This window comes from Choloepus didactylus (assembly GCF_015220235.1).
Source record: "Choloepus didactylus isolate mChoDid1 chromosome 25 unlocalized genomic scaffold, mChoDid1.pri SUPER_25_unloc2, whole genome shotgun sequence".
In the NCBI taxonomy this organism is placed as follows: Eukaryota; Metazoa; Chordata; class Mammalia; order Pilosa; family Megalonychidae; genus Choloepus; species Choloepus didactylus.
The window spans coordinates 467,851-539,939 of NW_023637607.1; the positions used below are offsets into that span (position 1 = coordinate 467,851).

At 38.7% G+C, this 72,089-nt stretch overlaps 2 protein-coding genes and 1 pseudogene across 2 annotated transcripts; 2 read left to right on the forward strand and 1 right to left on the reverse strand.

Moving 5' to 3' along the window:
• Positions 1-15,751: 15,751 nt before the first annotated feature.
• LOC119525644 lies at positions 15,752-17,033 on the reverse strand (annotated as a pseudogene).
• Positions 17,034-22,198: 5,165 nt separating this feature from the next.
• Positions 22,199-22,762, forward strand: LOC119525524 (putative methyl-CpG-binding domain protein 3-like 5). Its single transcript, XM_037824307.1, has one exon. The coding sequence runs from the start codon at positions 22,199-22,201 to the stop codon at positions 22,760-22,762; it is 564 nt and encodes a 187-aa protein (XP_037680235.1).
• A 7,330-nt stretch (positions 22,763-30,092) lies between these two features.
• On the forward strand, positions 30,093-31,501 carry LOC119525645 (cellular nucleic acid-binding protein-like). The gene has a single exon (XM_037824463.1). The coding sequence runs from the start codon at positions 30,093-30,095 to the stop codon at positions 30,624-30,626; it is 534 nt and encodes a 177-aa protein (XP_037680391.1). The 3' UTR covers positions 30,627-31,501.
• The last annotated feature ends 40,588 nt before the right edge of the window (positions 31,502-72,089 follow it).

A 72,089-nucleotide genomic window follows, 5' to 3' on the forward strand; every position in this document is an offset into this window, starting at 1 on the left:
GATATGGCAAAAAAGATGAACCATATAATGAAAACACAAGATGTACATAAGGTAGAAACTGAAAGTTCAAAAAACCAACAGGCAGAATCTATGGAAATGAAATGCACAACACAAGAGATGAAAGACACACTGGAAACATACAACAGCAGAACTCAAGAGGCAGAAGAAAACACTCAGGAACTGGAGAACAAGGCACCTGAAAGCCCACACATAAAAGAAGAGACAGAGAAAAGAAAGGAAAAATATGAGCAATGTCTCTGGGAACTTAAAGACAAAATGAAAAGCAAGAATTTACATGTCATTGGTGTCCCAGAAGGAGAAGAGAAGGGAAAAGTGGCAGAAGAATTAATCGAGGAAATAATGAAAATTTCCCATCTCTTATGAAAGACATAAAATTACGGATCCAAGAAGTGCAGCATACCCCAAACAGAATAGATCTGAATAGGCCTATGCCAAGACACCTAATAATCAGATTATCAAACATAAAAGATAAATAGAGAATCCTGAAAGCAGCAAGAGAGAAGTGATCTATCACATACAAAGGAAGCTTGATAAGACTATGTGTGGATTTCTCAATAGAATCCATGGAGGCAGGAAGGAAGTGGGGTGATACATTTAAGATACTGAAATGAGAAAAACCACCAACCAAGAATCCCATATCCAACAAAACTATCCTTCAGATATGAGGGAAAGCTTAAAATATTCTCTGACAAACAATGACCGAGTTTGTGAACAAGAAACCTGTTCTACAGGAAACACTAAAGGAAGCATTGCAGACAGAAAGGAAAAGACAGGAGTGAGAGGTTTGGAAAACAATTTTGGGAGATAGTAGCACAGCAATGTAAGTACACTGAACAAAGATGACTGTGAATATGGTTGAAAGAGGAAGGGTGGGATCATGTGGGACAACAGAACAAAAGATGAATAATAAAGACTGGGAGTGCATAACTCAGGGAAACTAGGATGCTCAATGATTGCAATAAAAGGTATAAATATGTTTTTATATGAGGTAGGACAAATGAATGTCAACATTGCAAGGTCTTAAAAATAGGGTGGGATTGGGGGAAAATACAATCAATGCAAAATAGAGGCTAGAATTAACAGAAACACTGTATTATGCTTCCTTTAATGTAAGAAAAGCAATATACCAAAGCTAAATGCATATTGGGGTTTGGGAATAGGGAAAGGGTATGGGACTTCAGGCATTGTTGGTGTTGTCTGACTCTTTATTCTACTTTAGGTTAATGCTCTTTCCTTTTGTCACCTTCTAGCTATCAAATTTGTTTGTTTTTCTCTCTTTCTCTTGCCTTTTTCTTTGCCTCTCTGCCTTCTTTGACACTTCCTCCATCTTTGTGGAAGAAATGTCCTTATATAGAGAGTGGCAATGGTGCTCAATACATAAATACATGACTATATGGGTAACCAATGTTTGTTCACTTAGGATGGAATGTATAGTGTTTGAACAAAACCATCTTAAAAGAAATGGGGTGATGAAAAACCTTGAGGGCTCTATATTGAGTGAAATAAGACAGACACATAAAGGCAAATATTGCAGGATTTCACTGATATAAACTAATTATAATATGTAAACTCATAGACATGAACTATAAGTTACCAGGATATAGAATGAGGCTAAAGAATGGGGAGTGGCTGCTTATTATGAGCACAATGTTCAACTAGGGTGAAATTAAATACTTGGAAATGGACAGGGGTGATGGTAGCATGTAATAAGAATAACAGTGCTGAAAGGTGTGTGAAGGTGGTGGAAAGGGTAAGCTCAGAGTCACACATGTCACCAGAAGGAAACTTGGAGGTTAAAAGATGGGAATGTATAAAACAGCGAATCTTGGGGTGGACAATATCCATGATTAACTATAAAAATATTAGAAATCTCTCTCATGAACTACAACAAATGTATGTCAGTATAACTAGAGGTTAATAATAGAGAGGCATATAGGGAAAAAATATATACCTATTGCAAACTATACTACAGTTAGTAGTATTTTAACATTCTTCATCAACAGTAACAAATGTACTATACCAAAACTATGAATCAATAATGGAGGAGGGGATATAGTTAGGGGTATGGGAGGATGTGAGTTTCCTTTTTTTGTCTTTGTTTCATTTCTGGAGTAGTGAAAATGTTCTAAAAATTGAAAAAAATAATTGTATTGATGGATGCACAGCTGTATGGTGGTGTCATGCACAACTGATTGTACACTTTGGCTCTTTGGATAGTTGTATGGTATCTGAACAATCTCAATAAAAATAAATAAGTAAAAAAAGTTATGACATATAAAATCCAAAACACATAATGGTAGAAGAAACTAATGCTCTTACAGTAATAACACTAAATATATATGGAATAAACTCACAAATTAAAAGACATAGACTGGCAGAATGGATCTTAAAACAGAGCACATCTATATGCTGTCTAAAGGAAACTCACTTTAGACACAAGGACAAAAATAGGCTGAAAGTGAAAGGGTGGAAAAAGTTATTTCACACAATAAGAAAAAAGCAGGAGTAGCTATATTAATATCAGGCAAATTAGACTTCAAAAGTAAAACAACGAAAAGGGACAAAGAAGAACACTATATATTAATAAAATGGATTCAAGAAACCATAACAATCATAAATATTTAGGCCCAATCCAGAGTGCCCCAAAGTACTTGAGGCAAACACTGAGAACACTGAAAGAAAAAATAGATACCTCTACAATAATAGTTGGAGACTTCAATACATCACTCTCATCAATGGATAGAACATCTAGACAGAGGATCTATAAGGAAACAGAGATGTTGAATGGTATGATAAATGAACTAGAGGTCACAGATATTTTTAGACCACTGAACCCCACAACAGCAGGATACATATTTTTCTCAATTGCTTATGGAATATTCTCTAGGATAGACAACACGTTGGGTTACAAATCAAATCTCAACAAATTAAAAAATATTCATGTTATACAAAACACTTTCTTGTATCATAATGGAATGAAGTTGGAAATAAATAACAGGCAGAAAGTCCTAAAATTCACAGATATATGGAGGCTAACAACCTACTCTTAGAAAACCAGTGGAAAAAGGAAGAAATTACAAGAGAAATTACAGAGTACATTGAGGTAAATGACAATGAAAACATAACATATCAAAACTTACAGGATGCAGCAAAGGTGGTACTGAGAGAGAAATTTATCACCCAAAATGCCTATATCAAAAGAAAAGTGAGAGCAAAAATCAAGGAACTATGTGTTCATCTGGAGGAACTAGAGAAAGAACACCAAACTAACCCCAAAGCAAACAGAAGGAAAGAAATAACAAAGATCATATAGAAATAAATGAAATTGGGCACATGAAAAAAATAGAATCAACAAAATCAGAAGTTGGTTCAATGAGAAAATCAATAAAATCAATGGACCTTAGCTAGGCTAAAAAAAGAAAAAAAAGATAGAGTGTATGCAAATTAAAAAATCAGAAATGGGGCAGATGTCATAAGAACTCTTACTTTTGAAATAAGAGAGATAATAAGAGGATACTATGAGCAACTACATGCTAATAAAAAGACAACTTATAAAGATATGCACAACTTCCTAGAAAACTGTGAGCAAATATCATTGGCTCCAGAAGAAATAGATATCCTCAATAAGCCAATCACAAATAAAGAGACTGAATCAGTCATCAAAAAGCTCCCAAAAAGAAAAGTCCAGTATCAGATGGCTTCATATGAGAATGCTACCAAGCATTCAAGAAGCAATTAGTACCAATCCTGCTCAAGATCTTGAAGAGGTGGGAAAGCTATCTAACTCATTCTATGAAGTCAACATCACAATAATATCAAAGTCAGGCAAAGATGCTACAAAAAAAGGAAATTATTGACCAATTGCTTTAATGGATATAGATGTAAAAATCTTCAACAAAATTCTAGCAAATAAAATCCAGCAGCATATTGAAAGAATTATACACCATGACCAAGTGGGATTTATTCATGGTATGCAAGGCTGGTTCAACACAAGAAAATAACTTTTGTAATATACCATATCAATCAATATAAATGGAAAATCCACATGACCTCTTGATTGATTCATAACATGCACTAGACAAAATTCAAATTTTGTGATGAAAACACTCAAAAGGACAGTAATAGAAGGGACCTTTCTCAATGTGGTAAATGGTACATATGCAAAATCCACAACTAACATCATCTTCAATGGGGAAAGATGGAAAGCTTTCCCTCTAACATCAGGAACAAGAGAAGAGTGCCCACTGTCACCATTGTTATTCAACATTGTGCTGTAAGTTATAAGCATAACAATTAGGCAAGAAAAGGATAAATAAAATGTTCACTGTTTGCAGAAAACATCATCCTTTATGTAGAAAATTGGAAAAAATCTTCAGCAAAGCTCCTAGAGCTAAAAACAAATACAACAAAGTGGAAAGGTAAAAGATCAACATGCAAAAATCTATAGTGTCTCTATACACCAGGAATGAGCAACATGAGGAGGAAATAAGAAACAAAATTCAATTTACAAAAGCAACCAAAGGAATCAATTATTTAGAAATAACCTTTACCAAGTTCACAAAGGGAAATCAAGCAGGACATAAAGAATTGGAAGAAAATACCATGTTCATGGATTGCAAGAGTAAATATGTTGATGACAACTGTACCCAAACTGATTTATAGATTCAATGCAATACCAATTTAAGATCCCAACAACTCACTTCACAGAAATAGATAAATTAATAACTGAAGTTTTTTGAAAAAGCATCATGCTCCAATTGACCAAAAATATCTTGAGAAAGAGGACTGAAGTGGGAGGATTTACACTACTACCTGACATTAAAGCATATTGCAGAGCTACAGTGACCAAAACAACATGGTATTGGCATAAAGATACATATACTGGCCAGTGGAATCAAATTGAATGTTCAGAAATAGACTCTCTCATTTACAGACAATTGATCTTCAATAGGGCATTCATCCCAATGCACCAGGGATAGAGCAGCCTCTTTAATAAATGGTGCTTGCAGAACTGTATATCCATATCAAAAAGAATGAAGGAGGACTCCTGTCTCACATCTTATATGAAAATTAACTCAAAATGGGTCAAAGACCTAATATTAGAACCAAGACCATAAAACTTTTAGAAGAAAATGAAGGGAAATATTCTAAATTTCTTGTGAAAGGAGTTGGTTTCCTGAACTTTTGACCCAAAGTTGGGCAACGAAAGAAGAAATAAATAAATGGGAGCTCCGTAAAATTAAACAGTTTTGTACATCAAAGACTTTTCAGAAAAGTAAAAAGGCAGCCTACACAATGGGAAACAAACAATATTTGGAAACAACATATCAGATATGGGTTTAATATCCAGAATATATAAAGCAATACTACAGCTCAGTGACTAAAAGAAAAACAACCAAATTAAAAACTGGGCAAAAGACATGGGCAGACATTTTTCTGAAGAGGAAATACAAGTGGTTCAAAAACATATGATAAAATGCTCAACTTCACTGGCTATTAGGGAAATGCAAATCAGAACCACAGTGAGATATCATCGCACACCTACCAGAATGGCCAGTAACAAAAAAAAAAAAAAAAGAAAATTACAAGTGCTGGAGAGGATGTGGAGAAAGAGGCACACTTATTCACTGTTGGTGGGACAGTTGAATGGTGCATCCACTCTGGGAGGTAGGGTGGATGTTTCTCAGGAAGCTAAGTACAGAACTGCCATATGACCAAGCAATTCCATTACTATTAATATACTCAGGGGAATGAAAGCTAAACTTGTATGGACATTTGTAAACCAATGATTATAGTGGCATTATTCACAATTGCCAAAACATGGAAACAGCCCAAATGCCCATTGATGGATGAGTAGACAAACAATCTGTGGTATACACATATGATGGGATATTACACAGCTGTAAGTAGAATAATGTCATGGAGCATATAAGAACATGGATGAAACTTGAGCACATTGTGTTGTGTGAAATTAGCCAGAAACAAAAGAAAAAAACACTGGTATCGCTAATATAAACTAACATTAATGAGCACACATATAAGCTAAAGCTGAGAACACAGGTTATCAGGAGATAGAAAGAGGGTAGAGATCAGGCATTTGATGCTGAAGGAGCATAGAACTTTCAACATGATTGTTTTTATAGCTAAGGGATGCACAGCACAATAATGTGTGATGGTAACACAATATTGTAAGTATGTTAACAAAAATGACTGTGAGTAAAGTTGAAAGAGGAAATCCATCAGCATGTGTGACACCAGGAAGAAAAATAGACTATAAAGGCTGGGACTGTATAACTTGATGAAACCTAGAGTGGTAAATGATGGTGATTAAATGTACAAATGTAAAAATGCATTTACATGAGGGAGAACAAATGTATGTCAACTTTGCAAGGTGTTGAAAATGGGATGGTATTGGGGAAAAATATAATCAATGAAAACTGGTCAGTAGTTAACAGTAACTTTGTAATATGCTTCCATTAATTCTAGCAAAGCAATATAGAAAACTAAGTCTGTAAGAGGGGAATAAAAGGGAGTGGTATGAGATTCCTGGTGGTTGTGTTACTGTTTGACATATCGTATTTGTTTTTTTTTTTAATTGTTTCTTTTATCTTTTTAATTATTCTTATTTTAAATTTTTGGAGTAATGAATGTGTTCAAGGGCTGATTGTGGTGATTAATGCACAACTATATGAAAATACTGTGAACAACTGATTGTACACTGTGGATGAATGTATAGTATGTGAATAAATGTTTATAAAATTGCAGGGGCCAAAAATAAACATAAGGATACAAGTGCTGGAGAAAGCATGGAGGGAGAAATGTACCTATCCACTGTTACAGGGGAAGCATAATCTTACAGCCCATCTAGAGGGAAGTATGGTGGTTCCACAAGAAGCTAAGTATGTGGTAACCTTAAGGTCCTGCAACCTCATTTTTGGTTATATACTTGGAAGAAGTGAGAGCAAGGATATAAATGGACATTTGCACACTGGTGTTTATGGTGACAGTATTCATGATTTGTAACAATTTTAGGTGGCCTAAGGGTACACCAATGAACAGAATGTGAACTGTGTTGTATGTATACAATAGAATATTGAGTGGCTACAAAAAAAGAATGAAGTCGTGAGGCATGCAACAAAGTGAATGTATTTTGAAGGCAGCATTTGTGTGAAATAAGCCAGAACTGAAAAGATAAACATTATAACACTTCATAAATACAGACTATTATGTGCAAACTCTGAGAATTGAATCTTAGCACAGGTTATTAGGAGAAGGCTTATTTAAAGGTCCCTAGATTGTAAGCTTTTACAGCAATCACACATATTCCCAAGTTGTAATGGATATCTCTAATTCTGAGATGCTGAGCTCTTTGCGTATAACCTGGTCAGTCACTGGAAATTTGAGTATGTGTGTGTATCACCCGAGACTCAGAGCTAGAGTTCAGCAGGTATGAATGTCAATATTACCCCATAAGACAACAGTTAGAAAAGCTGGAAAAGAGTTCAGACTTTAGTTAGATATATGAATGAAGCAGATTTGGTTAGGAATAAGGCAATTCATACCAAAGAGTAAAGTATGATATAGGCTGTGTGTTAGAATTTCAACTTCTGTATGAGATCAAAGGAAGAGATCTTTAATTGGTGAAACATCTATATTTTCTCTAGTCCTCAATATTTTAACTTGTATGGTCAGGTAATTCAAACACCATAATAACATGGAACTTTTGAATAGGTAGTGAGATCTGGTTGGTGTGTAGTTTGAAACTCTGATACATCTCAAAGTAATTTGGGCAGAGGATAAAATTATATTCGCAAAGATCCCTGTGGAACTGGGGGAAAATACTCAAATATTAAACTGCCCCACATTAGGAATTACTAATATTCTCCACAAGCATTGGACACTACTAATTAAGAAGGCTGAGCTCTCAGTCTTGTGACTTGCCCTTATGAAGCTTGTTACTAAACAAGAGGCTAAGCCTACTTAAAATTTTGCCTAAGAGTCTCCCCTAGAGATCCCTTTTGTTGCTCAGATGTGGCCTATCTCTCTCTAAGCCCACCTGGCAGATAAACTCACTCCCTCCCCCCTACATGGGAAATGACTGCCAGGGGTTTAAATCTCCCTGGCAACATAGGACATCACTCCTGGGGATGAACCTGGACCTACCATTGTGGAATTGAGAAAATCTTCTTCACAAAAAGGGGGAAGAGAAATGAAAAAAGTTTCTATGTCTGAGAGATTTAAAATCTAGTTGAGAGGTCATTCTGGAGGTTATTCTTATATATTATATAGATATCTCCTTTCAGTTTTTAGTATATTAGATTATCTAGAAGGAAATAATGGAAACTGTTAAACTGTAACCCAGTGGCCTTGATTCCTGAAGACAATTGTTTAACTATGTAGCATCTTTGGCCTAACTGTGTGATTGTGAAAACATTGTGGCTCACACTCCTATTTTCCAGTGCATGGACAGATAGGTAGAAAAATGGGAACAAAATTAAATGAATAATAGAGGGGACAGGGGGATGGGATATTTTGGAGCACACTTTAACTAACCAGCAGGTGACATCCACAAGCCACCTGTTCTCCACAAGCCAGTTCTCCCCTGCTTTGCCTTTGTGGTGAGTGGGGGAGTGAGTCTTGTGAGGTCCAATTGGTGTACCAAGCTTGTGTGTGTAGTTGGTATTGCCCGCCCTGAATATGGGGCATGTGTCTGGGTGGTCAGGGAGGGGGAGTGCCTCTAACAATCAAATCTCCCTGGTGTTCCTGGAGTTTTAAAGCTGCTGCAATAGTCTAATCCTTCAGTTCAGTCCTGCCACAGTTTGTCTCTGCCACTGACCCACAAGTCCTTGGTATTGGCATATGGCTCCTGAGACTTGCGAGTGGGTCCCTCTTCCAGGCCATTCACCCCCTGGTCCTCTGTTGAGGGATGACTGTGCTATGTCACAGGTGAGTGCCATCCCCCTAGGGCAGTTCTGAGCTGCTGGGCTGTGTAGGGAGGCTCCCAGTCTGCTGAAATGATGGCTGAATGGGGCTTTGTTAATTCACACTGCTCCACCTTCCCAACTCTGGGACAACCAGCTGAGGGTTGTGTAATGTCCATGCCCAGTTTTGTGGTGTGTGCCTGTTATTTGAAGCACTTCCGTCACACTGGGTTGTCTGGGGCAGCTCTGGGCTATGGGGCTGGCAATGGGCAGGAGTGTTTCCTGTCCACCAGGATGATGGCTGTGAGCGGACACCCCCCTTTTATTGGGAAGTTGTGGTGTTTAGTGAATTTTCTCAGCCACTGGATTATTGCCTTTTGTCTCAGAGGTCTCTTAGTTCAGCTCTTGTCTTGACCTGCCCAAATTGCAAGTCTTTAAGGCTTTCTGTATTGGGCCTCTTAGAGTAATTGTTTTAGAAAAAGAAAAAAAGATTTAAAAAAAGGGCCCTCCTCACAGATCTAATGGGTTATTGAAATGCTAAGAGACAAAGCAATTAGGGCCATTAAGGAAAGGTCCACAGGGCAGAGAGATCAGTTTTTCTTCAGGATTTGCATATGAGCCTCAGGGCCTGAGCTCTGCCCTTCCCCTTTCTATGTTCACCAGAACTCCAAAAATCCTCTGCTTTTATTTTGTAGTTTTTCATGCTGTTTTTTTCTATGTCTGTCTCCTCTCTGCTGGGCTGGCTGCTCTCAGATTCTCTGGTGTCTGGTCTCAGTCTATCTATGGTTGGAGTTTTGATCAGTAGAATGAGTTTCTGATAAGAGCTGCCACTGCAGTTCTCCTTTCTCCTTCCCAGCACTGACAGCCCCTCCTCCCACGGGACTGAGCCTGGCAGGGAGGGGCATGGGTCCCCCAGCCACAAAAATATTCAGACTTCGCTGATCTCAGCAGTTCAATGTGTTCATGAGTGTTGTATGACGTATGCCCAAAGTCAGATTGCTCTGTGGTGTCCAGTCCACGCAGTTCCTGGCTTTCTACCTACTTTCCTGGAGGAGTAACTAAAACATACAGCTCACCAATCTGCATCTTGCCCCCTCTCGGGATGGGATATTTTCAGTGTTATTCTTTATATCTAATTTTATATTATTCTAATTTTTTGGAGTAATGAAAATGTACAAAATTGATTTTGGTGATGAATGAACAAATATATGATGGTACTGTGAACAGTTTATTGTATACTGTGGGTGATTGTAGGGTATGTGAATACATCTCAAAAAACTGAATGAAAAAAACACTATCAAAAATTAAAAAGCTTTTGTCTATGAATTTATGGGTCAGATTGAAGGGATCCTCCTATCCAAAAATTAGACAGCTGATCATAGGAAACAATACCATTTTCCTTGAATTGAAACACATTATAATATAAATCTATGAGTTTTTTTTTTTTACAATGTATCAAAGTACAGTTTTAAAGATCACTTTTGAAAGATTTTGGGAAATCAACTAAATATATGGATAAATTCTAGATAAAGTAATGAATCAAGTGTTTACCTAAATTTCTTGAATAACCTGTATCTCAAGTTAAGTAAGCAGTTGATGATAGAGTATCCTTCCATATAAGTTTGAAAGTTATCAACACCCTTGAACTATTTCTGTCAACAGTAAAATAAGTATCACATCCATCATATAAAATTAAATAAAATTTTACAGAAAAATTCAGAAAACAGAAGAACTGATTGAGTGATATCTGGAATATGATTAGTCATCTCTAGACCAAGAATTCTGCAGGACAAAAATCCAATTTATTTGACAATTAATTTGCAAGTAAAATGTGAGGAAGGGAATAATTACAGATTAAAATAGGCATGAGAATGCAAATATATCCTGGGTTTTGCTCCTATTCTTACATATTTTTTTAGGTCCACAACAGACAAATGTTTCTTTGGATGAAATCAAGTACACCAAAATGTTTATGATGATAGTACATGAAGGCAACAATGCAGAAAAACAAAGAAAATACTCTGAAACAACACAATTGTAGGAACATTTTCTTAAAGCTGTAAGATATTCACAGATCAATATAATATATATGATCAATGATAACAAGGCCTATACAAGTCATAGGCATGTTATTCATCAAAAAATAAAAAAATAAACATTTAACAATAATAAAATAATAATAGCAAAAATATATGGAATGCCTTCTAAATGCCAGAATATCTTATGAATGCTTTTTATATTTTTATGCATTTAGGCCTCCATAGAACAAAACTTATTGTTCCAGTTTGCCAATGCTGCTGTTATGCAAAATACCAGAAATGTATTGGCTTTTATGCAGGGGGTTTATTTTGTTACAAAGTTATAGTCCTAAAGCCATAAAAGGGTCCAAAGGCATCAACAATAAAGTACCTTCACTGAAGAATGGTGATGGCATCTGGAAAACCACCATCAGCTGGGAAGGCACATGCCTGGCATCTGCTCCAGTGTTTTGGTTTCAAAATGGCTCTCTCCCAGGATGTTTCTCTCTAAGCATCTGGGGGGTATTCTCTTAGTTTCTCCCAGGCAAACTCTGGGCTAGAAAAAGTGTGCTTTCACTGGCCATCTCCAAAATGTCTCTCTCAGCTGCAGCAATTAGGGCATTTTGTCCCCTCATTTCTCCAGAGCAAACTCCAGGCTAGCATTTCCAGAGCAGTTAGCTCCCAAGTGTCTCTCCAAAATTCTCTCTTGGCTGCAGCACCAAGCTTCTTCTGTCAGTTGTTATATGACTCCATGATTTAAATAAGACCCACACTGAATGGGCTGGGTAACACTTCCATGGAAATAATCTAATCAAATTTATTAGCCATAGTTGGATGAGTCACATCCCCATGGAAACATTCAATCAAGATGTCACACCATAATCAAAAAGATTAATCAATCTGCCCACACAAGATTCCATTAAAGAATATGGCTTTTTCTGAAGTACATAATGTATCCAAACTGTCAAACCTACAGACTATAATCTTTTAAAAAATAATTTCATATTAGCCAACTATACGTTGTAATTTTCTCCCATTTTTTTCTTGTAAGTTTAGACTAAGATATTATTTCTCAAACTCTCCCACTGATTCTGTGAACTGTAAAATATGTTCTAATTAATTCTGTTCCTTAAAGTGGACTGTAAAAATTCATTTGTGGAGATGTATAATCAAATTTGCCAGTTCTAATAGAGAGTCTTTCCTCGGGTACTTGCATTAAAACTAGATTGCATTAATTAATATAAAACAGTGACCGTTCGCAGATATTGTGGGTTTGGAAAAATATTATCCTAACCTGATAAGGCAAAATGGTCCAAAAAATCCCCATAGCCAGTTCACAAATATTCTTGGACCATGAAGTCTTAGGACAAACAACTGACCCAAAATCTATGGAGAGAAGAGACATGAATATTGGTTTACTATGGAAAAATATGACCAATCTCCTGTAAGAAGTGTTCAACTAGGGTTATTAGCAAACTGGTGGAGAATGAATTTGCAGAGGAGAGACACAGTGAGCCCCTTGGGAAATCAAATATGGGGGAATGTGCACTCTCTTGCAGTATTTTCTCCATATATCCAGGAATTCACAGAAAAGACTGGGGAAAGCCTACAAAACTCACCTCAGGGTTTAGAACTGAGAGAAGGGAATAAAATCTCCTGTGGATGGTTCATCACTAAGAAACAAAAGCCTGATTGCAAGGGGGAAGGACAAAAATTTCTGTCACCTTTAGAGTACTGATGAAAACCATTGAGCTGAGTGGAAACAACAGGAATGAATAAAAATTTCTCTCTAAGGGAAGGGCAGACATACATGCTGAGCTCAGAATTATGACTGGGAGTGGGCAGGGATTACTGAAATGAACTCACTTCTCAGAACCAGGCAACAAGGATCCTTCAAAAACTAAGGCTTATATGTCAGAGAATACCATCTCCCCAGAAGCACACATTCCACTTCCTGACTAACAAACTTTGGGTAACAAGTTGTGTTACCCAAAAACAAAGTAAAACCTCTAATTACACAAAACTAAGGGTATGTCAAAACTTGAAGTTGGGGAAGATGTAGATTAAGAAACACTGCTAAACCAAGTAACCACCCTAAACACACAGAATTATGAGAGGAATTTGATTCATGTAGTGCTATGAGGGTAATTATAATTAAAATTATAGCTCAAATCCAGGTATTAATCTGACCATATTAACTCTAAATCCTACCCTTCTGAAAAGAAGCAAAATCATGCTGATTTCAAGGTATATCAGTTTACGCTTTGTTGTGTTCACAGCTGTCTAGTTTTTAATGACAAAATTGGAAGCCTACAAAAAATCAGTTTGGGAAACTCTCTTGCATTCAGAACCCCACAATTGTTTCTGCAACTCACTGCAGGCACTTTTCCACTCAACTGAACTCAACTATTTAGGAACTGATTGACCCACAGCAGCAGAAGGGCAGAATCTGGCCACCCGAGTGTGGGTCCTAATACCTGACCCCACACTGCAGCAGGTTGTAACCACATCACATGGGCTGTCTCGAGTTTGGCTAAACATTAGTGCCTTGAGATTCCTCCTTTTTGTTGAGTCTGTTGTGATTGGAGAATACCTGTGGCTAGGTACCTTATAGTTGGTTGTGAATGCCACAGTATTTATCCATCTTCTATTGATGACTGTTTAATTCTCAGTGTGGAAGCTCTTTTGACTCCAAGTGTTGTGGCCATACTAGAATGTGTTTGCAGTGAATACATGTATACAATTCTCTTGGGAATGTGTGTGTGTGTGTGTGTGTGTGTGTGCGCGCGCGCGCGCGCGCGCTGAGTAACAGAAAATGCATGAATACAGACTTGGTGATTCTGCCTGTTCCAATTTGCTAATGCTGCCATTATGCAAAATACCAGAAATGGATTGACTTTTATAAAGGGGTTTTATTAAGTTACAAATTCTAGGGCCATAAAAGTGTCCAAACTAAGTCATCAACATTAGTATACCTTCACTGAAGGATGGCCAGTGGTGTGTGGAAAACCTCTGTTAGCTGGGAAGTCATGTGGCTGGTGCCTGCTGATCTGGATTGTATCCCAGCTCCTCTTTCAGCTTTAATGCATTCTTGGTTCTTTCTCCCAGAACATTTCTTTCTAGGTCCCTGGGGATCCTTTCTTAGCATATCCCAGGGGAAACTCTGGGCTTCAACTCTTAAATAAACTCCTGTCTGTACCTCCAAGCATGTCTAAGTATCATCAAGCGTCTAGGACTGTGTGACTCTTTTTGAAGGACTCCAGTAAACTAATCAAGACTCATGCTGAATGGGCAGGACCACACCTCCATGAAAATAATCTAATCAAAATTATCACTTACAGTTGGGTGAGTCATATCTCCATGGAAATAATCAAAGATTCCAACCTAATCAACACTAACGCATCTGACCCCACTAGATTTTATTTAAGAATATGACTTTTGGGGGCATAATATATCTAAACCGGCACATTGCCCAACAGTTTTCAAACATAGTTTTACCAGTTTTAACTCCACTAGACTTGCATGAAGGATTTCTTGCCAGAACTTGGTATTGCTCTTTTGAATTGTAGCAAAACTGATGTACTCATAGTTTAATTGACCAATGGTTTTGATTTTTTCTGTAGTGCTTATTCATTTTTTAACCCATTTTTCTAATTGGTCTTCAGTATTATTTTTTCTTTTGTCAGAATCATATGTCCTGGTTGATGTCATTTACTGACATATGTAATATATGTAACATCTTCCACCGTGTGGTTTTCTACTCCCTATGTCTTGATGTTTCTTTTATTAAAGTGTGTTATAAAATTTATTTTAAGCATTCAGAAATTTTTAGATGGGAAAGAAGATATGCAGATTTCACTACAAGGTCCAATAGAAAATAATACTGGAAAGGATGGTACATTTGGTGCTGGGGACTGGCAGTTGCACAATTTAAAACAAAATGTTAAAGGAGAGTGCTTCATTTGGGAGAAACTTAAAAATTTAAACTTCATGAGGCAAACTATGTTCCAATATAAAACACTAACTAATAGTACCATTGATGAAAAAGGAAATCAATTTCTAAATGTACCAAAAAGGCTATAGGGCAAACAAAAGTAAAATGTGCATTTGTTGAGGTATAAATAGGAGTTTGCCGAAAGAGGGTCATTAATTATTATTAATGGAAAAACCTTCAAAAACAAAATAAAACCCAAATCACTGGTCAAATAATTCAAAATTTACATGTAACAAAGGTAAGGCAATAGACTCAAGTTATGGCCTGTCAAATATTTACTGACATTATCTACAGAAGCACTTGGCCAATTTGTACACAGCAATTCCTGAAGCATGCCAAAAGGGATTCCATAAAAATGACACTATATACAAATCTGTACACTGATCCACCAGAGCACTTCCCCAATTCCCAGGGGAGTAATCGACTTAAAGCAAGAAAACTGAGGTTTCATTTTCTCAGTTGCCTTATAATCCCAAATATATATTTCAGTGTTTGTTTTTGTTTCTGAAGACACTTTCCTTGAATATATGCACTACAGTTAAAATTTAAAATGAGAATAAATAAAATGACCTCTTAAAGGAGCTGACCCTCCCCACTCCACCCATGTGGGAGCCTTTGTCCTGCTATGGCACAGCCAGGAAAGTGTAAATCCCTGGACAGGAGAACACAGCCCTGGGGAGCAACACTCCTTGAGTGTGCACCTCTTCCACAGAGTTGGCAAAGTGCTCTCATTGACTTTTAAAAAGGAGGAGAAAGAAGAAAAAAGGAGAAAGAAAACTCCAAATGCCAAAGAAATTTCAGTGGGATGAAGTTCCTCTACCACTTAGAGAGTCTCTCTGGAGCTGCTACACAAGCTGGGCCACCATGGTGTTGGGGATCCTGGGGCAGGCCTCTCCTGCCAGGTAGATGGCCCCTCACAGTCCTTCTATGGACCACATGTTCCCACTGCACACCTGGCTCTTCTCCTTCAACTCTGCAAACACAGGAGAAATAATTGTAGATAAACACTAAGAGAAAGGCCTCTTCAAGATGTCTTTCATCTTATTTCTTTCTAAATCCAATGGCTCCATTATCAAGATTCTTTGGATCATTTTCTCAGATTGTGAAGATCCAGTCCCCAGAGTCACTGCTTCCAGATGCTTGGCCATCAGTCTCCACATCTGAATCTTCAAAGCTGGGGTCTGGGAGGATCTGCTCAGCTTTCCATCTCTTGTACCTATCAATGAGCTCAGTCAAGTAAGATGTCCTCTTTGCATTTTGTATTATAAACTTGTGCTTCAGTAACCCCTTAGCAGTGGGTTTAATGCTTGGCTCCCTATTCAAACAGGCCTCCACAAACTCCATCTGGTGTTTGCTAGTTTCCTTCCAGCATTGGTGGGTTGTTCTTTGGAATGAGGAGTAAAACCTTCATGGGCTGCACCTCAGAGTGAGGTGTTTTCCCTTCTGCAAGTTCTGTAGCTGTTATGCCCAGGGACCAGATGTCTGCCACTGAGTCACAGGCTGACTGCTTAGTGACCTCAGGCACCCTCCAGAGAGGGGTCCCCATGATGGTATTTCATTTCATCTGGGTATCTGTCAGCTGGCCCACCACATCAAAATCAGCCAGTTCCACTTCTCCATGTTCAGAGAGCAAAATGTAGGCAGCTTTAATATCTCTATGAATTTTCTTGTCTGAATGCAAAAATCAATTCCTTTCAGTACTTCTCTTAATATATTAGCAATCTGAATTTCATCCAGAGGATCAGGATCTAATAGATCTAATGTGGAGCCTCCAACAAGATATTCCATTATTATCCATAATTTGGTATCCTTCAGATAGGAACCATAATATTTGGTTATGTATAGACTATCACACTGACTCAACATTGTGATTTCTTGTTGAATGTCCTCTATCTCTTCAGCTTCTTCCAGATCATTGATTTTTATGGCAACCATTTTCTGAGTCTGATTGTCAACATCTTTGAATATCTCACCAAAAGAGCCCTTCCCCATTTTCTCTAGTTTTGTAAAAAGCTCTTCTGGATCTGCTTTCAGGTTCTGCATGCCCTGCAGGCCCGAATGCACTGAGGAATGAGCCATGGTGGTCAAGACAGCCACCTTCTGGGACTGAAAAGCCGGGTCAAAGAGGTCGGTGTGTGTAAGAGGCCCATCGCCCAAATGCAGACCTGAAACAACAGAGACTGCCAGGAAAGCCCGAGTCCAGCTTCGTTGTGGCTGGCCGGACCCCGAGCCCACCCAGGCCTGGCAGGTCCTGGTTCCAGCGGCCATGCTCAGCGGTGGGCTGTGGACCGAATCTACATGCACCATGCAAGGGTGGGGCTAAGCGGGGACACATGGGGGTGGAACCTCCCCTAGAGCTGCTTTTGCTGAGAGGCTGCAGCCTGGGCGGCCTCGGCTGGCTCACACTGGCTGCCTGGGAGTGGGAATCTGAGAACACAACCAGCCTAGCTAGGGAGCTCCAAGTGCACCCTGCCCAGCTGATGCTGAGGGGCCGGCCATTGCCAGGCAGGCCCCAATGCACACACCTGGGGCTGACCTGAGACCTGCCCTGCATTTCTGGGATGGGGAAGAGGCATGGTGGCCCCTTAGGCATCTTATGGAGACTCTCCCACACCACCACCAGTGTATTTTTAATATATCTTAAAGTGGTATAGCTTGTCGTGTATCTTAATTTGATACATGTTATAATTTTTCTTTAGCATTAATGTTTTATATTATTGCAAGTATAAATGGACTGCCCATTGATATTGAATCTACCCTTCTAAAAATTTCAATTAAAATATTTTGGTTTTATAATGAGAACTGAAATTGAGAATGAAAGGAATTAAGAATTGATTACAAGAGGCTGATGACTGTTCTAGTTTGCTAATGCTGCCAGGATGCAAAACACCAGAAATGGATTGGCGTTTATAAAAGGGGGTTTATTTGGTTACAAAGTTACAGTCTTAAGGCCATAAAATGTCCAAGGTAGCACATCAGCAATCGGGTACCTTCACTGGAGGATGGCCAATGGTGTCTGTGAAACCTCTGTTAGCTGGGAAGGCTTGTGGCTGGCATCTGCTCCAAACTTCTGGTTTCAAAATGGCTTTCTCCCAGGATGTTCCTCTCTAGGCTTCAGTGCCTCAAAAATGTCACTCTTAGTTGCACTTGGGATATTTGTCCTCTCTCAGCATCTCCAGAGCAAGAGTCTGCTTTCAACGGCCATCTTCAAACTATCATCTGCAGCTCCTGTGCTTTCTTCAAAGTGTCCCTCTTGGCTGTAGCTCCTCTTCAAAATGTCACTCACAGCTGCACTGAGTTCCCTCTGCCTGTCAGCTCATTTCTATGGCTCCACTGATCAGGTGGGGCCACGCCTCCATGGAAATAGCTCATCAGAGTTATCACCCACAGCTGGGTGGGGCGCATTCCAAAGAAACACTCAAAAAATTACAATCTAATCAACACTGATAACATCTGCCCATACAAGATTACATCAAAGATAATGGCATTTGGGGGACATGATATATTCAAACTGGCACAATGACTTAAGAGTAAAATAACAAAAAAGCAATTATCCCAACAAATCACAGGATGCACAACATTGCAAAATTTAGCACAGAGACAAGTGAGATATTGTTAGACTAGGAGAGATCATTTGTGGAATAATAAGATGTGAAAATACACAAGCATATTCCACATTGATGAAAGACATCAGCCTCCAGATACAGGAAACTCAATGTACCATGAGCACTGTCAATATTTAGGAAACTATAATGCGCCAAACCATGGCTTGAAAACTAAAGATATTGAGAACATCTTAATAGAACCCAGAAGCCAAAGAGGCAAGAATATTGTGACAGCTGATATCACAGGATTAATAAAATAAGATAGAATAAGGTTTTGTCATTTTGAAAGTATGTAAGGATCTCACAACCTAGTATTCTATTCTCAGCAGCAATATTGCCCCCAAATATAGATTTCTTCAGAAATTCTTAAACAGAAATTTTTCCTTGTTAGCAGCCTTGCATTAGAAAAAATTAATAGAGTGGGTTCAAGAGCAAATGATCACGGATTGAATATTGAAAATGCAGAAAAGATGCAGACTCCTGGAAAGGTAATATCAGATAAATAAAAGTGAATATTTTGTATTATGAAGCATTAATAGAAATTTTTTGTGGAGATTATCACATATGTAGAATTAAATGCACAATAATAATGCAAAAGGCAGGGATTAATAGTTTTCCAAGATACTAACATTTGTCAGGAAGCCATAAAAGTAATTATATGTGTTAGATTAAATCAAGGATGCATGGTTTAATCACCACTGTTACTACAGGCAGAGCTGGGTGTGTCCTCTGGATTATGGGATGATTAGATTACCAACTCTCTTACTCCATAAAAGGGAACAAGAGGAAGAAGTCAGTTCATTTTCCAGCAGGAGTCAGGCTTTCTGCTTCTCGGAACTGCAATGGAGACAGACTACTCGGCCACTATGGGGGTCCCTGCCTTGACAGATTTTCCAAGCCAGCCTTTCCTGGTGAGTATTGAATTCAATAACTATGATGGCAAAGCAGTCACTTAAATTTATTCTCATCTGTAAAATGTATTGTTAGTGTATATTTCTTTAAATGAGTCAATATCTTATAGTAAGTTGTGTTCAAGGCATTGATATTTGCCAGGTAATATTGAAGGTATTTGTACATTTTTGTATAGGAAACATTCTCAGTTACCTAGGTCAGATTACATGTTGCCATAATTGCTTCTATGAAAAGCAAAATTTAGCCCTGCATTTTTAAAATAATCCTTTTTATGGAAATTACATTTTTACCCAGTATGTTTCCATCTTATTTCATTCTGTCCTTACTAAAATATCATATCATCAGTTATGGAACCATTATTTGTAGTTAATTTTTCTCACTTTTTCTTCAACTTTATATCTTCCATCTGTGTCTCTTGATCTCTCTCCATCACTAATTATATCTTATGATTGATGAGAGATGGCATTCTACCTGAATATATGTTGTAAATGCATTGCTGTTTATTGTTTCTTTCTTCTCACAAAGACTTAGGATAAACTAGAGTAGTAACCATGGATCACAGAATTTAGATCTGAGGTTCACACATAGTAAGTGACCTATAAATTGGAAAGCAATTAAGTTCCCTCCAAACTTGGACATTTTAGGGAATGAAAGATAGGGATATGGTCATTGCAGGACAATAGGAATAAAATGGAATTCATGGTCTCCTGGTCTCCCTTTCTCTTAATATCTCCTAAAGACAGAAGTGAAGGGATTATAAAGAAAGATGAACTGATCAGGTTTGCACTGTAAGATATTATTGTATCTAGAGACTTGATAGGATTATGGGGAGAAAGGATTTGCAATCCTTGATAGGAGTTAATCTATCAGTACACAACTCAAAAGAAATTAATGTATTGTTATGTGGATTGATTTGAAGTATTTAAGAAAGTACATTTTTAAAGTTTGAATAATTTATTTCAATAAATCTGAGCATTTTCTATGTGAAAAACAATATTTGAACACTGCTCTCTGTAAAGCCTCAGAAAAAGTTACAGTAGTCTTGTCTTTTTAGTGCATCTGATTTAGTAATAAATATATGAAATAAATAAATAATAGTACATATATGAGTAAAAAGTTTCCTAAAAAACGTATCAAATGAGGGGAAAATTGAGTTTTGGTACTTAGATTACCAGATCAGGAATGATCAAATTGTGTTAGTAATATTTAATTTTTGACCTGAAAGGTGATCAAGTATTATTCAAAAGTGGTGGCTCTGTAAGTGGGTCAGGAATGTGGATGGAGAATTAAGTGGCAGGGTCTCCAGAATGACACTCAGGTTTTAGACCATATAGTAGCTCCAAGATGTGGGTTTTTTATTCTGAGGGAGGGGAGCAAGATTTGGGGGGAGATGTTTAGTTCAATGTGTGACCTGCTCGGTGTGAATTGATATATCAATGTAATTTCTGATGTAGTTACAGTGTGGGCAGGAGGATATTTGGAGTGGGGGAAGAGAGTCAGAGATGGGCTAATTTTGAAGACATTTTCATTTTGCTAGTGATATTTGACAACATGAGAATTGATATGATTGCCTAGAGGATGATGTAGGGAGAGAACATGTATGAGAGCAGGACTGACTTCTTAGACTCATCCCTCCTGGGATGGTTACAAAAGGGAGCCAGTGATGTGGCTTGGTGATATGGTCCATCCATGAGCAGGACATGATACAGTGAGTGGATCCCAGGGGAAAAAAGAGTCTGCAAGCAATGAACAGTCAAGTGTATCAGATGCTTTGCATTACAGCAGATTAGTAATGCTGATTTTCCACTCTACAATAAAATAAGTGATTTATGGGGCTAGCAAGGGAAGCTACTGTAGAATGGGAATAGGACACTTGGTTGCACTGTGTGGAAATTGAGACAATTGAATGTACTTGACCATTTCACCCCAATTCACTGGCAAAGGATGGGGGAAATTGCATGGATGGAGAGGGGTCCCAGGAATGCTGGATGAGGGATTGTTTTCAGATGAAAGAGATTTGTGCGAACTTAAAAGATGAGGGAAGGATCTATTAAAAGAGATTGAAACTACAGGAACTTTAAGAAAATATTGGAGGCATAAGTAATTCAAATGGAATTATGAGGGTAAGGATGGAGTAGTGCAGATTTCTTTGGAGAAGATACACTAAAGGAGCTATGGAAACTAGGTGACCTATGTTGGAAAAAAGATTGTCATGTAAAAATTTCAAATCTTTGGGTACAAAGAAAACTTTCATCCTTTTGTCCATATTATAGTGAGTTAGTCTCATTGTAAAAGAAATGGTGAGAGGTTGTTATCCTCAAAGAAGATGGTGGAGAGGGAAATTGTCTGGATTTGGCACTGGACAATGACCTAGAACTTTTGTCCTTTACTCAATGTATGTTTGATGTTATACATGATCCAGTTCTCAACCTGTGTTGCCTGTACCAGGAGCAGCAGCATCACTGGGAACTTAGAAGTTCAATCTTCCAAGTTCCATCCCAGACCTACTGCATCAGAATCTCCTGAATGTGGTTCTTGCAATCCAAGGTTTGCAAAATCTATCCAGGATTATGAGGCACAGTGCAATTTCAGAAACATTTCTCCAGTCAGAGAGGGTTGCAGTTCCAACAGAGCTAAGAGAATTCACCATTGCATGTAGTCTTTGTCCTGCATTTCACTCAAAATTTACATTTCATTTTCTTTTTAAAGGGGAAGCACCAATACAATATGATATCCCAGACTTCACAGAGGAAACAGCAGTGCCCTCTATCTTTGTCCAAGTGGAAGCCTCGTTTAAGCTCTGCACTCCCTGTAAGAATGACCAGCTGCATATTCCTGAGGCCTGTTACTAAAATTAGTTCCAATCCTGGAAATGTTATCAGACACAGGCGTTCAGAGGAGAACTTGGAGAAGCCGAATCAGCTGTATTGGTACAGGAGACTGGAGGGGCTCCAGGCATACGGCAGTGCAGGAGAACCTTTAAGTACCCTGGAATTCCCAAATGCCTTAGAATTAATTGTACCAGGTGGTCTTGCTGAGCCCCTGGGTCCTGCTGTTGACAGAAATCTTCACATCAGTCCCGAGCCCTCTCCTGGCAATTCTGTAGATTGGGTAGATCAAGGTCATCATGGTGTCTCAGACCCCCTTGGCAGACAACAGGTAACTTACAATGATGTCAGGAAGCAGGCACGGAGAGTGAAGAAAGCAAGGGAGAGACTGGCTAAGGCCTTGAAGCCAAACAGGCTGGCACAGGAAGCAGAGCAAAAGAGAGGCCCAGAAGAAAAATTCTGAGAAGTCAATGAAGAAAGAAGGACATGATGAAGAAACTGAGATTGACCCTTGAAAAGTTCAACATGAAACAGCCCTGATGTACAATAGCATGTCTATGTCATGTCCATTATGTTTACTTGCTCTGAACTTTGAATTCATGTTATACCCAAGCTTTTCTTTATTAAACTCTTTGAGCGACAAAGTGTGAGGAGTACTTTGATTTGGGAGTGTAATAAGGTTGGCAGTCATGCAGTGAGAAAGGATTTCTTTACTTTTCTTTCTACATCCTAATTTTAAAATTACCATTGACCAGGATCTTAATTCACTTTTTTTTTCATTTTTATTGAGATTGTTCAGATACCATACAATTATCCAAAGATCCAATGTGTACAATCACTTGCCCCTGGGTACCCTCATACAGCTATGCATCCATCACACTTAATTTTTGTTCAATTTTTAGAAACTTTTCATTACTCCAGACAAGAAATAAAGTGAAAGATGAAAAAAGAAAAGGAAACTCTAATCCTCCACTATCCCTAACCAACCCCCCTCAATTGTTGACTCGTAGTATTCATATAGTACATTTGTTACTGTTTATGAAAAAATGTTGAAATACTACTAACTGCAGTATATAGTTTGTAATAGGTATATAGTTCTTCCCTATATGCCCCTCTATTATTAACTTCTAATTGTATTGTCATACATTTGTTCTGGTTCATGGAAGTGATTTCTAGTATTTGTACAGTTGATCATGAACATTGCCCACCATAGGATTCAGTTTTATACATTCCCATCTTTTGAACTCCAACTTTCTTTCTGGTGACATATATGACTCTGAGCTTCCCCTTTCCACCTCATTCACACACCATTCGGCACTGTTAGTTATTCTCACGTCTTGCTACCAACACCCCTGTTCATTTCCAAACATTTAAGTTCATCCTAATTGAACATTCTGCTCATACTAAGCAACCACTCCCCTTTCTTAAACCTCGTCCTATATCTTGGTACCTTATATTTCATGTCTATGAGTTTACATATTATAATTAATTCCTATCAGTGAGACCCTGCCATAATTGTCCTTATGTGTCTGGCTTATTTCACTCAGTATATTGCCCTTGAGGTTTTGTCATCAACCCATTTTTTTTTACTATGGTTTTGTTCACTCACCATACATTCCATCCCAAGTAAATAATTGATGGTTCTCTGTGTGGTCATACATTTATGTGTTCACCACCTCCACCACTATCTATATAGGGGCATCTACATTTCTTCCACAAGGCAGGAGGGAGAGTCAAAGAAGGTAGAGAGGCAAAAGAAAGAGGAAAAAAAATGACAGCTAGGAAGCTGCAAAAGGAAAAATAACCTTAAATCAAAGTAGAATAAAGAATCAGACAATACCACCAATGTCAAGTGTCTAACATGCCTCCCCTATCCCCCCCTCTTATCTGCAATCACCTTGGTATATCACCTTTGTTACATTAAAGGAAGAATGATACAATGATTCTATTATTTACAGTCTCTAGTTTATGCTGATTGCATCCCTCCCCCAATCCCTCCCCATTTTTAATACCTTGCAAGGTTGACATTTGCTTGTTCTCCCTCGTAAAAGAACATATTTGTACCTTTTATCACAATTGTTGAATACTCTAGATTTCACCAAGTTACACAGTCCCAGTCTTTATCTTTCCTCCTTTCTTCTGGTGTCTCACATGCTCCGCACCTTCCTCTCTCAACCATATTCATAGTTATCTTTGTTCAGTGTACTTACATTGTTGTGCTACCATCTCCCAAAATTGTGTTCCAAACCACGCACTCCTGTCTTCTCCTATCATGCTGTAGTTCTCCTTTTAGTATTTCCTGTAGGGCAGGTGTCTTGTTCACAAAGTCTCTCATTGTCTGTCAGAAAATATTTTGAGCTCTCCCTCATATTTGAAGGACAGCTTTGCTGGATATAGGATTCTTGGTTGGTGGTTTTTCTCTTTCAGTTTCTTAAATATATCACACCACTTCCTTCTTGCCTCCATGGTTTCTGCTGAGAGATCCGCACATAGTCTTATTAAGCTTCCTTTGTATATAATGCATCGTTTTTCTCTTGCTGCTTTCAGGATTCTCTCTTTGTCTTTGACATTTGATAATCTGATTATTAAGTGTCTTGGCATAGGCCTATTCATATCTCTTCTGTTTGGAGTACGTTGCGCTTCTTGGATCTGTAATTTTGTTTTTCATAAGAGATGGGAAATTTTCATTAATTATTTCCTCTATTATTGCTTCTGCCCCCTTTCCCTTCTCTTCTCCTTCTGGGACACCAATGATATGTACATTATTGTACTTTGTTTCATCCTTGAGTTCCCAGATACGTTGCTCATATTTTTTTCATTCTTTTCTCCATCTGCTCCTTTGTGTGTAGGCTTTCAGGTGTTTTGTTCTCCAGTTCCTGAGTGTTTTCTTCTGCCTCTTGAGATCTGCTGTTGTATGTTTCCATTCTGTCTTTCATCTCTTGTGTTGTGCCTTTCATTTCCATAGATTCTACTAGTTGTTTTTTTGAACTTTTGATTTCTGCCATATATATGCCCAGTGTTTCCTTTACAGCCTCTATCTCTTTTGGAATATCTTCTCTAAACTTTTTGATTTGATTTAGCATTAGTTTAAATTCCTGTATCTCAGTTGAAGTGTACATTTGTTCCTTTGACTGGGCCATAACTTTGTTTTTCTTAGTGTAGGTTGTAATTTTCTGTTGTCTAGGCATGGTTTCCTTGGTTATCCAAATCAGGTTTCCCCAGACCAGAACAAGCTCAGGTCCCAGAGGGAAGAAATATTCAGTATCTGGTTTCCCTGCTGCTGTGTCTTAGAAAATTGCTCCACCCTTTGATGCCTCAGGTCACTGTGCTTTTCTGCCCAGCAGGTGATGCCTGTTAGCCTATAATTCTTGACTGGTGTGAGGAGGTGTGGCCGTGTTCCCCCAGGCTCTGGGATCTGGTTCTGAACAGAAAGGGCCCCACCCCTTTCCTCCTAGAGAAGACAGAGCCCCCAGGTGGAGGTCATTAGCATTTCAATGGTCTCACTCTCTGCTTGTGCTGTCTCCACCCTTCCCCGATTCACAGCCCTAGACACTGAACATGACTGGGGCTTTCTCCACTGAGCCAAAAAAGAAACAGATATTCCCCTTCAGACCCAGTCCAAGGCGACCCTCCAGCTCTCCAAGGTCAGTCATCACCCAAAGCCTCTGACTGTTTTTTGGAGATGCGTACCTGTAGTGAGCAGTTCACACTCGCTACTTAAAACCCCAGTTGGAGCTCAGCTGAGCTATATTCACTTGCTGGGAGAGAGCTTCTCTCTGGCAACATGAGGCTTTGCAGCTCAGGCTATGGGGGAGGGGGTCTCACGACTTGGATCCACAGGTTTTACTTACAGATTTTATGCTGTGTTCTCAGGCATTCCTCCCAATTCAGGTTGGTGTATGATAAGTGGATGGTCTCATTTGTCCTCCCACAGTTATTCTGGATTATTTACTAGTTGTTTCTGGTTTTTTGTAGTTGTTCCAGGGGGACTACTTAGCTTCCACTCCTCTCTATGCCGCCATCTTGCCCCGCCTCCCTTAATTCACTTTTTAAGGTATTAAAGGTTTATTAAAATTTTAAGTTACAAAGTAACTCATGCTCACTAAGAAAAGAGAAATAATATGGATTGTTATATGACAAAAGATATATAGTTTCTTCATTCTCATTATTTTAAGTAACTAATACTAACAGATTAGTATGTAGCTACCACATCTTACATTATATGAATACAGATGCACATGTAAGTACATTTTTTTCATTTTCAAAATGTGATCATGCTATAGATATTTCTTGGCAACTTCATTTTTCACAGAAATGGACATCATAGATAGTCCCCAGTCAAGCAGCTACAGATCTACTTCATCAGTTTTGTTTATTTTCATTTGTTTTTTTTTGTTGTTGTTGTTGTTAGAGAAGCTGTACATGTACAGAAAACCCAGGCAGAAATGTAGAATTTTCATATACTTCTCCTCACACAGTTTTCTTTTTCATTAACACCTGGCATTGGTGTGGAAAGGCTCAAGTAGAACAGAATTTTTGCAGAATTTAGGTTGTTTGTAAAGGCTTAGAAATGACGATTATGGTAGCAAATTATGGTGAGTGTAATTCCCAATGCTGAATTATGTATGTGAATATAGTTGAAATGGGAAGTTTTGGGTCATGTATGTTTCTAGAATGAAAATTAGAAGATAAAACATATGACTGTATAACACAGTAAACCCTAACATGAATGATGAGCTGAGTTAATAGTACATGTATAAGAATGTTCTTTCATGTATTATAGCAAATATATGACACTAATACAAAGTGTTATTAATAGAGTGGTATATGGGAAAATACACCTAAACTATGGACTATACTTAATATAGGGCCTATACTTAATAATACTGTTTTAATATTCTTTCATCAGTTGTAAGAGTGATACCACAGTAAAGCAAAGTGTCAACGATAGGGGGTACATGGAAATGCTGTATTTTGTTTTTACATGACTCTTCTGTAATTCCACTAATTCTCTAAATATTTACTCCATACATGTCCATGTCTCTGTGAGGAAGGCATTTTTGGGGTGGGCAGTGGATAATGGAAGTCTCTGACCCCCCGGCGCTTTGGTGGCAGCAGAGACTATGCTGGAGTGTCTGTCTCAGCACACATGTGGTGCACAGGTACAGAAAGGTAAGGGTCACCAGCCCAGTTCTTGTAGAAGACCCAGACCTGGGCTCCTCTGCTCTAGGGTCTCCAGGTCCAGGAAACTTCAGGACTTCATTTCTTTGTAGAATAGCTGACCTGAAAGTTTAGGGATTTCTCTGGACAAGATAAAATAAATTTTTATTTGTACATGAAGACATCAAGTTCTGATAATTTGTATATATCTGTATATGTATATATGCATGCAGACCTTATATTTTCAGTCATGCTGCTATATACTATTCTATACACTGTTTTATTTCCTAATAGCCTGCCATGAATACATTTTATATCAAGAATGTAGTTTTATATAAACAAATATCAGTTTAATACTGCCGTTTGGTGTATATATATAAACAGATATATAAATGCATAACATTGAACGAATACCCTATTTCTTGATATAAAAATGGCTCTAATTTTTGATACTTCAAAGATGACAACTGTTAGCCTCCATATGCATCATTTTTTTTTAATTTTCAAAACAGATATTCAGTACCTTTATTTTAGAGGAGAACTTTGACTTTGAAAACACTCAGTTTTTCCCACTGAAGGGTTGCACCATTCCTGGGAGTACTGCAATACCAGGCTGATCAGTGGAGAGCATGGAGCAAGCTCTTATTCCACTTATGCACCATTTTTGCACATATTAAAGCTTGAGGCAAACAAGTTGAGTAAAATATTGCCCCAATACCTCCAAGAATCATGGTACCTCCTTGAATTTCCAGTTACAGTGTGTGAAATGGTACAATTCTCATATAATTGCCAAATTTGTTTCCTGTGAATTTTCACATGAAATACATGAAATGTCATTTGATCATTTTTGTTTTTTAAAAAATATTATTTGATATCTCTATTATTGTTTCCTAAAATTCTGTTTCACTGAGTTGCATATTCATCCCTTTTACTGATTATTTTTCTGCATGATGTAATACTACCTATTTACTCAAAAGTGTTCTCTAAATAATGTGAATCTTAAATACATATAAAATAATACAGAGATATTTTATTCTCCAATGTGGCCAAATTACACTTTATTTTTATATATGACATAAAAACAATTTAACATGTTTTAATTGAAACAACCTATTTCAGTTTTGGTGTAATTCTTTATCTACCCTAAGAATACCTGCACACCAATATTAATATCTGATATTTTATTGTTTCATGATTAGCTATGTTTGCTAATGTTGTCATTATACAAAATACCAGAAATAGACTCAGTTTTATAAAGGGGACTTGTGAGGTTACAAATTTATAGTTTTAAGGTCCTAATTGTCCAAACAAAGGCTACAAAACAAGGATACCTTCACTGAGGAAAGGATGATGGTATCTGGAACACCTCTGTCAGCTGGGAAGGCACATGGCTGGCATCTGCTGGTTCTTTTCTCCAAGGTTCTGGTTTCAAAATTGCTTTCTCCAAAATGTCTCTGGCCTTCTGTCTCTCTTAACTTCTCTTTCTCAGCTCCTGTACTTCTTTGCTTGTTCTCCCATGGCATTTCTCTCTCAGTATTTTGGGGTCCTCTCTTGGCTTCTTCCAGGCAAACTCTGGGCTTCATCTCTTAGCTTAGCATCTCCAAAAACCCTACTGTTTGCAACTCCAAGCATCTCTAAATATGAACAAGTATCTGTTGTTGGCTCTTGAGTTCTCATAAGTAATCCAGTGAACCAAAGACCCACACTAAGTGGGCAGAGCCCAGACCTCGATGGAAATAATTTAATCAGAGGTTCCACCCTAATCAACAGACTAAGTCTGCCCCCATAAGATTGTATTAAAGTATATGACTTTTCTTTGGGACATAATATACTCAAACACACATTCAAACCCCTGGACCCCAGAAAAACATGTTCTTTCCAAATGCAAAAATACATTCATTCCATCAAAATATAGCTAAGTACAAAGTCCTAACTTTCTCCTTTGGGTGTGGACCTGTGAAATACAGAAGTTATCTGCTGTCAATATGCAAAGGAAGGATAGTAATCAAATGAGCATTCCCATTGCCATAGGAAGAAATTGAAAAAATATATATTTGTCTTGGGACTCGGGCAAGATGGTGGCATAGAGAGGAGTGGAAGCTAAGTAGTCCCCCTGGAACAACTACAAAAAAACAGAAACAACTAGTAAATAATCCAGAATAACTGCGGGGGGACAAACGAGGCCATCCACTCATCATACACCAACCTGAATTGGGAGGAATGCCCGAGAACACAGCATAAAATCTGTAAGTAAAACCTGCGGAACCAAGTCATGAAATCCCCTCCCCCATAGCCCGAGCTGCAAAGCCTCGTGGTGCCAGAGAGAAGCTCTCTCCCAGCAAGCGAATATAGCTCAGCTGAGCTCCAACTGGGGTTTTAAGTAGCGAGTGTGAACTGCTCACTACAGACATAAAATTACAGATCCAAGAAGCGCAGCGTACTCCAAACAGAAGAGATATGAATAGGCCTACGCCAAGACACTTAATAATCAGATTATCGAGACCCGCGTGTGGCGCAGGCAAGGACCATGAAAATAAACAGCCGCTCTCTTGCGAGCCTTCTTCCTTGGGTCTCCGTCTGAGTTTCCGCCACTGCGGGTCCGCTCAGACGCCGAAGAAGATCTAACTGCAGCCATGAGCAGCAATGAGTGCTTCAAGTGTGAACGATCTGGCCACTGGGCCTGGGAATGCCCTACTGGAGGAAGCCATGGTCGTGGAATGAGAAGCCGTGGCAGAGGTGGTTTTACCTTGGATAGAGGTTTCCAGTTTGTTTCCTCATCTCTTCCAGACATATGTTATCGCTGTGGTGAGTCTGGTCATCTTGCCAAGGATTGTGATCTTCAAGAGGATGCCTGCTATAACTGCAGTAGAGGTGGCCACATTGCCAAGGACTGCAAGGAGCCCAAGAGAGAGCGAGAGCAGTGCTGCTACAACTGTGGCAAACCAGGCCATCTGGCTCGTGACTGCGACCATGCGGACGAGCAAAAGTGCTATTCTTGTGGAGAATTTGGACACATTCAAAAAGACTGCACCAAAGTGAAGTGCTATAGGTGTGGTGAAACTGGTCATGTAGCCATCAACTGCAGCAAGACAAGTGAAGTCAACTGTTACCGTTGTGGCGAGTCAGGGCACCTTGCACGGGAATGCACAATTGAGGCTACGGCTTAATTATTTTCCTTTGTCTCCCCTCCTTTTTCTGATTGATGGTTGTATTATTTTCTCTGAATCCTCTTCGCTGGCCAAAGGTTGGCAGATAGAGGCTACTCCCAGGCCAGTGAGCTTTACTTGCCGTGTAAAAGGAGGGAAGGGGTGGAAAAAATTGACTTTCTGCATTTAACTACAAAAAAAGTTTATGTTTAGTTTGGTAGAGGTGTTATGTATAATGCTTTGTTAAAGAACCCCCTTTCTGTGCCACTGGTGATTAGGGATTAATGAATGGGAAGAGTTGAGTCAGACCAGTAACCCCGTTTTGGGTTTCTTGAATATGTTCCCATGTAGGAGGTAAAAACAATTCTGGAAGTGTCTATGAACTTCCATAAGTAACTTTAATTTTAGCATAATGATGGCCTTGGATTGTCTGACCTCAGTAGCTGTTAAATAACATCAAGTAACATCTGTATCAGGCCCTCCATAGAGCATACAGTTGAGTGGGAGTAAACAAAATAAAAAGAGAAACATGCATGTTAATGGCTGTGCAAGAGAGAAATCGAGATAAAAGCCTAAACAGGAAAAACTTCATCACAGCATTGATGCTGGATATACAGACGGTGATGACAAAGGTTTAGAACACATTTTTTCAAAGACTAAATCTAAAACCTAGAGTAAACATCGATACTCAGAGTTAGCATAATTTGGAGCTATTCAGGAATTGCAGAGAAATGCATTTTCACAGAAATCAAGATGTTATTTTTGTATACTATATCACATAGACAACTGTGTTTCATTTGCTGTAATCAGTTTTTAAAAGTCAGATGGAAAAAGCAACTGAAGTCCTAGAATATAGAAATGTAATTTTAAACTATCCAATAAAGCTGGAGGAGGAAGGGGAAAAAAAATAATCAGATTATCAAATGTCAAAGACAAAGAGAAAATCTTGAAAGCAGCAAGAGAAAAGCGATCCATTACATACAAAGGAAGCTTCATAAGACTATGTGCGGATCTCTCAGCAGAAACCATGGAGGCAAGAAGGAAGTGGTGTGATATATTTAAGATACTGAAAGAGAAAAACCGCCAACCAAGAATCCTGTATCCAGCAAAGCTGTCCTTCAAATATGAGGGAGAGCTCAAAATATTTTCTGACAAACAGACAATGAGAGACTTTGTGAACAAGACACCTGCCCTACAGGAAATACTAAAGGGAGCACTACAGGGTGATAGAAGACAGGAGTGCATGGTTTGGAACACAATTTTGGGAGATGGTAGCACAACAATGTAAGTACACTGAACAAAGGTAACTATGAATACGGTTGAGAGAGGAAGGTGGGGAGCATGTGAGACACCACAAGAAAGGAGGAAAGATAAAGACTGGGACTGTGTAACTTGGTGAAATCTAGAGTATTCAACAATTGTGATAAAATGTACAAATATGTTCTTTTACGAGGGAGAACAAGCAAATGTCAACCTTGCAAGGTGTTAAAAATGGGGAGGCATTGGGGGAGGGATGCAATCAGCATAAACTAGAGACTGTAACTAATAGAATCATTGTATTATGCTTCCTTTAATGTAACAAAGGTGATATACCAAGGTAAATGCAGATAAGAGGGGGGGATAGGGGAGGCATGTTAGACACTTGACATTGGTGGTATTGTCTGATTCTTTATTCTACTTTGATTTAAGGTTATTTTTCCTTTTGCTGCTTCCTAGCTGTCATTTTTTTTTCCTCTTTCTTTTGCCTCTCTACCTTCTTTGACTCTCCCTCCTGCCTTGTGGAAGAAATGTGAATGCTCTTATATAGATAGTGGTGAAGGTGGTGAACACATAAATGTATGACCATGTAGAAAACCATCGATTATTTACTTGGGATGGAATGTATGGAGAGTGAACAAAACCATATTAAAAAAAAAATGGGTTGATGACAAAACCTCGAGGGCAATATACTGAGTGAAATAAGCCAGACATATTAGGACAATTATGGCAGGGTCTCACTGACAGGAACTAATTATAATATGTAAACTCATAGACATGAAATATAAGGTACCAAGATACAGCACGAGGCTTAAGAATGGGGAGTGGTTGCTTAATATGAGGAGAATGTTGAATTAGGATGAACTCAAATGTTTGGAAATGAACAGGGGTGTTGGTAGCAAGATATGAGAATAACTAACAGTGCCGAATGGTGTGTGAATGAGGTGGAAAGGGGAAGCTCAGAGTCATATATGTCACCAGAAGGAAAGTTGGAGGTCAAAAGATGGGAATGTATAAAACTGAATCCTGTGCTGGGCAATGTCCATGATCAACTGTACAAATACTAGAAATCACTTCCATGAACCAGAACAAATGTATGACAATACAATTAGAAGTTAGTAATAGAGGGGCATATAGGGAAGAACTATATACCTATTACAAACTATATACTACAGTTAGTAGTATTTCAACATTTTTTCATAAACAGTAACAAATGTACTATATCAATACTACGAGTCAACAATTGAGGGGGGTTGGTTAGGGATAGTGGAGGATTAAAGTTTCCTTTTCTTTTTTTCTTTTTTCATCTTTCACTTTATTTCTTGTCTGGAGTAATGAAAAGTTTCTAAAAATTGAACAAAAATTAAGTGTGATGGATGCACAGCTGTATGAGGGTACCCAGGGGCAAGTGATTGTACACTTTGGATCTTTGGATAATTGTATGGTATCTGAACAATCTCAATAAAAATGAAAATTTATATATATATATTTGTCACAGGAAAAAAAATTCTCAAAACCTACAGTGTGTACTTCATTAGATTTCAAAGTCTTAGAATCATTTATAGAATGATGTTTAGCCTTGGGGCTTGAGAAAACAGGATTCTAACCCATTCCAAGGGCCTTCATGGCAACCCTTTTTCTCCAACTGCTGGAGTGAGTGCTTTAGCATATCATGCACTGGGGAGACCATCTTCTTCTCAGCCTCACCCTCCTCAAGTATCCAGTTGCCACCAGACTTTGCATCTCAGGGGAAAAGCCTCCCTCTCCAAATACTGGGATGGTGGCCAGGCTCTCTCCAATCTCCAGGGGATGTGCTCCACTCCCTCTGAGGTCTGGGGTGGCAGAACAGTTCCTGAGAATCTAGGTGGAAACCCCCCACTCTGCCTCTGGGGCAAACTCACCCTTTCCATATGCATGGGCTGTTCTGCTCTGCTTGCCCAAGGTTTCTTGGCTTCAGACCTTGGCTTTCAGTGTCCTGCCTTTCAAGTCATCATTCTCTCAGTTTGTCCCTTTTCTATCCTGTCCAGTCCAGACTGTCAGTGGTTCTGTTTACAAGATCTCACAAAAAAATCTGTTCATTTGGCATGAATCATACAGGGGTCAAAACCATCATAAAATAGGACTTTTCACAAATCCTTTCTGGATAACTCTATCCCCAGTCCTGGCTTGTATGAGATGATTATCTCGTTCCAGTTTCCATTATATCCTCACATGGGGCACTATCCTCTGGGGTTTCACCTTCTGGAAGCCCAGAATCTTCCTGATGATCAGTGTCTTTTCACCCAAGAGTTCAGTTCTCAGCTTATCTCTTTCCTGTCCCATTTTACTGTGAGCTGCAAGGAGAAGCCAGGCTGCATTTTCCATATCTAGTTTAAAAATCTCTTCAGCTAAGTATCCCAGGTGGTTGCTTTCACATTTTGCCTTCCTTCTAATACCAGGAATCAATCTTGCCCAATTCTCTGCCAGTTTAAAACAAGGATCACCTTTCTTCCAGTTTACAATGACACATTCAACATTTCTGTTTCATGCCTCCTCAGAAGTATCTTTAGAGTCCATATTTCTAACAACAGTCTCTTCAAAGCAATCTAGGCCTTTTTTATCAAGCTCCTCATTCTTCCAGAATCTTTCCCTTATACATTTAAAAATTGGTTCCAACATGTTTGGTATTTGCAAACTCAGGAGCACCTCAATTCTCTGATATCAAAATCTGTTCCAGTTTGCTAATGCTGCTGTCATGCAAAATACCAGAAGTGGATTGGCTTTTTTTTTTTAATTCAGTTTTATTGAAATACATTCACACACCATACAGTCATCCATGATATACAATCCACTGTGCACAGTATGATAACATAGTTATGCGTTCATCACCACAATCTATCTCTGAACATTTTCCTTACATCAGAAAGAACCAGAACAAGAATAAAAAATAAAAGTGAAAAAAGAACACCAAAATCATCCCCCCATCCCACCCCATTTGTCCTTTAGTTTTTATCCCCATTCCTCCACTCATCCATACACTAGATAAAGGGGGTGTGATCCACAAGGTCTTCACAATCACACTGTCACCCCTTGTAATCTATATTATTATATAATTGTCTTCAGGAGTCCAGACTGCTGGGTTGGAGTTTGGTAGTTTCAGGTATTTACTTCTAGCTATTCCAATACATTAAAGCCTAAGAGGTGTTATCTATATAGTGCATAAGAATGTCCACCAGAGTGACCTCTCGACTCCATTTGGAATCTCTCAGCGGCTGAAACTATTTCGTCTCATTTTGCATCCCCCTTTTGGTCAAGAAGATACTCTCAGTCCCATGATGCCGGGTCCACATTCATCCCTGGGAGTCATACTCTGCGTTGCCAGGGAGATTTACACCCCTGGGAGTTGGGTCCCACGTAGGGGGGAGGGCAGCGAGTTCACCTGTCGAGATGGCTGTTAGAGAGAGAGAGGGCCACATCTGAGCAACAAAGAGGTACTCAGGGGGAGACTCTTAGGCACCATTACATACAATTTAGACTCTCCTTTGTGGTAATGAGCTTCATAAGGGCAAGTCCCATGCTCAAGGGCTCAGCACATCAAACCGCCAGTCCCAATGTTTGTGACAACATCAACACCAGTCCAGGTGAGGATGTCCAACACAAGTGGATTGGCTTTTATGAAGGGGATTTATTAGGTTACAAATTTACAGTTCTAAGGCCATAAGTGTCCAATGTAAGGCATCAACTCAAAGATACCTTCACTGAGGAAAGGTCAATGGTGTCTGGAACACACCTGTTAACTGGGTAGGTCCAGCCCATGGTTAGTGTCTGCTGTTCCTTTTCTCCCAGGTTTCAAAATGGCTTTCTCCAAAATGTCTCTGGCCTTCTGTCTATCTTAGCTTCTCTGTCTCAGCTACTGTGCATCTTTGCTTGTTCTCCCAGTGTGTTTCTCTCTAAGCATCTCTGCGTCCTCTCTTAGCTTCTCTGGGGCAGACTCTGGGCTTCATCTCTTAACTTCCGTCTCCAAATGCCCTTTGGTCCACAACCACAAACATCTCTAAATGTCAGCAATTTTATGTGTTGGCTCTCTAGTTCTCTTAAGTAATCCAGTGAACCAATCAAGACCAACTATGAGTAGGCAGGGTCCATGCCTCCATGGAAATAATTTAATCAGAGTTTACCCCCTAATCAACAGACTAATTAGTCTGCCCACTCAAGATTGCATTAAAGAATATGGCTTTTCTGGGGCACATAATATATACAACCTGGCACACTTATATGTTATTTAAACATCTGGAGTTAATATTGGCATAATTGTGACATAAAATTCATTTGATTTTTTACATCTCCTACCAATTAACAATATATATTGATAATGCATATTTTCCTGACCCTCCCCACCCACTCATGTCAGAGGATTTTATCAGTTCAGGGTCCATTGATAGGTCATAAGTCATTGCTGGAAGAAGTAGAGCTGTATATAGAAATACGGTCAGAGTGGCCTTTAATGAACAGAATTGCTTCTATTCTCTCCTTTCCATCCCTTCCTTCATTCTAGCCTCAGTGGACTTTCTCAACAATGAGCAGTACAATAACAGCAGTGAGGATAAAGGGCAGCTTATCAGAATTCAAAAGAAATTATTCAAATATTTTCCTGATGTTTTTTGTTTTTGTTTTTGTTTGTAGTTACTCTTTATCTGAAAGAAATTATTGTCTATTCACTGTTTGCTAAAGGTTACAAAATGAATGGCTACATCATGAAATATTTTTGATATCTTTTGGGATGATCATACAATTTTCCTCACTATTCCATTAACACAGTAAGTAATATTGTTTTATTTCTAAATATACATTGATATTCCATTCCTTCATTCCTGGTCAAAATCCAACTTGGCCACAATTATTAGTTTTCATGAATATTATCTCTCATTCACCATGAAAATACAGTGTGGTGTTTGCATCTATGATCATGAATCTTCCTGTACTGTCATCTTTTCCTGTATTTTTGTGTAGGATTTCAGTGTCAAGAACTGGCCTCATTATGTGAATGGAGAAACTTTTTTAAAAAAATTGTGGAATTAGCTGTTATTTTTTCTAAAATATTTGGTATAATTTTTCAGTGGATCTATTTCTTTGTGAATAATTTAAAATTATAAATTAAATCCCTTTATTAAATGGAGTGCTACCTACATTTCATATTAAAATATAAATTATATCAGATTGGTTAGAAGGCATTTTATAGGAATTTGGTAATTTCATCTATATTTTCCAGTTTTTGCATACATTTTTCATAACATCAACTTATTATATTTTAGTATTGGAAGGTTCTGATATTTATTATTTGAACTTGTTCTACCTTAAATTTTTTCCATCAGTCTATTTTTGGCTGTTTTTGAAATCTTTTCATCACAGGCTTGTTTTTTTATTTAATTTGTATTATTTATATAAAATATATTCTAATACAATTGGATGCATTCTTTGCCATATGGATTTGCCTCTTATTTTGTGTATGTAAGGGTCTTTTCTAGGCATCTATGCTAGTTTGGATGTATTACGTCCCCCAAAATGCCATGTTCTTTAATGCAATCTTGTGGGGGCAGGCATATTAGTGTTGATTAGGTTGGAATCCTTTGATTGAGTGTTTCCATAGAGACATGACTCAATGAACTGTGAGCAAGACCTTTGATTGGCTAATTACCATGGAGGTGTTACCCCACCCATTCAGGGAGGGTCTTAATTAAGTCACTGAGGCCATATAAAAGAGCTGACAAACAGAAGGAACTTAGTGAGCTGCAGCTGAGAGGCACAATTTGAAGACAGCCATTGAAAGCTGACACTGTCATTTTACAGAATGCTAATTTGAAACACAACCTGGGAGCAAGCTCATGCCAGCTATGAGCCTTCCCAGCTAACAGAGGTGTTCTGGATACCAATGGCCTTTCTCCAGTGAAGTTACCTATTGTTGATGCCTTACTTTGGAAACTTCATGGTCTTAAGATTGTAACTTTGTAACCAAATAAACTCTGTTTATAAAAGCCAATCCATTTCTGGTGTTTTGCATAATGGCAGCATTAGCAAAGAAGAACAGTCTCTTTTTTATTAATTTCTACTTTAAGATTTTTTTTTGTCAGAAACACACTGTGTATGATTTCAGTGTTCTGACACTTTTTTGGTATCCTTTTAATGGTCAGATGTGTTTACATTCATTGGGCATTCATAATGAATCAGAGTTCTGTTATATATGTATTTATTAAGCTCAAATATTCCGCAACTTTGCTTCTTTCATTTTCTCCTTTTTGATATGACAGTTTCTGAGACAGTTATATTAAATATCCATATCTGTTTGTTAATCAGTCTATTCATGCACATCATTCTTTAAATGATTGCTTTATACACTTTAGGGTTATATAGGTTCTGCGTATATGTGTACATACACATATATTTAAATGTTATTACCAGTACTTCATTTTGTCTTCTTTTTGCCATATGTGATCATCATTGGTACTTCACAATCTTTTTGCTATTATGATTTCATTGGTTATTAACATGACTACCCATGCTTTTGTTTGGTTAATATTAATATGGGTGTGCTAGTTTGGATTATGTCCCCCCAAACACAATGTTCTTTAATGCAGTCTTGTGGAGGAAGATGTATTACTGTTGATTAGGTGGGAATCCTTTGATTGTTTCCATGGGGATGTGATTCAACCTACTGTGAGTGAAACATTTGATTGGATTATTTCCAATAATGTGTCCTCTTTGATCTGATAATTTCTCAGAGTGGGGTTATATTAAATCTCCATATGTTTGTGAATCCATCTATTTATTCATGTTGTTCTTTAAATGATTGCTTTATACTATTTAGGGTTATATTTGTTATACTGGACCCTGTCCATTGATTTAATCACTGGAGTCCTATAAAGGAGCTCACAAAGGGACAGATCTCAGAGCAGCTGCAGCCAAGAGAGATATTTTGAAGATGGCCATTGAAAGTAGACTTTTGCTACTTCAGAGTTTGCCTGAGAGAAACTAAGAGAATACCACCAGATGCCTAGAAAGACATGTCCTTGGAGAAAGCCATTTTGAAACACAAACTGGGAGCAAGCAGATGCCAGGCACATGCCTTCTGAGCTAAGAGAGATTTTCTGGGTGCCATTGGCCTTCCTCTGGCTTTTCCTTCTGTTGATACCATTGTTTGGACACTCTTATGGCTTTAGGAAATAACTCTGTAACCAAATAAATCCCCTTTATAAAACCAATCCATTTCTTATATTTTGTATAATGGCAGCATTAACAAACAATGGCATATAATCTCTATTCCTTTATTTTGATCCCTTCTGTGTTTTCATTTCAAGCACTGTGTATTAGGGTTCTCTAGGGAAAGAGAAACAAGAAGAGATATCTGTAAATATAAGATTTTATAAAAAGTGTGTAATGCAACTATGGGGATGCATGATTCCATGAGTCCAAATTCCATAAGGCAGGATGATGATTCCAAATTCCATAGGGCAGGCAGTGAACTGGCAACTCCCATGAAGGTGTTTGATGAACTACTAAGGAATTGCATTGCTAGGTAGCCAAAGAAGAAGTGAAAGTGCACTCTTTATTCCTTAAAAGTCTTCAACTGATTGGATTGAATCCAGCTGATTTAATTCTCTCATTGTGGAAGACACAACCTTTGTTGATGTAATCAGTCACAGATGCAGTCAATTGACTGAGTATTTAATAAACCAGACTTCTGGTTTATTAACCAGCCATGAGTGTCCTTGCAGTAATGGTTTGTCCAGTGCTGGCTTTACCAGACACCTGGATACCATCATCTGGTCAAGTTGACAGATGAACCTAACCATCTCAGTCCACCTCTTGTCAAATTGGCAGTTATACAGATCACCTTAAACCATTCTGTGTCTCTAAGTAGAGAACAATAATGGACATATATTTTGCTAACAAAACTCAGCTGTCCTACATACAACAAGAAATGCACTAAATCTCTCCAGAAAAGGGTGCAAGTCCTTGGGTAACATTGACTCTTAAACTTGATTTCCTTTAACCTAAATTCTGTGAAATGAGCAATACAGCTTATGTCATATGATAAGGGGATAAGATAGAGAAGAAAATAAAGAAGTTTGCTTTACAGACAAATACAAACATAGTCATAACAAAACAAGGAGGAAATATTCATGACATCATACTCCTCATTTCTGTAACTGGTCATGTGGTTATAGTTCATGTTTATCACTACCTTCTTCCACTACCCATTCCATGTTCCCTTTATCCTCAGCAAGCACTTCAGCTTCTCATGGTTCTTTGCCTGCTGGGGTGACCCAGACCTTCATTCCTGAAGTTGCTTGGCCATTGTTACTCCTGCATGGATTAGGTTGTTTCAGTTATCCATTGACCTTAATGACAGGGCATGGTAGCACTAAGAGATGTACTAAAGGTTCTCCTGTATTCCAGGAAAACTCTTCTTTACTCCATAGTGGAGTTGCAGTGCAATTTTCCTTTGAAATCAGGATCAATCACCCCAGCCAGTGCAGTAATCCTCTTCCTTGTCTGTTGATTCAGGGGCATGAGAGATCCAAGGTAGCCAGGCAGCAGTCTTAACTTCTAGTTCAATGGAATTAATGTTGTGTTTCCTGGTGAAAGCACTCCTTCTTTTGGAACTAAGATACGTAGAGCAGCAGAACATAAGGTTGCAGGGACAGGAAGAAAAGTTTTTCCTAGTGGATGACTAGGAGTTACATTGAGTAGTGCCTCTCCTGTTTCCACCCCTTGATTCCTGGAACTATGAATCATGGGTATTGGAGAAACAGCCCCATAGAGTGGATGCTGATTTCCACCCAGTTGGTGCTGTAATTGAGTCTTCAGCAGGCCATTCCACTGATCAGTCAGCCCAGCTGTCTCTGGATGATGGGGAACAAGGTAAGACCAGAGAATTCCATAAGCATGTGCCTATTCTCTCACTTCATTGGCTGTGAAGTTGGTCCTTTGGTTAGAAGCAATGCTGTGTGGAATACCATGATTGTGGATAAGGCATTCTGTAAGTCAATGGATGTTAGTTTTGACAGCAGCATTGCATGAATGGAAGAAAAACCCATATCCAGAGTATGTTTCTATTTCAGTGAGAACAAATCACTTCTCCTTCAATGATGGAAGCATGCCAATGTAATCAACCTGCCACCATGTAGCAGGCTGATAACCTTGGGGAATGGGGCCATATCAGGGCATGAGTGTGGGTCTCTCCTGCTGGCAGATTGGGCACTCAGCAGTGGCTGTGGCCACACTGGCCTTGGTGAATGGAAGTCCATGATGTTGAACCCATGCATAACCTCCATTCCTACCATCATGGGTATTTTTATGAGCCCATTGGGCAATGACAGGAATGGATGCCTAACGAGGCTGACTGGTACCCATGGAATGGGTCATGTTATCCATTTGATTATTAAAATATTCCTCAGCTGAAGTCACCCTCTGGTGAGCATTCACATGTCTTCATGTTTTTTGCCAACTCAGATATGTCTATCCACATATCTTTTCCACAGACTTTCTTGTCACCAATTTTCCAATCATGTTCCTTCTGAGTACCTGACCATCCAGTCAAATCATTAGCAACATCCCATGAACCAGTATACAAAAGAACCTCTGGCCAGTTCTCCTTCCAAGCAAAATGAACAACCAGGTGCACTGCTCAAAGTTCTGCCCACTGGGAGGATTTGACCTCACCATTGGTCTTCAGGGATATTCCAGAAAGGGGCTGCAGTGCTGCAGCTGTCCACTTTTGGGTGGTGCCTGCATATCATGCAGAAACATCTGCAAACCAGGCCCAAGTTTTCTCTTCCTCAGTCAACTGATTATAAGGAACTTCCCAAGACAGCATTGCTGTGAGCTCAGAAAAAGAATGTAAGGTTGAAGAAGTGTGGGACATGGGCATTTGGGCCACTTTCTCATGTAACTTACTCATGCTTTCAGGACCCACTTGAGCCCTATCTCATATATACCATTTCCATTTTATAATGGAGTGCTGTGGCGTATGCCTAACTTTATGGTTTGGCAGGTCAGACAATATCCAGTTCATGATAGGTAACTCAGGTCTCATGGTAACTTGGTGGCCCATGGTTAAGCATACTGCCTCTACTAAGGTCCAATAGCAGACCAAAAGCTGATTCTCAAATGGAGAGTACTTATCTGCAGAGGATGGTAAGGCTTTACTCCAAAATCCTAAGGACCTGCACTGTGATTCTCCTATAGAAGCCTGCCAAAGGCTCCAAACAGCATCTCTCTTTGCTACTGACACTTGCCGTACTACTGGATCAGCTGGATCATGTTGTCCAAGTGGCAGAGCAGCTTGCACAGCAGCCTGAACCTGTCACAGAGCCTCATGTGTTTCTGGTCCCCATTAAAAATTAGAAGATTTTCTGGTCACTTTGGTAAATGGTCTGGAGTAGCACAACCAAATGAAGAATATATTCTCTCCAAAATCCAAAGGGCCAGCTAGGTACTATGCATTTTTTTGTTGTAGGAGAGGCCTGACACAACAGCTTATCCTTCACTTAGAAGGGATATCTCAACACACCCCACACTACTGAACACCTAGAAATTTTACTGAGGAGGAAGACCTCTGTATTTTTGTTGAATTTATCTCCCATCCTATGGCAGGCAAATATGTTACCAATAAATCCAGAGTAGTTGCTACTTCTTGTTCACTAGGTCCAATCAAGTTGGTATCATCAATGTAATGGAACAGTGTGATTTTTTTGGGAGGGAGAAATGATCAAGATACCTGTGGACAATATTATGACATAGGGCTGGAAAATTGCTATATCCCTGAGGTAGCATAGTGAAGATATACTGCTGGCCTTTTCAGCTGAATGCAAACTGTTTCTGGTGGGCCTTACCAACAGCTATTGAGAATAAAAGAATTTTCCAGATGAATAGCTGCATACCAGATAACAGGGGATGTGTTGATTTGTTCAAGCAATGATACCACATCTGGAACAGCAGCTGCAATTGATGTCACCACCTGATTAAGCTAATGATAATCCACTATCATCCTCCAAGACCCATATGTTTTCTACACAGGCCAAAGAGGAGAGTTGAATTCGGTGTTTTGGGAACCACAACCCCTGCATCTTCCAAGTCCTTAAGAGTGGAATAAAACTCTGCAATCCCTCCAGGCATCTGGTATTGCTTCCACTTTACCATTTTGCTAGGCAGGGACAGTTCTAGTGGCATCCACTTGACCTTTCCTACCATAATAGCCCTCACTTCATGAGTCATGGAGCCAATATAAGGAATCTGCCAGTTGCTGAGTATGTGTATTCCAATTATGCATTCCGGAACTGGGTAAATAACTATAGAATAAGTCCAGGGACACATTGGACCCACTGTGAGATGAACCTGAGCTGAAATTCAATCAATCATCTGACATTCATAAGCCCCAACTCTGACTCTTGGACCAGAGTACATTTTGGGTCTTCTGGAATTAATGTCACTTATGAATCAATGTCTAATAATCCCTAAATATCTGATCATTTCCTTTACCCTAATGTATATTTACACTGGTAAATGGCCATAGGTGCCCCTGTGGAAGGCTGGGAGGAAGATCAATGGTATAAATTCTGGGGACTGTAACAGTGTCCCTCCTCATGTGTACCCAGCCTTCCCTGCATTTAAGGGGTTCTGGGTCTGTAAGCTGTCTTAAGTCTGGGAATTGATTAAGGGGACTTGAATCTCCCTTTTTGTAATTCAAGGTAGACTTTTGTTCAGTAGACCTAGAATACTTCTGCTTATACAGCTCAAGCAAGAATTTAGTAGACTGCCCATCTATTCTACTTCTATATATTCCGTGATCTGCTAGCCAACACCATAAGTCTCTATGAGTCAGATAATTTTGACTGCTGCTTTGAACCTGTATTCCATTTTGGTAGCCATGCCCACCTTGTTTTGGTGATTAACTGCTGTCATATGGCTTCTGTCAACTCAGTATCCAATTATCTCCATTGTGTTTAAGGTTTACAGCTCAGCGATAGCATTTCCCACAGTAATATGTAACCTACAGAGAAGGGCAACTACAAAGCTCTTCAGGGATGATGGAGCTAGTCTCACAAATTTATTCCTTACAGTCCTGGTAAAAGGTGTGTCCTCTGGACATTTCAGGGATGTTTGAGCTGGTCTTGCATTATAAATCCACTCTAACATTTCAAACTCTCTAAGCCTTTGAATCCCCTCCTCTACATTATACCAGGGCAGTTCTAGAATTCTGATCTTAGGTAATGTCAGCTACCTTTTTATTCATGTTTCAGCCAACAACCCAAACAAAATGTTAACACCCTTTCTAACCCCTCGAGCTACAACACTGAATGCAGAATCTCTGCTTAGAGGTCACATGTCAATAAATTCAGCCTGATCCATCTTTATATTTCTTCCACTATTATCCCACACCCTTAATATCCATTTCTAAATGTATTACCCTCTTTTCTATCTATATAAATTGGAAAACCTATGCAGTTCTTTTGGAGTATATTGTACTTCCTCATGGGTCACACGTTGTACCTTGCCCTTTTGGGCCTATTGGGACTTTAGTCTTTTTATAAGTCTTGAAGAAAAGACTGGTGGTGTGAGTGGATCATGAAAAGAATTAGAAATATCCCTCAAGCCAGTTACCTCAGGACAATCAGCTGCAGTTTCATCTCCTGAAATAGGATTTATCTCTCCATATAGAGGAGTGAGGGCTGCTTCCTCTGGGGAGGTAAATATAGGTTGAGCAGGCACTGAAGGCTTATTATCTTTAGGTGGAGGTTGGATGAAAGGCTCCTCAGGGCAGAATGGAGGTTGGGAAGCTGTTCCTTCAAAGCATGCTAGATGTTGGGTAGCTGTCTCCTCAAGGCAGACTGGAGATGGGGGTCTGTTTCTTCAGGGCAGCAATTCAGGTATGTCTAGCAAAGTCTTAGCAGAATCCAGGGTTTCAATGTCCTCACTGCCATTATTATCAATCCGTATGTCCCCATCCCACATTTCAGGATCCCATTCTTTTCCAGTCAATGATTCTACATTAACAGCAGACACCCTGTTAAGTTGTGATTTTAGTTTACATTGCAAATCTGCTGCTTGCATAATGAGACTCTGGGCCTGGTTTTCAGAAATCTCAAGTTTGTGGCCACAGGAAATTAGATTTTCTTCCTGGGCACATGTAGAAAGCTTTAAATCTGTCATATGGTGCTTCTTTCAAATTTGAAGCCTTTAGCTTATCCCTTTCCCTTATAACTTTATTCAGCATATCTAACAGCAACCCAGCCAACATCATTTTACCTCTTCAATCTGCAAAACTCTGTGAAGGTGGCAAAGACACTGACACCCAAAATCTCCCTGGCAACTCAGGATATGACTCCTGGAGATGAACTTGACCTGAGATTATGGGATTGAGAACATCTTCTTGACCAAAAAGGGGAAGTGGAATGAAACAAAATAAAGTTTCAATGTCTGTGAGATTTCAAATGGAGTTGAGAGGTCACTCCGGTGGGCATTCTTGTGCACTAGATAGGTATCCTTTCTAGGTTTTAGTGAATTGGAATAGGTAGAAGTAAGTACATGAAACTATCAACCTCCAATCCAGTGTCCTTGACTCTTGATGATTGTATAACTATATAGCTTACAAGCTGTGACAGTGTGATGGTGAAAACCTTTTGGATCACACTCCCTTTACACAGTGTATGGATGGATGAGTAGAAAAATAGAGACAGACACTAAATGGAAATTGGGGTGGGATGGGATAATTTGGGTGCTCTTTTTCTACTTTTGTATCTTATGCTTATTTTTATCCTTATTGTGCAAAAATTGTTCAAAAACGGATTGGGGTAATGAAGGCACAACTATACAATGGTACTATGAACAGTTGTTTGTACACCATGGATGATTGTATGGTATGTGAATATACCTCAGTAAAACTAAATTTAAAAAATCACTGACACCAAGAGCCTTGCTTCATATGAGAGTATGATTAGGAGAATCAAAAGGTGATATTTCTCCATTTCAAACTCATACCATGGACTGTCAGTGCCATATTGATTATTGTAAAAGGAGCCATTATTGCCTTTGAAAGTAATCAATGTAGAAAACCAATTATAAAGCCTGCTTTAAGATTATGTTTCTCAAGAACCACTCCTGATACCAAGCTGTATTTGTTAGAGTTTTCTAGGGAAACAATCAACAAGAGATAGCTGTAAATTTAAGACTTTATAAAAAGTGTCTCACAGAACTATGGGGGTGCATAAGTCCAAATTCCCTAGGAAAGGATGCATAGGCCTGGCAGCAAACTGGCAACTCAGGAGAAGGTGTTTGATGAACTCCTTGGGAAAAGCTTTGCTGGCTAGCGAAATAAGTGAAGATCCTCCCTATTCCTTAAGTCTTCAACTGATTGGATTAACTCCAGCTGATAGAATTCTCTCATTGTCAAAGACATGCCTTTTGTTGATGTAATCAGTCACAGGTGCAGTCAATTTTCTGAAGATTTAATAAACCAGACTTCTGATTTATTAACTAGCCACAAATGTCCTTGCAGTAATGGTTAGACCAGTTCTTGCTTTACCATCACCTGTATACCATCATCTGACCAAGCTGACATAGGAACCTAACCATCACACACTGCAAAGTATATCATTGAGTTCTATTGTAGGCAGAATAATGGCCTCCCAAATATCCACATCCTAATTCCTGAAACATAAGAATATATTATCTTACATATAAAAGCACTTTGAAGATGTGTTTAAGTTAAGGATAAGATGGGTTGATTACACTGGATTACCCAGGTAAATACAATGCCATCCCAAGGATACACTTACAAGTGAATGATAGGAATAGGCTTCTCAGAGTCCCAGAAAGAGACTGTGGAAGCAGAGGTTGGATGGAGGAGGCGCCATGAGCCCAAGAATACACATAACCTCTAGAAGCTGGAAATGGCAAGGGAACAGATTCTCCACTAGAGCATCCAGAGGGAACACAGCCATGCTGACATCTTGATTTTAGCCCAATGAGACCCATTTTGGGATTCTGACCTCCAGAACTGTAAGAAAATTAATGTTTGTTTTAAACAAGATGTTTGTAGTAGTTTATTAAAGCAGTAGTAGGTAACTAACACAGGTACTCTCTGTAATTGTGCTGATTTGAATCTATTGTGCTCCCCACAAAAGCCATTTTCTTTAATGAAATCTCTTGGGGACAGACTTGTTAGTCTTTTATTAGAGTGGTACCTTTTGATTAGATTGTTTCCATGGAGTTTTGCTCCCCACACACAACTGTAAGTGTGATTTTGATTTGATCATTTCCATGTGGGCATGACCCTGCCCATCCCAGGTGGGCTTAATTAGTTCACTGGAGTACTTTAAGAGAGTTGAGAGCCCACACAGACCTAGATGCTTGGAGATGCTGGGAGATGCAAACAGAAAACATTTGGAGATGATAAGCTAAGATATATAGCCCAGAGTTCACCTGGTAGAAGCTAAGAGAGGATCCCCAGATGCTTAGAGAGAGACATCCTGGGAGAACTAGCATGCATGTACAGCAGCTGACAGAGAGAAGCTAAGAGAGACAGAAGCCAGAGACATTTTGCAGAAAGCCATTTTGAAACCAGAACCTGGGAACAAAAGACCAGCAGATGCCAGCCACATGTCTTCCCAGTTGCCATGTGTCTTTGCAGCTGACAGAGGTCTTCTGGACACCAACAGAATTTCTTCAGTGAAAGTATCCTCTTGTTGTTGCCTTACTTGGACACTTTTATACCTTAGAACTGTAACTTTTTACCCTAGTAAATCCCCTTTATAAAATCCAATACACTACTTGTATTTTGCATAATGGAAGCTTTAGCAAATGAGAACAGTAATCCAAACTGAATGCCTCAGTATTCACCACTGAAAATAAAATATGAATATTAATACAATGAATGCCTCTGTTCTGGAAGATTGTGCATGTTGCACATTGCCATAATAAAGTTGTGGCTAGAAATTAAAGTTGTACTAGAATTAGATGTGCAAGAAAGACCCTAAAACAAAGTAAGCTGAAAAGCTACAGTGTGTTTGATGGATAATTAATCTAAAACATAATCAATGAGGAGAGGAAGGGTAAGACATTGTCCTAGGTAGGTGTGGTATTTAGTTTGTTCTCTAGGGAAGCTAGGGACTTCTATGACAAGATGCATATCATAAACCAGTCTGGAATGAGTGAAAGGGCTGAGATCACAACAGGGAATTGTAAGTTCTTCCATGCTGTGCATGCTCATGCCCCACACCCCTGGCATGGCAGTAGGACACAGTCTCTCCCTAGTGGAAAACCAAAGCCCTCTCTCTAGGAGCAAGGGTAAGAGAGCTCAAAAATGCTGCAATTATGGATCTGATTAACAAGTTTGGACTGCTGAATACCAGCTCCAAGCACAGATAAATCTACAATGCAAAGAAGAAGGAAACCAAGGGATATATGCCAGCCTAACACTGAAGTAGGGAGGTGGCAGAGATGATAAAAGAAAAACAAAAAACAGGTTTCTGGAGCTGGCTGAACTCAGAATACTGAAAAAGGACTGTACCCCAATAAAAGGGGCACATAGAGCTGAGTACCAACTCTGATTTTTGTCTCATGAACACAGGCAGCTGGGAACAGGCTCCAAGAAACATTTTTACCTTTCCTTCCTTTCTTTTTTACCACCCTCATTAAAGAAAGCAGTAGATATTCTCAGTTTTTCAGCCCTTCTCCAGGAAAATTTGAATTAAGAATGACTGAGAGATAAATTAACTAATCAGGTGGAGAGATAGTTCCCTAAACTGTGTATCTCTTCCACAATAAAAGCTGGGACAGGGTCCAGCACAAATCATGGCTCCCATTCAGAGAATTCAGACCCCAAGGGATAGGATATCAGCAGTAGTCTCAACCTACAAAAAGGGGAGCTCCATGAGTCTCAAGCATATTCCAGCAGGAGGGAAGGGGTTCTACTTTAGAGACCTGTGATGCTTCCAACCTGTAGGCAAGAGCCAAAAAGTGGATTTCCACACTCCCCAATAAAAGAGGGGTAGAAAGGCCCAGCTCAGGCAGTGACTGTTATTTAGAAAATTGAGACCCCAGAAGCTGGCCTTCAGCCTCAGCCCCTGTCTCATCCATGCCCCTGGCTGGAACAAGGTCTGCTTAGAATTAAAGGAACAGTACTGCTTTATACCTGTTGGAAGAAGTAGGCTGACAAGTACCATCTGCTGGGCAGAAAAGGAAAAGCACAGAGTTAAGAGGCTTCACAGGAGAGACTGGCACCCTTCTGGGTACCATTTCCAGGGAATCTTGATACTGATTACACCTGCTTTATGATTACTGGGACTGCCTTGCAGGGAGAGTCTGACTGGGGTTGATCCTATAATGCACACACTCTGAGAGGTAAAGTTGATAACACAGGTTATCAGGGGATAGAAAAACGGTAAAGTTTGGGAATTTGATGCTGAAGGAATACAGCATGTTTAACAAGATTGTAATGATTCTGAAATGAATAGCACAGTACTGTGCAATACTAGCACAATGTTCTAATAATAATGAACAAAGCTCAGTGTGAGTGTGGCTGAAGGCAGAGGGCTAGGAGAATATATGACATGAGAAGGAAACATAAAAGATAAAAACTTGGACTGTATAACTTAGAAAAACCTAAAGTGTATAATGGTGATTAAATGTAGAAATTTAAGAAAGTTTTCACATGAGGGAGAACAAACTAATGTCACCATTGAAAGGTGCTAAAAATGGAATTGCATAAGGAAAAAATACAATTCTTGCAAAGTAGAGTCTACAGTTAACAGTAATGTAACCTTCTTTCATTAATAGTAAAAAAGGCAATAAAGCAAATTAATGTCAAAAAGAGAGGGATATTATGGAAGGTTATATGATTTTTGTTGATGTTTTTAAGTGCTAGAGAAGATGTGCAGAGAGTTATATACCTATTCCCTGATGGTAGGGAATTAGAATGGAGTGGCCCCTCTGGAGGGCAGTGTGGTGGTTCCAAAGGAGGATAAGAATAGTGTGTCATATGATCCTGCAACTGCATTATTAGGTATATACTTGGAAAAACAGAAAGCAGGAAAATGAATATACATTTGCACATTGGTGTTTATGGTGGCATTATTCCTGATTGCCAATGGATGGAAGTGGCCTAAGAATACAATGACTGGGGAAGGAAAGGGCAAATGCTGGTACATTCATATGATGGAATATTGAATGGTTGCAGAAAGTAAGGAATTGTGAGGCATGCAACTAGGGGAATGAATATTGAGGACATTAGGTGGAGTGAAATAAGCCAGAAATGAAAGGACAAATATTTTATGGTCTCATTAATATAAACTAAATGTAATGAGCAAATACTGAGAACTGAAGAAGAGGACATAGGTTATTGTGGGATAGAACATGGGCACAGATTGTGCAATCAATGATTTAGGAGTACAGGGTGTTCAATAAACCTCATTGTAAAGGTTCCTATTTTTAAGCTCTTACAGCAGTCACATTTATTGCTAAATTTTAACTGTTATTTCTAAATTATGAGATTCTTTGCTCTTGGTGTAAAACCTGGCAGTTCCTTGGAACTTTGGGTCTGTTTGACACCTGAGACTCAGAGTTGGAGTTCTGCAGGTCTGAAAGTCATCACTATTCCATGCAGCAACTGTTAAAGTAGCTGAAAAAGTGAATAAACTTCAATTAGAGAGATGAATGAAACAGATCTGGTTAGGACAAAGGTTAATCAGAATACAGGGTAAAGGATGATATTGTCTGTATTGTAACACTTCAACCTCAGTGTGAGACCAGAGGGAGAGATATTTATTTGTTACAAAATTTAAATTTTCTGTAGCACACTATCTAATTTACCCTGACTGGTCATTTATTTAAACAATGCAATTACATGGAACCTAGAATATGGAATGAGAGCTTAATATTCTACACAGGTTAATGTAATACCTTGATATATTCTAGAGTATTTTGTGCAGAAAATATAAAAGTATTTGCAAAGTCCTCTTGAGGGCCTGTGGTAAAATGTGGAATTATTAAACTTCCACACATGGGGAATTCCTGATATTCTGTCAATCATTAAGGACTCCCTACTTTATTAAGACAAGCCCTCAATCTTGAAGTTTGCCATTATAAAACTTTTTTCCACAATGGCAAAGCTAAGCCTACTTATAATTATGTCTAAGAAGCACTCCAAGGGAACTTCTTTTGTTGCTAAGATGTGGCATAGCTCTGAAAGCCACATTTGCAAATAAACTATTACAATACCCCCCTACATAGGGCATGACTCCAAGGGGTGTAAGTCTCCGTTGCAACATGGGACATGACTCCCAGCTACAATCCTGGGCCTGCATTGTGAGATTGAGAATGACTTCTTGATAAAAAGGAGGAAAAGAAATGAAATAAAGTTTCAGTGGCTCAGAGATTTCAAACAGAGCCAAGAGATCATTCTGGAGGTCACCCTTATGCAAGTGCCAGTTGGTATTGCAAATTGCCAGAGTATGTCAAGCCCCAACTAACAGTATGCATAAAAACCATAAAGAGTGCTCTGGGCTCTATCTAAGACTCTGTAAGGTTTTGTGAGTAAATTTAATTTTTCAGAAACTTAAGGCCTACAGATTGTTCATATGCCAGTTCATCCCTGAAACACAGTTGTTCCAGTTCCTCCAAGACATAAACATGTTTCATTCCTCTGCCCCATAAGTTTGACACACCTTTTCAACAAGAAGTTAAAAGAGTCAATGCCAAGATAACCCTGAAGATTGAAAGAATGATCAAATATGAGGGAGAAGGTGTAACTGAGAAATTAGAATTTAATAAATGATTATCACTATTGACTCAATAGAGATACTTAATTTTACTGTGTTCTTTCTGCCTGAGAGCCTTTTGTAAATGCCCCCTTCTGAAGGAAATTGCCTCTTCTTTCCATTAATTCATGTCAGGAAATTGGCATACCTCCTCTGAATGCAAGGTGATATTCTGGACCTTGTAAAGCTTTGAGAACACCATGCTCATAAGCAGAATATGACAGCTATTAGAAATTCTGTTACTCAATCCTCTCAAAGTGCTGGGAACTAAATACTCTTGGTTAAGCAAACTTTAATCCTTTATTTTATCAGTTATTTTACCAAATAGTACATATGTAACCATGTGCTTACTATGTTTGGACATACTAGGAATGTTTTATAAATAGAAACTGATTTGAATAGCATGTCAATGAAAGGGTACAATTATGGCAATTTTCAGAGGTGTTGAATTAAAGATGCATAGAGGTTATTTAACCTACCCAAAGTCATTCAGCCAGTCCTAATAGAGTCAGGATTTGAACTTAGGGCATCTGCTCCCTTATCACTTCCTCCATCAGATAGTATTGTTTCATTACTACATTGTTAGAGCCAGGAATATAATGTTGGTTTTCTGATGTGTGCTTTGCTGCAATTCTATTTCTTATTTTCCTCCCTGGAATCTCAGCATGTAGCAGGTTATTTTTGTCACTGTTCATTCAGATAATTGATGGCTTTTTTAATACTTTACTGTAAGTAAGGACATGCTTTCCTCTTTCAATCAGATAGTCCTTAAGGACAATTCTCTAGCATAGGAATGGTATCATTACTGACACATTTTGGATAGATCTGGGTTGGGATCACAGAGACAGATGACACAGAAGGTAAGAAGTTCCTCTGGGACATTAGAGTAGAAATGACTATGAGAATTTCCTGTATGGAATAAATGGAAAAGTTATGTGTGGCCAAGAGAATGCACATTCAAGACATCAGACATTTTTGGCCAGAATCACAGACTCATCAGCAAATGTGTTCATCATTTATGACACCAGGACATTAATAAGTTGATGCTGGAGGAAGCCATTAATAAGTGTGAGTGCTGCAGGAACCTAGAATGTGTCAAGCCCTACATCACAATGAGATGACTTTATTCCACATGACCACTTTATAGATACTTTTCATGGGAGTCTTTTTTTTTGAATATGAGGGCTTTGAGATACCAGTTTTTTAATAAATGCAATTTTATTGAGATACATTTACACCATATAATCCATCCAAATTATGTGATCAGTGGATCAGAGTATCAACTTATAGTTGTGCATTCATCACCACAATCAATTTTACAACATCTTCATTACCACAAAAAATAAAATAACACCAATATAAAATAAAAATAGAAAAGAATACCCAAAATATTGCATACCCATTATCTTCTCTTATTATTTGTATAATTTTTGTCTTTATTATTCATCTGCCCATACACTGGATCCAGGGTGTCTCAGTAACAAGGTTTTCAAAAATCACATGCTCACATGATAATAGCTTTATTGACTACTGAAGAGCTTACGATCTAAGAACATTTACAATAAGTCTTATTGTACATTCTTTACTCCTTAATCATTGATTTCTCAATCTCTGCCTCCAATGTATCTCCTGATAACCTATGCCCTCAAATTCAATTCTCAGCATTTTCTCATTATGGTTAGTTTATATCAGTGAGGTCTTACAATAAATGTCCTTTCATTTCTTAATTATTTCACTCAATGTAATGCCCTCAAGGTTCTATCACCTACTTGATATTTGATTCTTTTGGTTGCTAATGTAAACGGATTTTTTTCCTTGACTTCCTCCTAAGATTGCTCATTAGTAGTGTACACAAACACTACTCATTTTTGCGTGTTGATCTTGCATCCTGCAAACTTTGCTATACAAATTTTTTAATGTTAATGACTTTATTGTAGATTTTTCAGGACTTTCTACATATAGGATCATGTAATCTGCAAAGAGTGAAAGTCTTACTATTTTCTTTCCAATTTGGATGCATTTCATATATTTCTGTTGCCTAATTGCTCTAGCTAGAACTTCTAGCACAATGTTGAATAACAATCCTGACAGTGGGTATCCTTGTCTTGTTCCAGATCTTAGAGGGAAAGCCTTTACACTCTCACCATTGAGTATGATGTTAGCTACATGCATTTTCTATTTTCTCTTTATCATGTTGAGGTGGTTTCCTTCTATTCCTATCTTTTTAAGTGTTTTTAAAAGACAGGATGTTGAATTGTGTCAAATGCCTTTTCTGCATCAATAGGATGATCATGTGGTTTTTCTCTTTTGATTTGTTGATATGGTTTCTACATTAATAGATTTTTTTGGTATTAAACCACCATCACATAACTGGAATAAGCCCCACTTGGTCATGGTGTGTAATTCTTTTAATGTGCTTCTGGTTTTGATTTGCAAGTATTTTGCTGAGGATTTTTGAATCCATATTTATTAGAGAGATTGGATTGTAATTTGCTTTTCTTGAAGTATCTCTGTTTCACTTTGGTATTAGAGTGATGTGGGCTTCATAGAATGTATGCCAGATTGGATATACTATATCACCCAAAAGTCATGCTCTTTAATGCAATCTTGTGAGGGCAGACATTAATCTTTTGATTGTTTCCATTGAAATGTGACTCAATCAACTGTGGGTAAGACCTTTGATTAAATAATTTCTATGGAGATATGGAAGCTGCCCATTCAGGGTGGGTCTTAATTAAATCACTGGGATCCTATAAGAGGGCTCAAACACAGAAGGAGCTCAGAGCAGCTGAGAGGGACATTTTGGAGAGAAGCTAAGGGCTGATGCTGATGCTGACACTTGGAGATGCTTGGACACATTTGGAGATGTTAGCCCAAGTTTGCTCTGGTGAAGCTAACAGAGGACCCTGACACTTAGACTGACACTTAGATACACCAGAGCTGAAGAAGTTAACAGAGACACAGAGACACTTTAGAGAAGAGTTTTGAAGATTACCAGGGAGCAAAGCAACAGCAGATGCCACCCACATGCCTTCACAGCTGACAGAGGTTTTCCAGATGCCATTGGCCATCCTTCAGTGAAGGTATCACCCTGTTGATTCCTGGTTTTGATACTCTTATGGCCTTAGAACTGTAAATTTGTAACTTAATAAAATCCATTAATAAAAGTCAATCCATTTCTTGTATTTTGCATAATGGCAGCATTAGCAAACCAGAACAGATTTTGGTACCAGAGGAGTGGGTTACTGCTGAGTTTGCCAATACCAAACATGTTGGAATGGCTTTTTAAATGGATGAGGAGAAGATTCAGGAAGAATCATGAGGAGCTTGACACAAAAGGCCTAGATGGCTTTGAAGAGAGTCTTGGTAGAGATACGGACTCTAAAGACAGCTCTGATGAGGAATTGGACAGAAATGTTGGATGTGTCATTGCAAACTGGAAGAAAGGTGATCCTTTTTTGTAAAGTGGCAGAGAATTTGCAAAAATTGAGTCTTGGTGTCCAATGGAAGGAAGAATTTGAAACCCACAACCTGGGATATTTAGCTGAGTAGATCTTCAATTCACATGTGGAAGTTGTAGACTCGTTTCTCCTTGCAGCTTATAGTGAAATGTGAGAGGAAAGCAATAAGCTAAGAATACATGCTTGAGTTCAAAGGAACCAGAAATTGGTTCAAAGGACAAGGCCTGTAAACTGATTTTCATAAGATCTTCTAATTTCCTGTTTTTACTGAAATGTCTTAAGTTTTTGTGATATTTTGATGGGATGAATATATTTTGTATTTGGAAATTGAGGGCCTGGAAAGCTCTGTGCTTTCAGAAAGTGGGACCCCAGAGGCTATAGCCCCATGTGAGGATTTAACCAAACATGGAAATTGATGGCCATTTCAGTACAAGCCATGATTAGAGACAGAGTTATCCTGAAAGGATTTGTGGAAAATCCTATTGTCTGATGGTTTCCACTCATGCATGCTTCATGACAAGCCAATAATTTTTTTGCAAGATCTGTGTAACTTCTGATACTCTGGACTGGAGGGATGGAGAAGGAAAAATTTCTTCAGAGAAGGCAGAATCATGGGAACCAAGTTCTGCAGCCAGGAAATTTTGGACAAAGAGAACAAACAGAACAACCCATGCACATGGAAAGAGTGAGTTTGCCCCAGTGGGAGAGGTCAGGCCTTCCATCTCAATGTTCAAGAAGTGTGTCACCACCCCAGTCCTCAGAGATCACAGTGGAGCATATTCCTGGGGGATTGGTGAGAACCTGGCCACTACCCCACTGTTCTGAAGTGGTTGAGAATTTACTCCAGAGATGGAAGAGAGTTTGGGTGCCACCCTGATGTTTGAGGAGTTTGGGGCAGAGAAGTTGGTCTCCCCAATGTGTGGATATGATGGAGCAGTCACCCCAGCATTTGGAGAGAAAAGGGCTGCCACAAAGGCCCATGGAAAGGGTTGGATTCCTGCTTTCTCAAGCCCTAAGGATAAAATGCCATTTGATAAATGACACAGCCTTTGAAATCTAATAAAGTATGCCCTGAAGATTTTGGAACTCTTTCAGTCCCATGAACCCTGTTTTCTTTTCAGTTTCTCCCTATGGCAGTTGGAACATTTATCCTATGACTGTCCCAAGCAGATAACTTGTTCTGAGTTTCCAGGTCCACAGCCAGAGGAGAATTTTTCCTTAGGACAGACCAGGCCTGTAACTGATTTGATAAGATCTTCTAATTTCCTATTTTTACTGATATTTTGATATTTTGATTGGATGAATATATTTTGTATTTGGAAAGAACATGTCTTCTTAATTTCCAGAGTATGGAATGTGCCAGTTTTGATATATTATGTCCCCTACATTTTCCTTCAACTCATTGAATTGACTTAGAAGATTTGCTTGAATATCCATGGTTAGTTTTGTCAACTCCAATAACTTATCTGAAGTTTTACTTTGTTCCTTTGATTGGACCATATCCTCATGCCTCTGATTTTTCAATAAGTTTATTCTGGAATTTGTTTTCACTCTCTTACCTTGGGTATTCCTCTTGATTGTCTTGGAGCTCTCACTGTTCTTTGACAATTGGTTCAACTTACTCCAGACCTATAATATAGCTTTTGTTTTGATGATCAGAGTTTATTCAACTCTTATTTTTATGATTCTATTCCAGCATATATGGAGTGATTTTTTGAGTTTACCCTTTTTTTCTGCAGTTGTTTCACCACAGGAAAAAAAACAAAAACAAACAAACAAAAAAAAAAACACTCTTCCCTCTTCTTTACCAGGAAATATTGTTCTGCACTTTTTGTTGTTCTTTGCTTTGGGTTTTTATTTTTTCTTCTTCATGTTAACACTACTTTCATTACCTCTAGCAACTTTTATATAGAAGGCTGATTCTCAGAGGAGGGTCCCCTTAAAGAGGATCTACCCATTATTGCCAGACAATAAAGTTCCAGGACTCAGGAAAGGGGTGTAGATCAGTATCAAGGTTCCCTGGGGATGAGACCAGCAGGGTGCTAATCTTTCCTGTGAAGCCTCCTGATTCTGTGCTTTTCCTTTCCTGCTCAGCAGATGGCAATTTTCATCCCCCTAATGCCTACAGGCCCAGGGTTGTTCTGTGCCTCTAATTTTCAGGCAGCTCCAATCCTGCCAGGGACACATTTTGAAACAGGGTCTGCAGGGCATAGCTATTTGAAACTGTTGCTGTTTCCCCAGCCCATGGGGTCTGAATTCTCTTTATAACACCTGTCACCTGTGCTGGGCCTTGTCTCCCCCTTCTTTGTGAGGAGCTGCTCTTCATTCCCCTACTCCTTGCAGGCTGGAAAAGTTACAGTGACTCTGAATTAGCTCCACTTCTGACCCTGCTAGAGCATGTTTTAAGCAAAGGCTTGGCTTTGCTTTTGTCCACTGAAACTGTTGCAGATATCCCAGTCTCTGGGATCTAAATTGTCTGAATCTTGTTACAGCATCTATAATGCTAATTTGTGGTGGCCCAATCTCTCCAGGAAATGCTTTTATGGGAGCATAAATGGAGTCCCCAATAGATGCAGATGAGCTCTCATTTCTCCCCTGGCAGGTGAATCTTCCTCCTGAAATTTTATTTCCATTAGTGACTTGTTGGAATCTCAGTTATTTTATTGCATCATATACTGATGCTTGTGACATTGTTATGAGTTCTGCTGGGACTTGGGCATTGTGGGTGTTGTTCCTTCCTATTGGTTACAGTAAACTGGTAATGATTATTGTGTCCTTTGCCAATAGCTTCAACTAATTTAACTATAACTCATGATCAATGATAATTTTATGTTATTAGAGTTAAGTCTGTAATTTAGGACTTAAGGACATTTCTGTCTCAAAGAATTTAAAATGTGCAAAATTTACCAATTTTTAACCACCTGGGAATTCTGTTTCCTATGCCATGATATCCTAATGACTCTGTGAAAAGGAAAATTTATTTGAACTTCTTTCTTTATTTAGGACTTAAGGACATTTCTGTCTCAAAGAATTTAAAATGTGCAAAATTTACCAATTTTTAACCACCTGGGAATTCTGTTTCCTATGCCATGATATCCTAATGACTCTGTGAAAAGGAAAATTTATTTGAACTTCTTTCTTTGTATTAGGAAGTCTATTTATGGTTCCAATAAATTTTCTTTGTTTCAGTTAAAACAATTTTTAGGTGAAGAATTTGAGCCTCTTTATGCAGATGATAACCCAGTACTCTTAGATTTATTAAAACACCACAAGCTCTCTCCAATTCTACTTGGGTGAAATTTTATGTGAACCCAAATTTTATATATTCAGAAACTTTAAATACTGTCTTTTGAAATTCTTACCCTCAAGCACAAGGGAATGAATGTAATATCACTTACAGAAAATACATAAGCACAGGCAAATATTGTGCATTTATTATGGATGGATGGCTGTAATAAGTTACATAAATATACATACATGTATATATTATATACACATTTTATACATGGTTATGTATATATGCAAGTGATATAAAGTAATTCATGAATATTACATTACTATGAACATTCCTGTTTTCCCTCTCATTTAATAAAATATCTTTTTCAGAGGCAGTAAGAACCAAGTTGTCATTCTTTTCCTCTTTTGAATTCATGCTAACTCAGGAGGACTAAAGCAAGCCTCATTGTTCAGGGTGGCAGCTCATGGCCAGTCCTAAAGCAGTCATTGGAAATGGAATCTTTGGCAATAGTTTGTACTAAACAATGTATGCCCTTGGGCAGGGGAAGGAGATCTCCTTTTGTCAACAGGAAGAATAGTGAGTTTTTCCCAAATGGTACTCATTCAGAAAGGATGAGTACAAAGGAAGACAGAGGAGAGTCTAACTCCTATGCAAATAATTATTCCCATCAATTCACACCTGGATATTCTACATCTGATGTCCATGTCATATAGTTTCCCAATTATGTCTCCTTTTTAGCCCCATCCATTCCTAAAAACCATCCAATTTAAAAACAGCACTGAAGCCCATATATCACTGGATGAGAACCAAAACTCTGTGTCATATTATGAAATTCTGAATTATTTGAATTTTCCTGATGGTCTTAGACTTAAGGTCAAAAAGAATGTTCCCCAAGGTCCATCTGGTCAAAATTTTATCATATATGAGCAGATAGACTGAGGCAATTGGGTTAAAAAGTTTGCAGACAATTTATTCTTTGATTAATTCTTCATCTACAATACAAATCAAACACCAGATATGAGATTAATCATGAAAGCATTTAACTCACTACAAAATTGGCATTTGTTAACATATATTTTCCTTACTGTAAAAGGGATACTGAAAGAACACTTTTAATTAAGGTCATATACCCCAATTTTGAAGTGCTTTATGCATTGTATGTATCAGTGGAATGAGTCTAATGCTTTAGTATGATGATCTGATTAAAAGATCAGTTTAGTAAACTGCCAGAAAAGCTGAAAGGGTACTAATCTCATGGGGTTCTATGGTTTTTTTGACATGTACCATGCCTCCAGGCCATAAATCTCAGAGACCTAGAATATTGGTGAATCACATATACAATTTAAGCTGTCTTTGGGCATTTGCTTTCTTTCCAGCAAAGGAATTTTATTCTCTTTAACTTGCATCAAGAAGATGGACCTTGATTTTCATTTGCTCTCCCTAGGTTTATCAATCATGGTCAAATCTTATAGGTAAGACAATTAAAGTCATATTAATTTTATAAAGTATTAAATATGGTTCAATTGTAAAACATTAATTTCCAATTAAAATATCATTTGGTTATTATCAATGATTCTATTCTTTTACATTGCTGAATCTGTGTGTAGTATGAGCTGTTGCCCATGATGCAAGAAAATCCCTCAAAAAGGGAAAGCAGCCTGCTACTTCAATTGTATTTCATGTCCAGAGAGAGAAATAGCTATTCAGACAGGTGTGAATTGGGAAAATTCCACAATCCAGTTTCTATCACCCATTACTGATTGTCCAAATAAAATGGAAAGGATCCAGGATCTTCATTATTTTCTATTTTATTCACTCACCATTCAATACAGTCCTTTACATGGTTGATATAACATTCCAATTGAGAATGACCTTGTTCTGGCCTCTTTATATTCAGGCTTTTACATTCAATGGAAGCACCTCTTGGCAAAGGAATCCATTCCTCAATACATATGTTGAGTTAGGCAAACACAATCAGCATTCCATAGCACCACATCTTCACCTTGATCACAGAATAACAGATATGAATTATAATGGTGTCAAAATACAGTTGTCTTGAAAGCATGCCTGCTACTCATCTTATGTCCAAAATGACAAGCACTACATCTTAAAAATAGTAGGTACACAAACAAGAACAAATTATTTAATAAATGGGTTGATATAATATATTCCTCTAGTCCTAATTAAAAACAATGTGTTGAGCATGTAGATTTGAGTAAGATAAAGTCCCTGCCCTCTGAAAAATCACAGTAAGGTAATAATAGGGAAATCTGGAAGTTGCCACAGTGAATTTATTTAGAGGTTATGAGAGTAAATAAGAGTGAGTATATAATGGTATTTTGGCAAATAAGATAAATAAGACAATTTTTCAATTTGATAAACAAGAAAATTATTCATTGAAAGGTGATGTTTGAATGGAGTTGTTTAAAAAATACATGAGGATTTGTCAGTTAGAAAATGTCAAGAGGGTCATATGAGTTTTAGAATAAAAAAATGTACCTACATGGCATATTTGGTGATTGGAGGGAAGAATCTGGAAGCAACAACCTGGAATACTTAGCTGAGGAGATCTCCAGACTACATGTGGAGGACGTACCCTGGCTTCTTCTTGCAGCTTATAGTAAAATGCCAGCAGAGAGAGAGAAACTTAGAACTGAACTCTTGGGTTCAAAGAAACCAGAAGTTGATGGCTTGGAAAATTACGGGCTTTCAGTGGGTAGAATCCCAGAAGCTACAGTCCAAGGTGAGGACAAGCCAAGATTGGATAAGGAATTAAGCAGAAAGGATTTGTGGAAACTCCTATTGTCTGATGGCTTTGACCCCTGCATGCTTCATGCAAAGCCAACAGAATTTTTGCGAGATCTTTATAGATGGAGCCATTGCCGGTCTGGACTGGAGGAGACAGACAAGGAACAAACTGAAGGAAAAATTTCTTCAAAGACAGAGCCATGGAGGTTGAGGTCTGGAGTCAGGAGGTCTCGGGCTGGGAGAGCGGAGCAGCCCACATGCATGGAAAGGGTGAGTTTGCCCTGGAGGTCGAGGGCGGGCTTTCCGCCTCGATGCTCTGGAAGAGTTTTGCCACCTCAGGTCCCAAAGAGGGTGGAATGTGCCAGTTTGAATGTATTGTGTCCCCCAAATGCCATTATCTTTGTAGTCTTGTGTGGGGCAGAAGTTTTGGTGTTGGTTGGATTTGCTTGGAATGTGCCCCACCCAGCTGTGGGAGATGATTCTGATGAGATGTTCCCTTGGAGGCGTGGCCCCGCCCATTTGGGGTGGGCCTTGATCGGTGGAGCTATATAAATGAGCTAACTTGGGGGGAGAAAACTGAGTGCAGCTGGGAGTGATGTTTTGAAGAGGAGCAAGCTTGCTAGAGAGGAACGTCCTGGGAGAAAGCCGTTTTGAGGCCAGAGCTTTGGAGCAGATGCCAGCTGCCTTCCAAGCTAGCAGAGGTTTTCCGGATGCCATTGGCCATCCTCCGGTGAAAGTACCCGATTGCTGAGGTGTTACCTTGGATGCTTTGTGGCCTTAAGACTGTAACTGTGTAACTGTGTAGTGAAATAAACTCCCGTTTTATAAAAGCCTGTCCATCTCTGGTGTTTTGCATTCTGCAGCATTAGCAAGGTAACACATCAGCAATCGGGTACCCTCACCGGAGGATGGCCAATGGCCTCCGGAAAACCTCTGTTAGCTAGGAAGGCAGCTGGCATCTGCTCCAAAGCTCCGGCCTCAAAACGGCTTTCTCCCAGGACGTTCCTCTCTAGCAAGCTTGCTCCTCTTCAAAACATCACTCCCAGCTGCACTCAGTGAGATCCCTCTCTCTGAGTCAGCTCATTTATATGGCTCCACCAATCAAGGCCCACCCCGAATGGGTGGGGCCACACCTCCATGGGAACATCTCATCAAAATTATCTCCCACAGCTGGGTGGGGCACACTCCAAGCAAATCTAACCAGCACCAAGGGTCTGCCCCACACAAGACCACATAAATAAAAAAGCTAGTAATATCATTAAGTTTGACTGAAAATAACATCATAGTTAAAGTATATATTCCAAACATATCAAATAAAGCTGTCGATGAGTCATAAGTGCTTATTAAGGAAGCTATCTATCTATATTGTTAAATTCCTGACCAGTAAATACATAATGGATAATAAGAGAGAAAAGATTTTCTTAAAATGCTTTATAAGATGTTTTTGATTACAAATCTATGCAACCAAATTGAATGCAGCCTCTACAAAGGAGATGTATTACTCCACACAAAAGATCAGAGCACTTAACTACAAAGATTCTTTGTTTCAGAAACAAAGCATGATTCTCACATCATTAATATGGAGAATGAAATGAGTTTCCTTCCTTTTGTAAAAATACCTAATAAAATAGTGGAACATAAAATAACATACAGAGCCGAGAGATCACTCTGGTGGGCACTCTTACGCACACTTTAGACAACCTTTTTTAGGTTCTAAAGAATTGGGGTAGCTGGTGGTGGATACCTGAAACTATTAAACTACAACCCAGAACCCATGAATCTCGAAGACAGTTGTATAAAAATGTAGCTTATGAGGGGTGACAGTGGGATTGGGAATGCCATAAGGACCAAACTCCACTTTGTCTAGTTTATGGATCGATGTGTAGAAAAGTAGGGGAAGCAAACAAACAGACAAAGGTACCTAGTGTTCTTTTTTACTTCAATTGCTCTTTTTCACTCTAATTATTATTCTTGTTATTTTTGTGTGTGTGCTAATGAAGGTGTCAGGGATTGATTTGGGTGATGAATGTACAACTATGTAATGGTACTGTAAACAATCGAAAGTACAATTTGTTTTGTATGACTGCGTGGTATGTGAATGTATCTCAATAAAATGATGATTAAAAAAAAAAAAAAAAAAAATAACATACAAATATTATTTTCTCCTGATGAATATCCATTTCCTTGGTAATATAATATTAAAATCTTATTTTAATTGATATGTAATATACAAAATACATTAGTTAGGATACATTCAAATGAAAGTGAAAGATAACCTAACTATGGCTTAAATCAACAATATTTGTTTTTTACATTAAAAGAATTCTAAGAATAGACAAGACTCATGCTATTTTCTTCTATCACCTATTGATGTCAAAGACTCAGGTTCTCTATATCTTTTTGCTTCAATAATTTATTGTGTATTTTTTCCCTATGTTTGTTGGTTTATTTTTAAAAATACCTGCCAGTGTATTTCATACCCATTCAATAGGAAAGAAGGAAGAGTAATCAGTATTAGCAATCAAATTGCCTGGAGTTTGTTCACAAGTCTCATCCAACCCATAATAGAGGGTGAGAAGACTCTGGCATAAAGAAACAAGATCGCCAAAATTAGCATAGAGCAAACAAAACTGGGAAGAATTGTGTGGACAGGTAACAGTCTCTGCCATGAAATGAATATTTAATTGAGAATATATACACATATATTCTTAGACTAAAATGTTTTTGTGAAATACACAAAAGAACCATTAAATTGAGCTCAAGTATTCATTAAAATTGAATGCCAGAATATTATAAAAATTGGTCTTCTTTCCTAAATAATTTTCAGCTTTAACATAATTCAAATAATTTTATCAAAAGGATTTCTTTGGAAAGTAAACAATGTTATTAAATTCCTTATGGAATAATTAAGTCAGAAAACAAGTGCCAGGATTTATACAGAAAAAATAGATTCAAAATGAAAACCTACCAATATGTGCATTGTGTTGTTCTAATATCCTCATTAAAAATAAGAATGCAGAAAGAATGCCCAATTTCGACAACATGCTTTTGCATTATGAGGCTGAGTTTAGTAGTTATGACAGACAACATATGGCCACAAACTCTAAAATGTTAACTATTTGGCCCTTTACAGGAAAATGTGTTCCAGTCACCAGCAGAGAATTTATAGCTGGGAGACCATCCCTCAGGAAATAAAAGGTGGAGGTTGTTGAATATAAATCACAGGACTCTCATCCCTCGGCTTAGATAGCTCTGAGGCATAGTGCTTCCTGGCTCCTAGAGTTCCCAGTGGGATTGAGCTCCATTTGACATCACTGGTAAAATATTTGGTGACTTATCCGTGACGGGCTGCCTTCCCTTACCTGTCTCAATTTTCCACCCACTAACTTGTATGTTCAGAAACCTCCTACCATATAAACTATTATCACTTTAATCCTCAGGATTCTGGCAATATCCAACTAATTTAACACCATGTAATATTTGGACTTATTATTGGGGATAGTATTAGTTAGGGTTCTCTAGGGAAACAGAATCAACAAGAGATATCTAAATACAGGATTGTATATATGTGTCTCATGTAACTATGGGGATGCAAAAGTCCAAATTCCATAGGGCAGGCAGCAAAGTGTCAACTCAAATGAAGGTATTCAATGAACTCTTCAGGCAGTGAACTGGCAACTCTCATGAGGGTATTGAATGAGTTCCTCAGGAATCACTTCACAAGTTAGCCGAAGTAGTGACAGTCCTCTATCTGTCTCACTTAAAAGTCTTCAAACAATTGGATTAAATCCAGCTGAATGAATTCTCTCATTGTGGAAGACATGCCTTTTGTTGATGCAATCAGTCACAGCTGCAGCCAATTTACTGATGGTTCAATAAACCAGCCTTCTGGTTTATTAATCAGACACAAATGCCCTTGCAGTAATGGTTAGGCCAGTGCTTGCTTGACCAGACACATGGACAACATCACATGGCTAAGTTGACACATGAACCTATCACAGGGAGATTTTATATATATATATGTGTGTGTGTGTGTGTGTGTGTGTGTGTGTGTGTGTGTGTATACATATATATATAATTGTATATATATAGTAGTTATTGTTATATGCTACTTTCCCTAAGAATCAAACAGAGCACCCTGCTTTCCTGTCACAGCTTATTTTTTCATTTTAGATTTTCCATTAAGTTCAGACTTTCTGTATGGTTTGTGTTTTCTGTTGGAACATCAAATGCAATGTTGGTAGCAAAAGGAAGGAGCATGTCTTCTCTCTAGTTTAGTGCTTCTCAAACTTCAGTGTGCATCAGATTTACCAGGAAGGTTATTAAAACACAGATGCAGGGCACCACACTAGAGTTTTGATTCCAGTTTCATGTGGAGCCTTAGAATACTTATTTCTCACAAATTCCCAAGTGATACTCATCCTCAGGTGACCCTTTGAGTTTTGGCCTCTTCTCCTGTCTCTAAGTATGTCTCTAATAATGTACTCTTTATGAATTTCCAGGGAAATGATAGAATGCTTCCACAATATCTATTGACCTTGTTGACGGAACATGACTAGTAAATATTATGCAATAAAAAGAATGTATCATAAAAATTTCATTTATTTTATTTGCATTTTCTTAACTGTTGATTCTTTAAACATATCATTGAATTACACAGCACTTTCATAAAAGCATGTATATCATAAATATACAGTTTGATTAACTTTTACAAATAGATCACACTTGTATCTCCAATACCCAGATTAAGAAGCACAGCATGACTAGGACTCCAAAAGCCCCCTCATCTTCCCTATTTAAACATACGCAGTGTCAAACACAGATTAAAACTATGCACACAAAATTATTTCTAAAAATGAGAAGAAATGTCCTCCCCTGTATCTACTGAAAAACTGGATTTTTGGTGAGCAACCTGCTTGATACAGAAACTGCAATAGGATTTCTCTAGATTATTCTCTTTCACTTTCATAATGAATCATGTTTTCTCCATAATTATTTGTTGCAGGGCATTACCCTGTGTACTGTTGCATATTTGGAAGAATCCTTGGCTTCACCCACTGAATCCAGGTTGTGCCCCTCCTGAATTCTGACAACCTCAAATGCCTCCAAGTACTCCTTAAGGAGCAGAATCACACTTGGTTGAGAACCCCAGCTCTAAAGACAGATTTATAGCACTATAAACCTGTACTTAATAAAATATTGGGAATTCTCTCTAGTGATTTAAGAATAGGTACAATTTTTAAAATCTACTTGAGCCAAAGTTTGAGTTGGGGATTGAAAATGACTGCTAAGGAGCACAAGGGAATTTTGGGGATAATGAAACAATTCTGTATATTGATCATGGTGGTGGTGACCCATCTGTGTACATCTGTTAAATCTTATAGAATCTCTACATCAATTGAATTGTGCTGCATTTGAATTATAGCTCAATAAGAAAAATCCTCATTTTAACTAATACAAAATTGAAGAAATAGAGATCTGCATTTCTTAAGACTATTTTAGGCAAATGATAGTGTCCCTTCTTAGAAGTAGATGTTTTCTTTTAAAATTCCACTAATTGGAAAGAAATAATTTTTTTGTGACTTAACAATAATTTAAACATTTTCAGTTGCATAAGCATTTGAAATTCTTGGTGATCAAAGTTCAGTATAAAACATGATCTTCTAAACATATAGAAGACAATATAGGTAAATTGTTTCCAAAATTGCTAAGGAGGAAAGTAATTTTTAAGTATACAACAAAGAAATGAGCTATAAATGATGCTTGAGACTGTATATCTCTCTTGTTTCATCAAGTTCACTGCTGCTGGCCCAGACCTTAAGCACAATGCCTGCATCATAAACCAGCGAATATCTGTTACATGGATAAAGAAGTTTGATGACTAAAATGTTTAAACTTCTGGGTACAAAAAAAAACACAAGTGAAATTAAAAGTCAGATAACAAATTAGAGTATATTTTGGCTACACTAGGCCAAGGACAAGTATCTAATTTTTGTGAAATTTCACCACAGTAGAAAAGTGAGCCAAGGAACATGAAGACACAATTCACAGAAGGAGTGCAATGGGAAACTGTGCTCATGCTGCTGGTGACAGGATATATTTTCATGACTTTAAAGAAGGAAAATTGAACCTTCTACATCAAGTTCCTTAATATAATTCTTAAGAAGACCTCTAGTTCTCTACCAAGTCTGCCCTTCCTATCTCTGTATCTCTGATACCATTTGAAAATATGGTTCTAAATAGTTAGGCACACCTGATTCCACATCAGAGAAACAAATCTCTTTCTTTGGTGAGAAGGTGAGTTTATTGAAGATGCATCAACAAGGACCTGGAGGAAAGAAAAACCTTTCAAGCCCAGTTCAAAGTGAGAAGAATTATTTGGGCTTTTATAACCCCAAACAGACAAAGAAATGGCCAGAAGCCAAAAGAAGGCAGAAAGGAAAAAAAAATAGAAGAGAGAAAGCTGTTTGGTCAGCATCTTCTTGTTATCTTCATGTCCTCCCCTCATTCAGGCTTGGTTTTTAAGGTCCTGATTATGAGACCATATAGTTACATCTCTCATATCTTACTGCAGGCAATGCTGGGAAAGTTCCTGGGAGCAGAGAATAAGTTTTGTTGAGATTAGAGCAACAGAAAGTTATTTTAAAAGGGGCTTTTCATGGTCAGAATAACTTAAAGCTGCTTGAGTGAAGTGATCTTAATAAACAGTTTTTTTTTCCTCCAGTGTCTATTGAAGACTATACTAACCATTTTCCAGCTAAAGAATTATATTGAATATTTTCTACTTATCCAGTTATCATCTCTTCTAGTAATACCAGAAAATTGTTCATAGCCTATGGCTGACCAGTGATATGGCATTTACCAACCTCATGTGAAGTTAGGCATGGCTATATGGCTAAGTTTTTAGCAGTGAAATGTGAATGGGAGTGTGGTGTGCCTCTTCCAGGATGGAGTCTTTTGAAGGGTGATATGCATTATGCCACCTCCTGTGAGGTTGCCAACAACTTCAACAAGTAGATGAGAATGATCTTCTAAAGCAGTGCTACTCAAAGTGTGGTCCATAGAGCGGTAACATCAGCATAACCTAGGAAACTGTTAAAAATGCATAATCTCAGGTCCCACCCCAGATTTACTGCCTGAATCTTCCATGTGGTCAAGTTTTTTTTTTTTTTTTTTTTTTTTTGGCTATACCAATTCTATGACAGTCAGTGTCCTCCTCATTTCCCCCCCTGAAATTTTATTGAGATATATTTATATATCATAAAGTCATCCACAGTGTACAATCACTTGTTCATAGTATCTTCATAGAGTGGTGCATTCATCACCACAATCAATCCTTGAACACATTCATTACTTGAACAAAAAGAAAAGTATAAAAGAACACCCAAAATACCCCATACCCTCATCCCCTCCCATTATTCATTTACTTTGTGTCTCCAGTTTTCTACTCAACTATACATACACTAGATATAAGGAGTGTGAGACACAGGGTTTTCACATTCATACAGTCACAGCATATAAGCTACATAACTATGCAATCATCTTTAAGAAATCAATGCTACTGGATTGCATTTCAACAGTTTCAGGTATTTCCTTCTAGCTATTCTAATACACTAAAGACTAAAAAGGGATACCTATAAATGCGTAAGAATAACCTCCAGATTGACCTCTCAACTCTATTTGAAATCTCTTAGCCACTGAATCTTTTTTTGCTTCACTTCCTTTTTCCCATTTGGTCAAGGATTTCTGAATCCCAAGATGTTGGGTTTAGGTTCATCCCCAGGAGTCATGTTCCACATTGCTAGGGAGATATACACCCTGGGGAGTCATGCCCCATATAGGGGAGAGGGTAATGAGTTTACCTGCAGAGGTGACTTAAGTCACACATATGTGAGCAACTAAAGAGGTTCTTTGGGGGTGACCATCAGGCCCAATTATAAGAGGGCTTAGCCTCTCCTTTGCAGCAACAAGCTTCATAATGGCAAGCCCCAAGATGGAGGGCTTGGCCTATTAAATTGGTAGTACCCAATGCTTGTGAGAATATAAGGAATTCCCCAGGTGGTTAAGTCAATTATTTCCAGATTTTTTCACCAGTCCCTCACGGGTTCTTTGCAAATACTTTTTTATTCTCTGTATAAATTACTCAGGGATGTATTTGGGTTTCACACTAACCTGACCAAACCCACCAGACCTCACTCCCTGTTCATGGTTCCATGTAGTTATGGTGGTTGGATAAACTGACCATATAAGTTAAATTATATAGCAAGCTACAGAAAATACAGATTCTCCCCCAAATAAACATCTCTAGGAATCTGTTTTAATGAATTCTCACGCACATTTCAGTCTGAAAAACACTGGCTTACGGGATGCCATTAAGTAAAAGATGGAAGGAGCCAGGGCTCCCAACTTGTCATGTAGAGTAGTTTGGTACTTACATAGAATTCAAATTCTTATCTAAGAAAGAAAGCAAAACTTCCCTTCATGTCACCAATTATTTGGGGGATTCTTTTTAACACCACATAGCATTACTCTCATATGATAATCACAGGCTTAAACTAAATTTCTATGAAATTTATTAGAAAAATGTACAGAAAAATGGATGGACAAGGATTTTCATGACAGTATTATTTATAATTGCAAATGAAATTTTAAGTCCAGCTACAACTTTACTACTTAATGCTTAATTGATTATTCACCCATGATTTAGAATATACTACAGCCATTAAAGTTTCTGTAAACTTTCAAGGATGTTAGAATATGTCTGTGAGAATGCTAAATTTACAAAGTAGAATATAAAAATTCATGGATCATGGTTTACAAATCTCTGCATTATTGACATTCTGGGCTGGGTAATTCTCTACTGTGGGAGACTGTCATGTACCTCATGGATTGTATGAGGTATGGCAGGATTTAGGACATCTACGCACTAGATGTCAGTAGCACTGCCCTCTGATCCCAATTTGTGACAAAAAAGGAGTCCAGACACTGCCAAATATCCTCACTTGAGCAACAATGTCCACAGTTGACAACCACTGATATGGAGTATATAAACACACTTTGAGAAAAATGCATACAAGCATAAAATACCAAGATGAAATTTTTAAGTTAGTTGCCATTATCTCTGGGTGATAAGAGTTTTTGCTTGTACTTTGAGAATTTCTGAATTTCCCATTTTTAACCCTGCAGGAATTTACTTAATTGAATAAAATAAACATATACAGTTATTGAATATCAATTTTGAGTGTGATTGCTTTTATTGAAATTTTTTTATTAATCGACTCTTACTGTTTATCAATAAAATTAAAAGCAACACTTAACCACAGTGGATGCACTGCATAATGAAAAACAGGAGCAGTAGCTGCAGGAACATTGTGTGTGTGTCACATTATAAACAGATGATGTGGACTTTGCAGAAGCAGTTGTCCAAGTCTGCACCCTCCCAGGCCTTCTCCAGACCCAACAATGGCGCTGCCTCCACCCTGGGGGCTCCGGCGCCCGCCAGAAGCTATGAAGCCAAACCGCGGCGGTGGCGGCGGCGTCACGCCGCGCGGGGTTCGGCTCGGCTGGGCCCCCCGGCCCGAAGCGGAACCTACACGAAAGAGACTCGGCGTGAGCGCAGCACCAGGGACCCGCGGCCAGAGGGTCCCCGCGGCCCGGACCCTGAGGCGCGCGCGGTGATCGGGAACTGCCGGTCCTCGTCGCCGACCCGGGAGGCTTCCGGACGCGCCTGGCTCCCGCCCGGCCCCGGCTCCACGCGCCTCCTAGCTCCACTAGGGGGGCAGTGCTGGCTCCTCCAGGCCGCGGCGGGCCTGAGTTATTTTCAGGGAGGTGCAAGCAGCAGTGATGAGGGGAGGGCTGCAGACAGGGATCCCCTTTCCCCTCTCGCGCTGGAGAGACCCCTCCTCGCAGAGGCCCGCGCCACCGCCCCAGGGTCTCCGGGAAACACTCGGGTCTCCCGCGCCCCCAAACCTGTGGCACTGGAAGCCGCGGCCGCTGGTCGGGAGGACCCGGGGAATCTGGGTCAGGTTCTGGCGCTGCGAAGCCCCATCGCCTCGGCCCCGTCCCCGCCGCCCCGGGTCCCCGTCTCATGGGCGCGGCCGCCCCTCCCGCCCGCCGCCGCCGCCGCCGCCGCCTCTGCTGCCAGAGCCGTTGCCCTGAGCGCCGCCGCCGCCGCCGCCGCCGCCGCCGCCGCCGCCGCCGCCGCCGGAGTCCAGCCGCGCGCCGGGAGCCGGGAGCCGGGCTGTCCCGGTGCCGGCGCCGCCAGGGCCAGAGCGTACATACATACAATGGAATGTTATTCAACCATAAGAAAGAATGAATTTCTGATACATGTGACAACAGGAGTGAACCTTGAAGACATCACGTTAACAAAAAAGGACAAATATTGTTTGTTATCACAGATAGGAAATAAATAGAATAAGCCAATTCATAGTTACTAGAATACAGGTTACCAGCATCCAGGACAGGGGTAGGAAATGGGGAGTTAATGTTTAATTGATATAGAATGTGTTTGGGGTGATTGAACAATTTTGCTAATCGATGGAAGTCATTAAAATCATCATTGTGATTGTAATTAACACATAACTATTATATATTTGTGGTTAAAAGGGGGAAATTTTAGTTTCTATGTATGTTACTAGGGAAAAAAATACATAGGACTGTATAATACAATGAACCTTAATTTAACTATGGCCTATGCTTAGTAGTACTGTTATTATAACATTCTTTCATCAGTTGTAACAAATGTGCTACACTAATGAGAAATGTCAATAATAGGGGGTATGTATGGGAACTCTGTATTTTCTGCATGACTTTCCTGTAAATCTACAACTTCTCTAATGAAAAACTTATTAAAATCTAAAGGAAAGTTAAAGTTACAAAAAAAAAAAAAAAAAAAAGATGATGTGACAACCAATATTGAACCAAAGTATCCTGGCCAATAGACAGATAGAACCTTTTCCATTTTATTTTTCATCTGAAAAAAAGA

Coding starts and splice junctions, on each gene's coding strand:
- LOC119525524 (XM_037824307.1), top strand. CDS start 22,199: ATGATATCCCAGACTTCACAGAGGAAACAGCAGTGCCCTCTATCTTTG.
- LOC119525645 (XM_037824463.1), top strand. CDS start 30,093: ATGAGCAGCAATGAGTGCTTCAAGTGTGAACGATCTGGCCACTGGGCC.